At 44.7% G+C, this 70,246-nt stretch overlaps 1 protein-coding gene across 3 annotated transcripts; it reads right to left on the bottom strand.

Moving 5' to 3' along the window:
* Positions 1–10,709: 10,709 nt before the first annotated feature.
* LOC141735692 (activated RNA polymerase II transcriptional coactivator p15-like) lies at positions 10,710–37,482 on the bottom strand. Of its 3 annotated transcripts, XR_012584817.1 has the most exons (7): positions 37,145–37,480; positions 35,204–35,276; positions 33,361–33,480; positions 17,243–17,351; positions 16,418–16,793; positions 14,959–15,062; positions 10,710–14,228 (listed from the first exon to the last, which is right to left on the bottom strand). XR_012584817.1 is itself a non-coding variant. In XM_074568780.1 (5 exons), exons 2-5 carry the CDS (start codon positions 35,273–35,275, stop codon positions 14,149–14,151), a joined length of 381 nt encoding a protein of 126 aa, XP_074424881.1. In that variant the 5' UTR covers position 35,276; positions 37,145–37,482; the 3' UTR covers positions 10,710–14,148. The 3 variants fall into 3 exon arrangements, 1 of the variants encoding a protein (XP_074424881.1); XR_012584818.1 differs by lacking the exon at positions 16,418–16,793 and having other exon boundaries at positions 37,145–37,463; XM_074568780.1 differs by lacking the exons at positions 14,959–15,062; positions 16,418–16,793 and having other exon boundaries at positions 37,145–37,482.
* Between the last annotated feature and the right edge of the window lie 32,764 nt (positions 37,483–70,246).

Genomic DNA, 70,246 nt, shown 5'->3' with positions numbered 1-70,246 from the left:
AATGAAATGGAAGTCTCGAATGATAGTGCTTGAGAAAGGGCTGGCCCTCAACCATGTAATATACAAATACAGTCTTTAGTTTAACTAACTGCCATGTTATCTGTCTGCAGGATTATCAAGAGTATATGTGTGTAGGCCAGAGAGCAGAAAGGAAGGCAGTAGAGGCAATTACACTCCAAAATTAATTTGTGTCTAATAATGTGCAATCTGGGTGAACAAATGACATGATTTATGCATGTAAAATCTTCAAATCCTTATGGAAAGCGTTTGGTATAAAGACTACAGCACTTAGCTATCAAAAATTAGAAGTTTCTGTGCTGCAATTCACATGCAGGCTACACGTTCATTACAAAATCTGATATTAGCCTGTCTGTTACTGATTTACATCTATCTGCAGAAAATACATATGCAGTACTACTGAATAAACTTAAAATGTTCAGTGGATTTAAAAGAATGTACTTTCCTGCCTACTGGATTTTCCAGCATGAGAAAGAAGTGTCCAGAGGTTTGTCTTTTGTTTACATGTGAGATGGATGAAACTAAACAAACACAGAGACCCCAACCTCATTTCATCTCCCCTCATTCCCTGGCAAAGAATGTATAAAAATTAGGAGATCTTCGGTTATGCTAAAAAAATAGACTTAATCCATTTCCACAGTGCTGTTACAGTTTTTATTTATGGTGTTTTGTGTGGAAGTTGCCAAACAACATCTGTGTTGCTCATGAAAAACAAATGAAAATGTTCTCAATTTGTTTAGACTGCACAAAAATATATTTTCACGTGAAACAGTTCTTGTTCTAGCAGCTATCTGATGAAGAATTGACACAAACATGAGTCAGAATTGCTCCTGGCATTTTGCTACCTTAGGTAAAAACCAGCCCAAATATCCATTCAGTTCTTTATCATGTTTGACAAGTTAACCTAAGAGTGCTTTCTGCTCAGTCAGAATTTTGTGAAATAATTTGTCTCTTTTTGTTTTGCTGTGCTTTCTGCTTTATCCTATTGTCTTCAATCAGCTTCATGCTTCAGCATGGATGAGCAAGGAGCTTCTGGAAAAACTGAGATGGAAGAAGGAAGTTTACAGAAGGTGGAAAAAGGGACTGGCCACGTGAGAGGAATATAGGAACGTTGTCAGAGTATGCAGGGATGCAACGAGAAAGGCTAAGGCCCGCTTGTAATTAAACCTGGCAAGGGATGTCAAGGACAACAAGAAGGGCTTCTTCAAGTACATCAGCAGTAAAAGGAAGACTAGGGAAAATGTGGGCCTGCTGCTGAATGAGGTGGGTGCCCTGGTGATGGAGGATGCGGAGAAGGCGGAGTTACTGAATGCCACCTTTGCTTGCTTCAGTCTTTACTGCTAAGGCCATCCCTCAGGAACCCCAGACCCTGGAGGTAAGAGAAAAAGTCTGGAGAAAGGAAGACTCTCAATTGGTTGAGGAGGATCGAGTTAGAGATCGTTTAAGGCAATCTTGACACCCACAAATCCATGGGCCCTGATGGGATGCACCCATGAGTGCTGAGGGAGCTGGCAGATGGTATCGCGAAGCCACTCTCCATCAGCTTTGAAAGGTCATGGAGAACAGGCGAGGTGCCTGAGGACTGGGAGAAGGCCAATGTCACACCGGTCTTCAAAAAGGGCAAGAAGGAGGACCCGGGAAACTACAGACCGGTTAGTCTCACCTCCATCCCTAGAAAGGTGAAGGAACAAGAACTTACCCCTTTTGTTTAAAGGTCAGGATCCTGTATCAAGTAATGAAAAGATAGCTAAATTAACAGCCGGTAACTTAATTGATACAGTCTTCAACTCAAGAAGTCCTTTACCACTAGCTTCTGAAAGCTCAGAGTAGGCTGGAGGGAAGATCAGTCTAATACAGGCCATTAATACACTCTCATCATAAGCATTCGCTGCTGCTTTCGGTCCCAAACATGTTAGCATGACAGTTTTAAAATAAATTCTTCCCAGTTTACAAGCTTGTAGACCAAAAACAAGCAATCTCTCAACTGTAACAGAAAACTGGTCATTTAGCTAAAGCTGTGAGTTACTGTTTCTTGAAAAATAACATGGAAAAATGATAAATAGATAAAGATAAGAGGATAAAAATATAATAAGAAAATTATAGCTAAAACTAAATTGAAAACACATCAGAGAGAGAACAGAGGTATTTGTATACTGAGTTTGCAAAACAAAAAGAGTTAAAACATTTTCTTTCAAATTTTGGTAACAGAATTCAGCTTTGAAAGTTAACATAACTGTTCCAAAAAACAGGAGAGGGGAAGAGTTTTCTGTAGTGTTCATATGCCACAATAATAACTATCCTTTTAAAAATGTTTCCTCAGAGACCTTAAATTCCTCTGAATACAGCAGGTAAAATACAAATATCAGTCTCTGGAATTGGCTGATGTAGTTGCCAAGCCAGTCTCCATGATATTTGAAAAGTCATGGCAGTCAGGTGAAGCCCCTGGTGACTGGAAAAAGGGAAACATTGCAGCCATTTTTAAAAAGGGTAGAAAGGAGGACCCTGGGAACTACCGCCCTGTCAGCCTCACTCACCTCTCTGCCTGGGAAGATCATGGAACAGATCCTCCTAGAAGCTATGCTAAGGCACATGGAGGACAGGGATGGGATTTGAGACAGCCAGCATGGCTTCACCAGGGGCAAGTCCTGCCTGGCCAACCTAGCGGCCTTCTATGATGGAGTGACTGCATCAGTGGACGAGGAGAGAGCTATGGATGTCATCTATCTGGACCTCTCTAAGGCCTTGGACACAGGCCCCCACAACATCCTTCTCTCTTAAGTTGGAGAGATATGGATTTGATGGGTGGACTGTTCGGTGGATGAGGAATTGGTTAGATGGTCGCATCCAGAGGGTAGTGGTCAACAGCTCGATATCCAGATGGTGATCAGTGACAAGTGGTGTCCCTCAGGGATCTGTATTGGGACCGGTGCTGTTCAACATCTTCGTCAATGACATAGACAGTGGGATCAAGTGCCCCCTCAGCAAGTTTGCCAACAACACTAAGATGAGTGGTGCAGTTGACATGCCTGAGGGAAGGGATGCCATCCAGAGGGACCTGGATGAGCTAGAGAGGTGGGCCCGAGCAAATCTCATGAAATTCAACAAGGCCAAGTGCAAGGTCCTGCACTTGGGTTGGGACAATCCTCATTATCAATACAGGCTGGGGGATGACGTGATAGAGAGCAGCCCTGCGGAAAAGGACTTGGGGGTACTGGTGGATGAAAAGCTGGACATGAGCCAACAGTGTGCACTCGCAGCCCAGAAGGCCAATCACATCCTGGGCTGCATCAAAAGAACCGTGGCCAGCAGGTCGAGGGAGGTGATTCTGCCCCTCTACTCTGCTCTGGTGAGACCCCACCTGGAGTACTGTGTCCAGCTCTGGAGCCCTCAGCACAAGAAGGACATGGACCTGTTGGAGCGGGTCCAGAGGAGGGCCACAAAGATGATCCAAGGGCTGGAGCCCCTCTCCTATGAGGACAGGCTGAGAGAGCTGGGGTTGTTCAGCCTGGGGAAGAGAAGGCTCCGGGGAGACCTTATAGCGGCCTTCCAGTCCCTGAAGGGGGCCTACAGGAGAGATGGGGAGGGGCTGGTTGCAAGGGCATGTCGGGATAGGACGAGGGGCAATGGGTTTAAACTAGAGCAGGGCAGGTTTAGATCAGACATTAGGAAGAAGTTCTTTACACTGAGGGTGGTGAGACACTGGCCCAGGTTGCCCGGAGAGGGGGTAGAGGCCCCATCCCTGGAGACATTCAAGGCCAGGCTGGATGAGGCTCTGAGCAATCTGCTCTAGTTGAAGATATCCCTGCTGACTGCAGGGGGGTTGGACTAGGTGACCTTTAAAGGTCCCTTCCAACCCAACACAGTCTATGATTCTATGAGATGTGTTTCAATAGCGTTTCAGGCTCTAGGTACTTCTGTGATTTTATAGTAAGAGTTCTCCCTTGTATAGGAAGTGGAAATGTCAACTGTAGGTGGTTGTGTGTTGACATAAAACTAAATTTGCTGTGGGGCTGAGGTGTTTGTGTGGGTGTTTGGGTATTCAGTACCTAAAGAGGGCCTATAGGAGAGAAGGGGAGGGACTCTATCAGGGAGCGTAACAATAGGACAAGGGGTAACGGTTTTAAACTGAAAGAGGGGAGATTTAGATGAGATATTAGGAAGAAACTCTTTACTGTGAGGGTGGTGAGACACTGGAACAGGTTGCCCAGGGAAGTTGTGGATGCCCTGTCCCTGGAAGTGTTCAAGACCAGGTCGGAAGGGAATTTTAAAGGTCATCTAGTCTAACCTCCCCTGCAATGAGCAGGGACATCTTCAACTAGATCAGGTTGCTCAGAGCCCCGTCCAACCTGACCTTGAATGTTTCTGGGGATGGGGCATCTACCATCTCTCTGGGCAACCTGGGCTAGTGCCTCACCACCATCATCATAAAAAATTTCTTTCTTATATCTAGTCTAAATCTACCCTCTTTCAGTTTAAAGCCATTACCCCTCATCCTATCACAACACGCCCTGCTAAAAAGTTTCTCCCCATCTTTCCTGTAGGCCCCCTTCAGGTACCGGAAGGCCGCTATAAGGTCTCCCCAGAGCCTTCTCTTCTCCAGGCTGAACAACCCCAACTCTCTCAGCCTGTCCTTATGGGAGAGGTGCTCCAGCCCTCTGATCATCTTCATGGCCCTCCTCTGGACCCACTCCAACAGGTCCATGTCCTTACATTGGGGGCGCCCGAGCTGGACACAGTACTGCAGGTGGGGTCTCACGAGAGCATAGGGGAGAATCACCTCCCTCGCCCTGCTGGCCATGCTGCTTTTGATGCGGCCCAGGATGCAATTGGCTTTCTGGGCTGTGAGCACACATTGTCAGCTCATGTCCAGGTTTTTGTCCACCAGTACCCCCAAGTCCTTCTTGGCAGGGCTACTCTCGATCCCTTCATCCCTCAGAATGCATTGATACAGGGGGTTGCCTTGACCCAGGTGCAGGGCCTTGCAATTGGCCTTGTTAAAACTCATGAGGTTAACATGGGCCCATTTCTCAAGCCTGTCCAGGTCCCTCTGGATGGCATCCCTTCCCTCAGGCATGTCAACCACACCACTCAGCTTGGTGTCATCTGCAAATTTGTTGAGGGTGCACTCGATCCCACTATGTCATCGATGAAGATAGTGAACAGTACTGGTCCCAATTAGGTGCCCCTGAGGGACACCACTTGTCACTGATCACCATCTGGATATCGAGCTGTTGACCACTACCCTCTGGATGCGACCATCTAACCAATTCCTCATCCACCGAACAACTACATCAGCCAATGCCCTCAGGACTCTGGGGTGCATCTCATCAGGTCCCATAGACTTCTGCGTGTTCAGGTTCCTCAAGTGGTCATGAACCTGATCTTCTCTTATGATGGGAAGGACTTTGCTCCCCCAGACCCTTTCCTGCAGTCCATCCACTCGAGAGGTGTGGAGAGAGAGGTTGCCAGTGAAGACCGAGGCAAAAAAGTTGTTGAGTACCTCAGCCTTCTCCTCGTCCCTTGTTACCAGTTTGCCAGTCTTGCTCATCAGGGGGGATATGCTTTCTTTGACCTTCCTTTTCTGGCTGACATCCCTGTAGAAGCCCTTCTCATTATTCTTTGCATCCCTTGCCAAGTTCAGCTCCAGCTGTGCCTTGGCCTTCCTGACCCCATCCCTACACAACCGGGCAGCATCCCTATACTCTTCCCAGGATACCTGTCCTTGCTTCCACTGCCTGTGCATTTCCTTCTTGCCCTTTAGTTTGACCAGCAGGTCTCGACTCAGCCATGCTGGTCTCTTGCCTTCCTTTCCTGATTTTCTTACTCTTGGGGACTGAGAGCTCTTGCACTCTGTGGAAAGCTTCCTTAAAGATCTGCCAGCTCTGTGCTGCTCCCTTGTCCCTGAGGGCAGTTTCCCAGGGGGTCCCATTGACTAACTCCTTGAAGAGCTGGAAGTTTGCTTTCCTAAAATTCAGGGTCCTGGCTACTCTTCCCCTGACCCATATCCCTCAGGACTGCGAACTCCACCAGTGCATGATCACTGCAGGCCAGGCTGCCTCCAGTCTTGATGTCACCAATGAGCTCACTTGCGTTGGTGACCATCAGGTCCAGTATCACATCCCCTCTGGTGGGGCTGTCTATTACCTGGTTTAAGAAGTTCTCCTCGATGCACTCCGGGAGTCTCCTGGATTGCCTGCAGCTCACTGTGCTACTTTTCCAGCAGATGTCAGGGTGGTTGAAGTCCCCCAGCAGGACAAGAGCCTGCAAGCACGATGCCTCCTGTAGCTGGAGTAAGAAGTCTTCATCAATAGGCTCCCCTTGATCAGGCAGCCTGTAGTAGACACCAACCACAAGGTTCCCTTTGTTCCCTCGGTCTCTCATTCTTACCCATAGGCTTTCAACTTGCTCATGGCTATTCTTCAGAGACAGCTCTTCACACTCTACCCATTTCTTGACAAAGGAGGCAATGCTTCCTCCTCTCCTTCCTCACCTGTGACAGATGCACCTGCCCTAACAAAGATCAGCTAAGATCTGACAAAAGCCCACAAAAACCTATCAAAGACCCAACAAAAGACTTCCACCACAGCTCATTACGCCCACATGGTAGTGGTCATTTCAGTTGAAAGGTGAGGAAGTTGGGGTCTTCAGCCAATGGGAGGGTTACATGGCCATATATGACCACAGGTCAGATTCAAATTGGGTATAAATGGGGCCCTGTGAGAGCACCATTTTGAGTTGGTCTCCCTCAGAGCAGCAGTCTGCAGTCAGGAACTCTTCCCATAGGTTGGGACAGCTTTCCTATGGTTCACCTTCTGTATAGATTAAGAGACCTCATCTTTTATAGGTGAAGGATTATGCACGTTTTGGGTCATTAACAATAAACCTTAAGAATTTTTAAGTCAGCTGTGTAAGTATTAATTCCTGAGCAACATTCTGAACCTGTGGATTGTTAATGTTTGTTGGAGTCTCAAAGCGATTTCAGGTTAGAGTAAAATTTAGTTTGATTTTGTTACCATCTTGTAAAAATAAATCCCATTTTAGTTTGCTTGTTGGTTTGGCCTGGTTTTGTGAAGTTCCACAACAGCCTATCCCTTCTGAACAGCTTGTAGCCATCAAATAGCCCCACTCCAGTCATGGGATTTGTCCCACCAAGTTTCAGTAATGGCATCTAGGTCGTAGCTTTCTAGCAGCAAGGTGGCTTCCAGCTCCTCCTGTTTGTTGCCCATGCTGTGTGCATTGGTGTAGAGGCACTTCAGCTGGGCTGTCGGCCATGTCACCTTTTTTAGAGGAACACCCCTTAATTCCTTTGAGGTATTTCACCCATGTTTCCCTGTTGGCTCCTATTACCTCAGGGGCCCTGTCTCATCTCTGTAAGATGTGTTACCTAAAAACAAGTTTTTTACTGGACACACACTTCATACAGCTGTTCTTGCATATTTTTTCCCCCACCTAATAAGAAGAGCCCAAAGACAATGTTGCTGTACTTTGCAACAGTACCTTGACTCATTTCAGAACAGACTTTGGTGGAGGAAGGCTATTCTCCTTTTTCCAATTGCCAAGGAGTGCTGGAGGCAACAGGTACCAAAGCAGACAGCAAGATCTCATAGGTGCCATTGCTGCTGCTGCTACCAGTATCCCAGGAGATATGCCCATTGGCATTGAGAAGCTGACGGGGTGAGATACTTTAGGGAGAATTACAAAAGGTAGTACCATAGTAAGATTGCTGATAATTCAGAAAAATTTGTATGTAGTAGAGATGAAGTCACACTTCATGTCACAAAAAATACCTTATTTCAGTACCAGAACAACAGATATGAGCAGAGCCCACCTCAGAGGACAAGCCAAGCAGCCCACATGCAGTAATCCATCTTCACAAATTTTGCAAAGGATTCTTCAAATTTTCATGTTTTACAGAAGTAAATACTCAGTGCTATCTGAAATAGCAAAGTCACAAGGCAAAAGCAGCACTATGTGGCCAGTGTGATCTGCGCTGTTTTTCATCTTATTGCTCTGACAACTTTCCTACAGGCTGAAACAAAATTCTTAGCAACAAGTAAACACATATGTTATTCTAAATATCTTGAACAATTAACATTGTCTTGTTTGAACATATTGCTCAATGTAGTCACACAAGACAAAAAAAAAAAAAAAGTATCTGTGTGAAAACAAGAGAGATATGCACTTTCCCTACAGCAATCTCAGAGTAAATCAGGATGACTAGTTCTCCTACTACTGAAACAGGACTACACAACATATGCTGACAAATCTCTAAAAATAAAAATAAAATTAAAAATCATGGATTAAAAAGTAGGGTATATGTAGGGACAAGCATGCAGCAAATTAACATTGATCAAAGGTTTCTTTAAACAAACAGAAGGGCAGTCTTTACATCGTAAATGGCACTTTAGGAACTTCTTTCAGGCTACCCAAGCAACTGAGTTTTCTTTCCATTAACCAAACCACTGCAATTACAAATACCCTTGCTTATGGCAAGCAGATATCCAGGTGATAACTCTTAATTTTTACTCCAGGAACTGCCTCATTGTAACAAGTTCTGAGCTGTTAGTAATCGCTTCAGGAGAAAAAGCATTTGTCCAGTACTTTCACTGCAGACAATAATCCAAGATAGTATAAAAAAAAATAAATGTTTCCTTTGGGAAGTATGCATGTTGGCAAAAGTAATCCAACTGTTTTAAGTATACTTTATCACAATGTTAAAAAAAAAAAAAAAGACATATGACCATTAATTAGCAATAGCAGCTATATCTGCCAACTATCATTAGGATACAATTGTTAAGATATTCCTTGTCTTGTGATAATGTGAATGGAACCAGAGACACTTGTGTTCCAAGAGATTGAAAGATGCTTCCAGTCAGAATACAAGTAATAGAGGAAATGCAAAAGGACCTGTAGGTCTCAGGTAAGGGATGGCAAATGGATAGCAGAGGAAACAGCAGAGCTCTGTGAGGCCATTTCACATTGAGACAGCTAGCAAAACGCTTCAAAGATTACATAAAATCAACACCACAAGCAGACTGCAAAGTTTTATTGCTATATACAACCTAAGTTCCAATTTCAAGTAGTTAATTGTTAGGGTTGCCTCAATCTCAAGTTTTTTCTTAATATATGCAGCGCCATTCGTCTCTCCCTCAGATATATTGTGTCATGGTATTTTAGTGACTAGAACAACTTAGATATTTTCATTCCTAAGATGAAGTGGACTTTATTTTCAACAGCCTGAAAATTATTCTGACACATTAGCCTATTAGTGAAAGCAGAAAACATTTAAATTCTTAAGGTGTGAAGCAGTTCTTTAGATAGCTAATCTCTATGCAACACAAGTAACAGGGTTATGTAAAAGTCTCACCGTTTCTTTACTTCAGCAGGTTTTACCTCCTTAACTTCTGCCCAAGTGAACTGATACCTAACAGTCCACTAGACATGCTGGCCAAGGAGGCATAAAATATTTTTATTTAGCCTTATCAAACACACCTAGACATTTCCAAGAACATAGTCTGTGCACTGCACTAACTTTTGCAGATTTACAGCAAACTATTCACCTTTAGAATTATGGAGAGCCCACTTCCCTCCAAAGGACAATAATGTTTTTAAAAGCTTGACTCCTCAACACAACCTCAGTTCCTACCTCATTTGCCATCCCATCAATGACGAGCATATAGATGAATTCAAAACAAAAAGTACGTTGAAAAGTGAATTAAGCAGATCTTACAAAAAATTATAACGTTTTTGTTCAATGAAGCACCATACCAAATGAACAGCTGTGTCACCAAGTTCTCAGCCTTTAAGTTAACCCCATGAATAATGGCATGTCCCTCTGCTCACAAGACAGCACAATTTAAGCTTCCCTGATAAACCATCGCTGAGCCAAGGAACATTTATTTCAGTTCTTCAGCAGGTGTCTTCACATTTTTACAATAACAATATTGAGGGCAGGGGGACAATAAGCTTGATTCACAACAGAAAAAGCATTGCCTATCAGATTGCTCTTCCATATGTAATCACCAGAGCTACAGTCAAAGATGAATTCTACCAATAAGTAGATAGCAGTAAATAGGAAATAGGTAGGACACGATGACCCTCCATCAACCCCAAACTGCATTTCTTCCCTTTGAGCCAAGGTCATTTCTGATTCTGTGGCTATAAATTGCTAAACTAATCAAAATTACTCAAAGAAAAATCTGTTTGGTTCAAGGTTACAATCAGTTAATCCACTCCCTACAGATCAGTCACAACAAGCATGTGAAAAACAAATATCCTTCCTAAAGAAGGCTACACTAATCTAACTACGACCAATGATAAATAAATGGGTGATAAACTTTTTTCTATCTAATCTATGGATACATTTATTGGCAGATCAAAAAGAAACTCCACTCAAAAGATAATCAGCTGTTTTCTTAACAGTAGCAACTTATCAGGCGCTTTCCTTCTGTTTGGTGTTTGAAAGTGTGTTTATATCTGCTGCTTCCATATTCACATGACACTTGTCCTTCTATCATAATGAAAAACAACTATCCCTCTGGGCTAACACAAGCAACCACCCACCTGGAAACGTGGACCAAGTATAAGATGTTAGTTTTCAAATTTCCAAATTACAACAGTTGCAAGAAACAACCTGTTTAAGAAAAAATAAGTTTTAGTGCAGCTAAATTTCTATTAAAAATAACACTATGTCAACAGAAGTCTTCATTTATTCCCAAGTGTTCGAATTGTTATTACACATATGCCATTTAACTACTTTTTATTTGAACATTAAGATAATTACAGTTGTAGGGTGCATATTTTCAGTGGCACCTCTGCAGTAGATACCATCAGAATGAAACATGAAACATTCCACATGGTTAACAATATGACATTTGAGTTACTAGAATTATAATCATCATTTTTTTGCTAACATATCACATAAGTAGTGGATAACTGGGGCATTTCCTTTAACAGAAATATCAAACTTAGTACTGCATTTGTTTAACTTCAATATGAACATCTTTACATAAGAGCAACATTGTACATGATAATTTGATTTAGCACACATACGGTACTTTGGCAACTCTAACTGTGATGTATTTTTCCTCCTAAGCTCAACAGTAGGTCTAATTTATAAAACATATTGCTAACATGCCCAGCATAAATATCAAGAATCAAACGCATCTTTCTTTTGACACTTCAATGGGAAAGGAAGCAGTGTTTTTATCTCCTATTACAGAGTCTTTTCATACATGCACAATTTTCATCCATGGACACTTCTACATGTACCCTAACTACCATTTTGTCTGCAAGAAAATAATCTTTATTCAAGAAAATCTGAATTTCCTTCTCAAATTAGAAAGACTACAGCCATAGACAATTACATGACAAATCACTACCAACTATTTCAAAATAACATTGAATGTGTCAAATTTTTATCAAGTAACAAGCACATCAGTCATCTGAGGTACAATGGATTCCCTCACAATTAAACAGGTCCCATTTTGAATTCATTTGTGAAACTGACTAGTTTATTAGTTACCTTTTTTGTAGTACAGTTATGCAGACATTAAGATTGGCTCAGGTAAAATATATATTTTATCATTATTACAGGCAGAAATATAACTGGCAGATGAAAAAAATATTTTTAAACACACAAGCTAAGTAAAAATCAAACTGCCACAAGTTTTCTCAAAATGGGACAAACAGCTCCAGTAATTATCACTGCAAATTCAGCAAGGGTGTTATCTATAAGAGTAACTAACAGTTCTTGGTTAACAGGTACTAATTTCTTTGAACATCTCTACCATCAATTTCCACAAGAAAACTTATCACTATATTGAAACATTTTCACTTACTCCCCTAAAATGAATGAATTGAATTCTCCACCTTCCTGAACATAATTATATTTGTGCTCCAATACACAACTGCCATCCAATGACCTACTACCACAGTAGTCTAAGTGAGGACAATGTTCCCTCTATTACGATAATCATGGACTTCAGAGTAGCCACATTAAAGTTTTGAGGCAAAATGTGTGAAATCTGGTTGCAAAATTTCAGATTTAAAGAAAAAAAGATATACATACCACAAATAAAAAAAACCACCTAGAATCTGTTGATAGTGATCTGAAGCAATTTCATTCATTCATTCATCTGTGAAAATTTTAGCAGATATTTCATGTTTATTCTATTTGGTCCAAATACCCCTAACATGCCATTAAGAGTTACTCAAAAAAAGAATGATGTGCCCAAAAATTCAGCTGCTACCACAAAACATCTCTTCACCCTTTTATTCACCCTCAAGCAGTTCTTAAAAACTCAGATTTCCTGAGCTATACAAAAACAGATCTTAACTTTATTTGAAATATGTCAACAATGGATAAGTTAAAAAGCAGGTGGAGGTATCTGACATATTTAAATTAAATAACATATATTTAAGTTGATGAAGTCACCCTTCAATACCCATTTGTATTGAATTATAAACTGCAGCACAGGAAAAGACTGTGTATTGCACTTAACAGAACAGGACTTCCATGCATGTCTGCAATATAAACAGTTATATTAAGATATTCCAAAATTAAGCATATAGTAAGTCCTGTTTATGTATACAAAATTTAAAAAATATATTAGATTTAACATCAAAATGGAAAAGTTACAGCCAAACCAGTAAATTTTACATTCACTACATAGTCTTGAAACGTCAATTTTCATGAAATTGTTTTATCATCTTCCTTCGATTAACTGAATTAAGTCAGAAAATAAACTTTTCTCCAACATACATTTCTTCACTGTAGTTATTATGTGTCAGCTAACTTTGATCTTTCACTGTTAACTTCTGTACTGACACGCCCCTTATCTCTCCAAGTTCCACTCAAACATCATATTCTCCCTTCTTCATTCCATAGTTTGTGACACCTACCAAGAAGCCCTTCAACTGGGGCGGCATCTAGTCTAATAGAGCTTCCAGTGGATAGAAGCTTCTCTTACCAGAATAGTACACTGGTAGACAAGTGAAGTTCACTAGAGTCATGATCCACTATGTACCAGTGCTTCATTGTAAGCACTAAGTATCTTCTGTACAAAAGATAAAACAGTTGTGTGCATGTAAGCCACACAAGACAAGCCAAGTTAAATGGTTTGGGCAGGCAGCATGGACAGAGCAGAAGCATGATAGCCAGAGGTTTTTGCTGAAGCAATTTTAACCCTGTTTGACTGTTTAACCTGTGTTACAGCCCAGTTTATGCATTGTTGTTTACACAATACTCTCAAATGAACAAAAGCCCTACAAAGACAGGTTAACTGTTATTTTCTATAGACTTAACTAGTCAGTATATGTTCAAGAATGAATTTAATGCAAAGCTAACTAATAACCACATTTGGAGCTTTGAAATACTATCTTACTCTGAGGTATATGTCTATTACTGTAAAAGTTCATGCATTACATTCTAAAATCTAGGGTCCAAGAATAAAGGTTAAATGTATTTTCTAAGTCAAGCAAGCTATAGAAAAATGGGAAGAAATAGTGCATGGCTTGCGTTCAAGTGTTATTGTTTAGCATAACACTTCATGCAAGTAATGCAAAAAAGTCTACATACTCCAGACTGTTTACATCTGAACAAATTCAGTAAATTAGCAAATACAGTATTTAAAATTATCTACAAAAAGATAATTTCACCAGGCATTCGCTGTTTGTATCAAGTCTTAAAGCAGAAAGCTATCAGGGTAATACCAAAGAGCATGAAATAAAAGAAAAAAATTAAATGGAGACATTTTAAGAAATTTCCTCAGAAAAGAAATTCATATTAATGGTTAACTAAACTGAAATTAAAACAGAGACTAAAGCTATTAGGTGGCCTTATCAGCAAACACCTTCAATCAAAAGGCCATAAACACCTATGCTTTACATATTATTTGATTTATTTTATACTATGAGGTGAAAGCAACATATTTCCTTTTAGTAAAGTATACACAAATAGCCTCACTCAGAATACACTTTTAATGCACATTAAAAAAGTATTAATCTTACAAATGGTTTTGTAATCCAAGTATACAATAGCTTGGAAAATAATATTTTAGAAAATAAAGCCAATGTAAAAAGACCACTTAAAACAACTAAAATGATAAAGGTTTCTGTATGGCTCTGTATTTACAGTTTTCTTACTGCATCATCAATATCAGAAATTTGTTCCTTCAGCTGGTTCCACTGTTCTGGATTTAAAGAAATACCTGAAATGCATTAAAAATAAATACTTAGGACAAAAAGAAAATTGTAGTGCAGGATCTTGCATAATTACTGTCAAAACTGGTTTCGTACACAAAGTTTATGTCATGACTATTAATGCTTAAGCTACCTCAAGTGTAACAACCATCTCGGTTACAAAGTTAAACTACTCATTTGGAACATTCCAGTTTAAACTTTAGACCTTAGCTTATCTCTGGACAAGTTAAACTTACAAAGAGTGCAGTATAACAAATTAATTCACAAGTGTTAGGCTAAACACAGGAAGTGAAATACAGCTCTGGCCTCGATAGAAGGCAGCACAAAAGAAATGTAGGAAGTCAATCGTATTCCTGTTGGCTCCTAAAAGCCATATCTCTGTGGACTGAACTTCTATGCACTTTTAAAGTACCACAATTCTGGGTTGTTTTTTTTTTCCTCCTGTTTCTTAAAGCACTGTGAATAACATATAGTATAAGTAACATTTAAGAGAGACTATTCTACTCCCTAGCACTCACAAACCAACATGAAAGTTACTTTTTTAATTCAAGTTCACTATAGCTTTTAGTGAAATTCAATCAATAATTATTCAGTGCCCCACAACCCATCTCCTCAGTTCTAAATTTGTATTTCCTCAAGTTCAAGTCCAGGCACATGTTTCCTTTGTGCATTAGTCTCCTCATTCTTCCCCTAAAATCTCTATGCCGACTCTATGCAAGTACAGACTCACAGGCCTACCTCTCATACTCTCTCCAGCAAGGCTCTTCTACTATTTACCCCCACTCTCCCCCCTCAGTGATCAGGCTTCCTTCATTGCTTTCTCCCTGTAGGTAGAGCGGGACCTGAAAACAGGTGAAATTTTGAATTCCATTTTTGGGGCTCATTACCTTTTTGTTTTCTTCTACCATCAGTCTTATCAGAGCACCACTTATCAGAGCAGCAAGCAGTCTGCACAGAGCTATTCTAAGTAGTTTTCCATCAGTCTTTAGAGGGCAGGTTTCTTTTGAAAACAGTTAGGCCAGGTGTGCTAACAATTATTGGGGACCAAATGTCATTAAGATGCCCCTGAACAACATATCAGATAAACTGCATGCAGTTCAGACCTGCTGTTGGAAACAATCTGACACAACAATTCTAAATGGTTAGATTTTTTTTCCCCCTCTATTTTTTATTATACAATTTCAACTGTTCATTCTGTTTTTAGGATAGCTAGATAAGGGGCTCATAAGTGCATCAATGGAACATTAGATGCACATACTGTATCAGATTATTAATTTTATCCTAATAAATTTCAGATCCTTTTGCTACACTGATAAACATTTCTATCTACATCATGTAATTTTTGTCACTTGGTATACCCATTGAGTTTCATTGTAGTTTACTGCTCAAGCTGTATATACTTTTGATTTCCACCTCAAAACACAGCAGTTTAAAGTCCTTAGAAGTTGCAGTAATCTTTTTTTGTTAAGTAGCAGCAACACATCCAATCCAAGAAATTTTCCTTTACAATACCAGTACATCTGTTCATACAAACCTATTCTCAATGGTTATTTAAGAGTTGTTGAAAACGTTTCTCAAGCTTTACAAACATCTATTTGCTCCTGGACACACTAGGAGAATGTAACAAACCTTATGCTGATTCTACATTAAATGCCTTCAATCTCTAGGACAGGATGTTCTGTTACTTACCTCTTTTCCTTGGCACAATTATGAAAAATGATTAAAAGTAAGCTTTTCTAACAGAAGCAATGTTACGTTAAGGAAAGCACTACTACTGCAACTAACCTCACATCCTCATCTCACAGGTGGCAAAGTTCTGAAAATGGTTCAGTGAAGGCATACCATAAAAAGTAGGTATGGGAGTAGCAATTAGAGGTACAATGGCTTATGCAGTGTTGCAGATTAGAAGCACAGTACCAAAACTTGAACACTTGAGGTATTTTCACCTGAACTAAAATCTTCAAATATTTTTTACAAAATTAGTTACATTAAATATTTTAATTATTTTAAGCTAAAATTTGATAGAAAATAAAGATCATCATGGTTTTAAGAAATTAACATCTTATTACAAATGAATAACTTAAATCTTTTCAGTGACTTTTGAAATAAAAAAAATCCAATTGTAATAAAAGCAAGAAATTGAGTTGATTAAATTAATCAATGGGAAAACGAATGGTTATGTATATAACTCCCATACCAAATTTGCTTGTAGTTGTGTCCTGGTTTGTGGTGGAGCAGAGCCCACTTTCTGTTCAGGGAGAGAGGCTCTTGCTCACACTTGTTGCTGTGGCAACCAGGGTCAGCTGACCTGGCTGTTTACCCCATGGAGGGGTCCCACCTGTGGGGAGGAGTGGACAGGTCAGGTGACCCAAGCTGACCAATCGGGTATTCCAGCCCATCTGCCCTGCTCAGGATAAAAGCTGAGGGAGCAAAGGCATCAGGCTGGCTCTTCTTCAGTGGCTGATATCTGTCAGCTCATCTGCCTTCAATCCCCCATCAGTGTGTTCTGGAATCCAGTTCCCATTCATCGAGTCCAGTCTGGAACTTTCCTAGTGCCTGCCGGTGACATCTCCCTGTGAGTTTGATATGGTTTTGTATATATTGTATCTATTTCATTATTTCTTTTCTGTTTTATTGTTAATATTTCATTAAAGTAGTTTAGTTTTTCTAAACTCTTAAATCTCTTTATCTCTCTTCTTCCTCTCCTTGGAGTGAGGAGTGGGGGAGAGCATCTGTTATCTTGTCATTGGCCAACCCAGCTCAAACCATGACAGTTTGATGCCTTGTTTTCCATAAATCATGGGGGATCCATTTAGGAAAACAGACTCAGGCCAACAAAACCACTTTGCCTTTGTTTATAATCTACAGATAAAACTTATCATGTGTTATATATAAATTATTTTTAAAAGGCATTACTCTAAAAATACCATGTAGTAATTAAGCATAAAAATCTGATACATGAAGTTCTCCAGCAAACTGCAAACAATGTTTTAATACAAAATAACATGAAGCAGAACAATACCTTTTCTGCCAGGCTTCATTTCACCTTCTTGATCCATCCAATATTCTCTAATATCAATTAAGACTTTGCCTTTAAAGTCACGAACACTGACATACCTCATTTTGCCAATCTGTCAAAACACATATAAGGATATCTTTCAGATATTTTGCACATCGCAGCATTCACTTCCCCTAGCATTATCAGACTCGGAACATCTGACATTACACACTGCAGCTTATTTTAGACACCAGAGAAACAACTAGATCAAGAGCTTAATCCAGAGTAGTCACTAGGCAAATAAGTAATGACACTAAAAATAGGTGAACAACTTAAAACCAGTTGAGAATTCAACATTCAATGCAAAAGTGATTCTTCTATGATAAAAGATGTCCCTGCTCATTGCAGGAGGGGTGGACTAGATGACCTTTAAAGGCCCCTTCCAACCCAAACTATTCTATAATAAAAATATCTATATTCTTAACAAACTTGCCTCTTACAAAACACAATAATTTACTGTTTTCTGAAATAAAATTTTGCCTCTACTATAACCATTTTTGTTAGAAGCAGTTGTAAATAAACAGGGAAGAGGGAGGTCTATTCCCAAATCTAAATTTTAGTCCATTCCATATGTACAGAAATCAAATTAGATATTCACATAAGCACAATTTCCCCCCTCCCTTTTTTCTGTTTTTAAACACAGTAAATACAGATGGAAAGGAGAATAAGCCACCAACTGTCCCATGCCTGCTCCCAAGTCCTCATGGCACTTCATTGGAACTGTGGTTAAAAGACTACCACACTGTACCAGATGTTCAAAAGAAAACAAAAACAAAGACATCCAAATTCTTAAAATTTACCAGCATGCAGCACAGTATGAAATGACTTCAGAATTTCATAATTTCACACCACAGTGGCTAAATTTTTTTTTCTTAGGACAAGAACAAAAAATAAAGAGGGGAGAGGGAAGGGAAGAGACAACTGGCACACTGGCATCTACGCCTTACAGAATCACAGAATCTTCATGGTTGGAAAGGACCTTTGAGATCATCGAGTCCAACCAACCAACCTACAATCTCTGCCACTAGAGCATGCCCTGGAGTGCCACATCTAGACGTTTCTTAAATACCTCTAGGGCTGGTGACTCAACCCCCTCCCTAGGCAGGCTGTTCCAGTGCCTGACCACTCTTGCAGTAAAGTAATTCTTCCTGATATCTAACCTAAACCTCCCCTGCTGCAGCTTCAGACCATTTCCTCTGGTCCTGTCATTATTCACCTGGGAGAAGAGGCCACCACCCACCTCTCTCCACCCTCCTTTCAGGTAGTTGTGGAGGGCAATGAGGTCTCCCCTCAGCCTCCTCCAAGCTAAACATGCCCAGCTCCCTCAGCCTCTCCTCATATGCCCTGGTCTCCAGACCCCTCACCAGCCTGGTAGCTCTCCTCTGGACACGGTCCAGCACTTCAATGTCCCTCCTGTACAGAGGGGCCCAGAACTGAACACAGCACTCGAGGTGAGGCCTCACCAGTGCCGAGTACAGAGGCACCATCACTCCCCTGCTCCTGCTGGCCACGCTGTTCCTGATACAAGCCAGAATGCTGTTGGCCTTCTTGGCCCCCTGGGCACACTGCTGGCTCATGTTAAGCTGGCCATCCACCAGCACCCCCAGGTCCTTTTCTGCTGGGCAGCTTTCCAGCCACTCTGCCCCAAGCCTGTAGCATTGCTTGGGGTTGTTGTGACCGAAATGCAGGACCTGGCACTTGGCCTTATTAAACCTCACACAGCTGGCCTCGGCCCATCGATCCAGCCTGTCCAGGTCCCTCTGTAGAGCCTTCCTACCCTCAAGCAGATCAAGGGGTGAACATGCTGGGAAGCAGCTCTGAGGAGAAGGACCTGGGGGTCCTGGTAGACAGCAAATTATCCATGAGCCAGCAGTGTGCCCTTGTCGCCAAGAAGGCCAATGGCATCCTGGGCTGCATAGGGAAGACTGTGGCCAGTAGGTCGAGGGAGGTCATTCTCCCCCTCTACTCTGCACTGGTGAGGCCACAACTGGAGTACTGTGTCCAGTTTTGGGCTCCCCAGTTCAAGAGGGACAGGGAACTACTGGAGCGAGTCCAGTGTAGGGCAACCAAGATGATTATGGGACTGGAGCACCTCCCTTATGAGGAAAGGCTGAAAGAGCTGGGACTCTTTAGCCTGGAGAAGAGAAGGCTGAGGGGAGACCTGATTAATGTTTACAAGTATCTAAAGGGTGGGTTTAAGGAGGACGGAGCCAGGCTCTTTTCAATGGTTCCCAGTGACAGGACAAGGGGCAATGGGCACAAGCTAGAACATAGGAAGTTCCGTTCAAATACACGGAAAAACTTCTTTACGGTGAGGGTGACAGAGCACTGGAACAGGCTGCCCAGGGAGGGTGTGGAGTCCCCTTCTCTGGAGATTTTCAAGACCTGCCTGGATGCAGCCCTGAGGGATGTGCTTTAGGCAATCCTGCTCTAGCAGGGGAGTTGGACTAGATGATCTCTAGAGGTCCCTTCCAACTCTGAAGATTCCATGATTCCATGACACTCCCACCTAGCTTGGTGTCGTCTGCAAACTTACTGAGGGTGCACTCAATCCCCTCATCCAGATCATTGATAAAGATATTAGACAAAACCGGCCCCAAGGGACACCACTGGTGACCGGCCGCCAAGAGGATTTCACCCCATTAATCCCAACTCTCTGGACATGGCCATCCAGCCAGTTTTTAGCCCAGCAAAGAGTATGCTTGTCTGTGCCATGATTCGCCAGCTTCTCCAGGAGAATGCTGTGGGGGACGGTGTCAAAGGCCTTACCAAAGTCCAGATAGACAACGTCCACAGCCTTCCCCGCATCCAGAAGGCGGGTCACATGGTCATAGAAGGAGATCAGGTTGGTTAAGCAGGACCTCCCTTTCCTAAACCCATGCTGGCTGGCCCTGATCCCTTGGCTGCCCTGCACTTGCCGTGAGAGCTCACTCGAGATGATCCTCTCCATGATCTTCCCTGGTACCGAGATCAGGCTGACAGGCCTGTAGTTCCCCGGATCCTCCTTCCGACCCTTCTTGTAGATGGGCATCACATTAGCCACCCTCCAGTCATCTGGTACCTCCCCTGTTGACCAAGACTGTTGATAAATGATGGAGAGGGGCTTGGTGAGCTCTCCTGCCAGCTCCCTGAGTACTCTTGGGTGAATCCCATCCGGCCCCATCGACTTATGTGCGTCTAGGTGCAGAAGCAGATCATTGACTACTTCCTCCTGGATTATGGGTGGGTTGTTCTGCTCTCCATCCTTATGTTCCAGCTCCGGAGGCTGAACCCCCTGGGGACAGCTGGTCTGACTATTGAAGACGGAGGCAAAGAAGGCATTCAGTATCTCAGCCTTCTCCTCGTCCTTGGTTGCAACTTTCCCCCCCGGCATCCAGTAAGGGATGGAGATTCCCCCTGGCTCTCTTTCTGTTGATGTATTTATAAAAGCTTTTTTTGTTGTCCTTAATGTTAGTGGCCAAGTTGAGCTCCAGCTGGGCTTTTGCCTTCCTAATTTTCTCTCTGTATAACCTAACGAGATCTCTGTACTCCTCCTGAGTTGCCTGTCCCTTCTTCCAAAGGTGGTAAACCCTCCTTTTATTCCTAAGTCCCATCAGAAGTTCCTTATTCATCCAGGCTGGCCATTTTCCCCGCCCTTTAGACTTGCAACACTTGGGGACAGCCTGCTCCTGGGCCTTTAAGGTTTCCTTCTTGAAGAGCGTCCAGCCTTCCTGGACCCCTTTGCCCTTCAGGACTGTCTCCCAAGGGACTCTCTCAACCGGTGTCCTGAACAAGTCAAAGTCCGCCCTCCGGAAGTCCAAGGTGGAGGTTTTGCTAACCCCCCTCCTTACATCGCTGCCAATTGAAAACTTGACCATTTCATGATCACTACATATATTGGAAAAATTTGATAAAAAACCCCTATTCATTCACATAAATTCAAAGTATAATGTGAATTTTGAGAATGAAAAATTAGATAATAAAAACACAATCAAATACAATTCATGTAAGAAGTTTTTAGTATTCTGTATGCACCTCCTGGATACACTTTACGAAGTATGAAGAAAGAACACATTATGAAGTAAGCGATTTTAAAAATAGAACATTCCTTCCTGATAAAACATTAGTTTTAGGTTTCAACTTCCTTAGTTTATGCATCTTGCACTTTGACATAATTTAATGGAGGGACAAACACATCTTACTAGCATTAAGTCTGACCAGAAAGCATGAACAACTCCAATCAATTAAAATCATCCACAGGTGTTTAAGTCATAAAAGCTGTTATTTCAATATATATAGAATCATAGAATTGCCTAGGTTGGAAGGGACCTTTCAGATCATCGAGTCCAACCATCAACCTAACACTGACAAAAACCATCACTAAACCATATCTCTGAGCACTATGTCTACCCGTCTTTTAAATACCTCCAGGGATGGTGCCTCAACCACTTCCCTGGGCAGCCTGTTCCAATGCTTGATAACCCTTTCAGTGTAAAAAGTTTCCCTAATATCCAGTCTAAACCTCCCCTGGCACGACTTGAGGCCATTTCCTCTTGTCCTATGGCCTGTTACTTGGGAGAAGAGACCAACCCCCACCTCTCTACACCCTCCTCTCAGGTAGTTGTAGAGAGCAATGAGGTCTCCCCTCAGCCTCCTCTTCTCCAGGCTAAACAACCCCAGCTCCCTCAGCCGCTCCTCATAAGGCTTGTGCTCCAGACCCCTCACCACCTTTGTTGCCCTTCTCTGGACACGCTCCAGCACCTCAAGGTCTTTTTTGTGGTGAGGGGCCCAAAACTGGACACAGTACTCGAGGTAGGGCCTCACCAGTGCCGAGTACAGAGGCACCATCACTCCCCTGCTCCTGCTGGCCACGCTATTCCTGATACAAGCCAGGATGCTGTTGGCCTTCTTGGCCACCTGGGCACACTGCTGGCTCATAGTCAGCTGGCAGTCGACCAGCACCCCCAGGTCCTTTTCTGCCAGGCAGCTCTCCAGCCACTGTGCCCCAAGCTCGTGGCATTGCATGGGGTTGGTATGACCCAAATGCAGGACCTGGCACTTGGCCTTGTTGAACCTCATACCATTGGCCTCGGCCCATCGATCCAGCCTGTCCAGATCCCTCTGTAGAGCCTTCCTACCCTCAAGCAGATCAACACTCCCACCCAACTTGGTGTCATCTGCAAACTTACTGAGGGTGCACTCAATCCCCTCCTCCAGATCATTGATCAAGATATTAAAGAGAACCAGCCCCAATACCGAGCCCTGGGGAACACCGCTCGAGACCAGCCGCCAACTGGATTGGACTCCATTCACCACCACTCTCTGGGCCCAGCCCTCCAGCCAGTTTTTCACCCAGCAAAGAGTACTCCCATCCAAGCCATGGGCAGCCAGTTTCTCCAGGAGGATGCTGTGGGAAACCGTGTCAAAGGCCTTACTAAAGTCCAGGTAAACAACATCCACGGCCTTTCCCTCATCCACCAAGCGGGTCACCCTGTCATAGGAGGAGATCAGGTTTGTCAAGCAGGACCTGCCTTTCATGAACCCATGCTGACTGGGCCTGATCACCTGGTTGTCCTGCATGTGCCACATAATGGCACTCAGGATGATCTGTTCCATGACCTTCCCAGGCACCGAGGTCAGGCTGACAGGCCTGTAGTTCCCTGGATCCTCCTTGCGGCCCTTCTTGTGGATGGGCGTCACACTTGCTAGATGCCAGTCAACTGGGACCTCCCTGATTAGCCAGGACTGCTGGTAAATGATGAAAAGTGGCTCAGTGAGCACTTCCACCAGCTCCCTCAGTACCCTCAGGTGGATCCCATCCGGCCCCATAGACTTGTGCATGTCCAGGTGTTGGAGCAGGTCCCTCACCATCTCCCTCTGGATTGCGGGGGCTTCCGCTCCCCGCCCCTATCTACTAGCTCAGGGGGCTGGGTACTCAGGGAACAACCGACTCTACTACTAAAGACCGAGGCAAAGAAGGCATTAAGTACCTCAGCCTTGTCCTCATCCTTTGTCACCATGTTACCACCTTCATCTGATAAAGGATGGAGATTCTCCTCAGTCCTCCTTTTATTACTAATGTATTTATAGAAACTTTTCTTATTGTTCTTAACATCGAAAGCCAGGTTAATTCTAGTTGGGCTTTGGCCTTTCTAATTTTCTCCCTACATAGCCTCACAACATCTTTGTAGGCCTCATGAGTGGCCTGCCCCTTCTTCCAAAGGCCATAAACTCTCCTTTTTTCCCCCTGAGTTGTATCCATCTCTCTGTTCAGCCAGGCTGGTCTTTTTCCCCTAACAGCTCATTTTTCAGCACATGGGGACAGCCTGCTCCTGCACCTTTAAGACTTCCTTCTTGAAAAACTCAGGAAGTTTTCCCCAACACACTCCAGGATCCTCCTGGACTGTTCCCTCTCAGCTCTATTGTGTTCCCAGCTGATATCTGGTAGGTTGAAGTCTCCCACCAGGACAAGGGACAGCCACATAAACAAGTATGCTTTATGTTTGCTTAAAATAATTTTTCTTCTTATGCAGATCATGCTAAATTAACTCTAAAATTTATTTTAAAACAATTGGGAGATCTTAGATACCATAAGCCTGGAGCAGTTGTTTTCCTATTTCAAAGCATCCTTTAATGTGAACAAGTTTATAAGATAGTATTTTGTGACTGATTTATTAAATACTTTCACAGTACTACAAATTTAACATTCAAAAATAAGGTATCATGTCACAGTAGCCAAGTTCTTTCAGACCAAACTTGGTACCATGCCCAAGTCTGTCAGCACTGCTGGCAAAGGATATCCTAAATAGCCTACATGAACAACATTTCTTGGTTTTACCCTATAACTCTTCAGTGACTTTTAAGGTCACCTCCAAAACCAGCTTCAAGTAATAGTACTCCATAATATCTTTTTCCCCCGGGTCTATCAAAGAATATTAGTGCATTGCCAAGTAATTCCAGATTTTCTCTAAGAAATAAAATCTGATACAATATAGCAGATTATAGCTGCAAATACAGTAAAAGGGTTTAGGATTTGACTATTAAAGATAAGACTACATGTCTTAATTCAACTACAGTAAGGTGAGGGGAAATGAAATAAAACAAAGTACACATCATTTACTCAGTAAGTCTACTTTAAATATAAACAATTCCATATGAAAATGATGAAATTAAGTTACGTTTTACACCACTGTCTAGATTTCAGTTGAATGCTCACATTAAGTTTTGAATGTTTAGTTGAACTCTATGCAAAACAGTTGCCACTGCTAAAAGCTTTAAATATGCTTCTAAAGTACAGTTTAAAAACCTCAGTCAAAATCTAGATTTATTTAAGTAAATTGATGTTTCTTGAAATTCAGTTAGCTGCAGTTCTGGCATTGAGTCATTTCTGAACAATTCTTTGTTCATGCAGCAGTTGATAGTCTTAGAATAATTTCATTGATCTAAGACACCTTTGTAACCACATTAGCGTTCCAAGGGCTGTTCTGATTTATAGCAGGGTAGTTACTGCAGGTTCAACCTTCATAGATAAGTTCATATGCTTTTTATTGAACATCACAGCTCCTTAGCGGTACTATTCTACTGAATTAAATAAATCAGAAGACATTACAAACATTATTTCCAGGTTTCCATTTGTGGGAAAGCAATGGAAGATTGGCGAGGAGGACTGTAAATACGCTCAAGGGACTCACACCTGGGGTGCTGGGAAACACATATATCACACTAATCGTTGTTCAGTCTTATGTGCTTGCAAGTAGAACATCTGCCCTTAGATAACGTAAGTCTGTGATGGACTCAGGGACACCTTATCTAGCTGCTTGAGAATCCTGGCCTGTTGTGGAAGAAGATCAAAGCACAGTGGGAAAACGAGGCCTGCTTGAACCCTTGAAATACCAGCAAGAACAGGGAATCTGTGCACGCTCTTGCTAACAAGGACTCTCTCACTCCGCAGTGCCTGCATCCCCTGCTTGTGTGCCTCTACCCGGGTGTTGCTTCAGAGATTCCCCAGTCTGTGAGGTATCGAAACTAAACTTGTTCTTTGCCTTTCATCCGTGGTTTTGTGGTTGTTCCTGCATCCTGCCTGCATTGGCTCACACACCATTTAACTGTGTCTAGGTTTCTTTCACAGCTATGCAACTGACTTCCTATATGAGTTTCAGTAACCACCTTCTTCACCATTTTTCCTCCTATTTCCAGTTTGCCTTGATTAAACTGTATACATGCTGTGGAAGTAGAAACAGCAAGAAAGAAGGATGCTTTTTTTTAGGTAATAACTATATGTATAGCATTAGAAGAAACACAATAAGCTAATATAAACTCCTAGAATAGAGTCCTGTAAACAGCTGAGATCTGCCACACAGCAAATTGGTTTAGCACATTAATTCTGAAACTTAGGTGGTCGCCGACACATTTCACTATCAATCACGGAATCTTCAGAGTTGGAAGGGACCTCTAGAGATCATCTAGTCCAACTCCCCTGCCAGAGCAGGACTGCCTAAAGCACATCCCTCAGGGCTGCGTCCAGGCGGGTCTTGAAAATCTCCAGAGAAGGGGACTCCACACCCTCCCTGGGCAGCCTGTTCCAGTGCTCTGTCACCCTAACTGTAAAGAGGTTTTCCCGTGTATTTGAACGGAACTTCCTATGTTCTAGCTTGTGCCCATTGCCCCTTGTCCTGTCACTGGGAACCATTGAAAAGAGCCTGGCTCCGTCCTCCTTAAACCCACCCTTTAGATACTTGTAAACATTAATCAGGTCTCCCCTCAGCCTTCTCTTCTCCAGGCTAAAGAGTCCCAGCTCTTTCAGCCTTTCCTCATAAGGGAGGTGCTCCAGTCCCATAATCATCTTGGTTGCCCTACACTGGACTCGCTCCAGTAGTTCCCTGTCCCTCTTGAACTGGGGAGCCCAAAACTGGACACAGTACTCCAGTTGTGGCCTCACCAGTGCAGAGTAGAGGGGGAGAATGACCTCCCTCGACCTACTGGCCACAGTCTTCCCTATGCAGCCCAGGATGCCATTGGCCTTCTTGGCAACAAGGGCACATTGCTGGCTCATGGATAATTTGCTGTCTACCAGGACCCCCAGGTCCTTCTCCTTAGAGCTGCTTCCCAGCATGTCCGCCCCTAACCTATACTGGTGCTTGGCATTCTTCCTTCCCAGGTGCAGGACCCTACACTTGCTTTTGTTGAACCTCATTAGGTTCTTCTCTGCCCAGCTCTCCAGCCTGTCCAGGTCACGCTGGATGGCAGCACGGCCCTCTGGAGTGTCGGCCACCCCTCCCAGCTTGGTATCATCAGCAAACTTGCTGAGGATACACTCTGTCCCCTCGTCTAGGTCATTAATGAATATATTGAACAAAATTGGTCCAAGTATTGACCCCTGAGGGACACCACTCGTTACAGGCCTCCAACTGGACTCTGTGCCGCTGATCACAACCCTCTGAGTTCTGTCACTCAGCCAGCTCTCGATCCACCTCACTGTCACCTCATCTAGCCCATACTTCCTCAGCTTCCTAATGAGGATGTTATGGGGGACAGTGTCAAAAGCCTTGCTAAGGTCAAGGTAGATGACATCTATGGCTCTCCCCTCATCCAGCCAACCCGTTATAACATCATAGAAAGCTATCAGATTGGTCAGGCATGATTTGCCCTTGGTAAATCCATGCTGACCACTTCCAATAACTTCCTGTTCCTCAACGTGTTTGGAGACGACATCCAGAATGAGTCGCTCCATTACCTTCCCAGGGACAGAGGTGAGACTAACCGGCCTGTAGTTCCCTGGGTCCTCCTTCTTGCCTTTTTTGAAGATTGGAGTGATGTCAGCCTTCCTCCAGTCCTCAGGCACCTCTCCTGTTCCCCATGACCTTGCAAAGACAATGGAGAGTGGTCTAGCGATAACATCTGCCAGCTCTCTCAGCACTCGCGGGTGCATCCCGTCAGGGCCCATGGATTTATGAATGTCCAGCTTGGCCAAGTGGTCTCTGACCCGGTCCTCCTCAACTGAGGGAAAAATCTTCCTCTCTCCAGACCTTCCCCCTTGCCTCCAGGGTATGGGATGCGTGAGGGACGGCTTTATCAGTGAAGACCGAAGAAAAGAAGGCATTCAGTAGCTCTGCCTTCTCTGTGTCTTCCACCACTAGGGCACCTGTCTCATTCATCAGTGGACCTATATTTTCCCTAGTCTTCCTTTTTCTGTTGATATACTGGAAAAATCTCTTCTTGTTGTCTTTAACTGCAGTGGCCAAGCTGAGTTCTGATTGAGCTTTGGCCCTTCTAATCTTCCCCCTGCATAGCTTTGTTATATCTTGATAATCCTCATAAGTTGCTAAGCCCCTTTTCCAGAGAATGTAAGCCTTCCTTTTTTTCCTGAGGTCCAGCCAAAGCTCTCTATTTAGCCAGGCTGGCCTTCTTCCCCGTCGGCTCGTCTTTCGGGACATGGGGATGGCCTTCTCCTGTGCTTCTAAGAGCACCTGCTTGAAGTATGACCAGCCTTCCTGGGCACCTTTGCTCTTCAAAACTGCCTCCCAAGGGACACTCTCAACCATGCTCCTAAACAGGCTAAAGTCTGCCCTTCGGAAATCCAAGGTGGCAGTTCTGCTGGCTCCCCGCCTCCCTTCACCAAGAATTGAAAACTCTATCATTTCATGGTCACTCTGCCCAAGACGACCTCCAACCTTTACATCCCCCACAAGACCTTCTCTGTTAACAAACAGTAGGTCCAGTAGGGCACCTCCCCTAGTAGGTTCCTTCACCAGCTGTGTTAGGAAGTTGTCTTCCACACACTCCAGGAACCTCCGGGACTGTTCCCTCTCTGCTGTGTAGTATTCCCAGCGGACATCCGGGAAGTTGAAATCCCCCACAAGAACAAGGGCAGATGATCGCGAGACCTCTGCCAGCCGCTTATAGAATACTTCATCGGTTTCTACATCCTGATTAGGGGGTCTATAACAAACTCCCATCACGATATCTGCCTTGTTGGCCTTCCCCTCGATTTTTATCCATACACACTCAACACTGTCATTCACACTGTTGAGTTCTAGACATTCAAAACCGCCCCTAACATAGAGGGCCACCCCACCACCTCTCTTCCCTTGCCTATCTCTTCTGAAAAGCTGGTAGCCATCAATTACAGCACACCACTTGTGTGTGTCTTCCCACCACGTTTCCGTGATGGCAACCACATCATAGTTTCCCTGCTGCACGATGGCCTCCAGCTCCTCCTGTTTATTCCCCATGCTGCGTGCATTAGTGTAGATGCACTTCAGTTGGGTTAATTGTCCTGCCACTTTCTTGGGGGGACAGGCCCTGATTTGCACCTGATCATTCTCGGACACTACTGTAGTTACCAAATTATCACTACTCCTTGTGTCTATGCTGCCACACAATTCACTATCCCCCACCATCGCTGAGACAGGCTGCAAGACCTTGCTATCACTTTTACCCATGAGCACTGGTATGCTGCTCCCAGGCACCACTTTTGTGATCCTGGTTTCGTCCCCATCCCCCATCAAACCTAGTTTAAAGCCTTATGGATAAGCCCTGCTAATTCTTGTCCCAGTCTCTTTCTTCCCCTTCGGGTTAGGCTTCCCCCGCCTGATGCCAGCATGCCTGGTTTCCTGTAGATCAGCCCATGTTCAAAAAAGCCAAAGTCCTGCCGGACGCACCAGTCACGGAGCCAGGAGTTAATTTGCTGGCTCCTCCTATTTATCCCCTCGTCTACCCCTGCAAATGGTGGGATAGAGGAGAACACTATTTGTGCTCCCGATCCCTTAACCAGCCGTCCCAGGGCCCTAAAGTCATTCTTCATTGCCCTCAGACTTCTGGTACCTACTTCGTCACTGCCTACCTGAAATATCAGTAGCGGATAGTAATCTGATGACTGGACCAGGGAAGGGAGTTTCCTCCGTATGTCCTTAATTCTGGCCCCAGGGAGGCAGCTGACTTCCCTGTGGGATGGGTCCGGTCTACAGATAGGACCCTCTGTTCCCCTCAGAAGGGAGTCACCTACTACAATAACCCTTCTTTCTTTCTTTGTTGAGGATGTCCTGAGGTGTGGGGGTGAGTGACTAGCACTGGGCATTTCACTGGATGGATCAGCTTCTCCATCCTCAATCGCCTGGTCCTCAATTTCCAGAGCCTCATACCTATTACGTAAGGGCAGTTGGGATGGTGAGGGGGGCCGTGAGAGGTTTCGCTTACCTCTCCGAGGAGGGATCTGACTCCACTCCCCCTTATCCCTTGAGTCCTCTCCTTCTGCCTGGTGACAGGAGGGAAGTGGGTCACCCACTTCTGATAGAGCCTCTTCCTGCTGCCTTTGCCTCAGGGTATGGCTCCACCAATCTATTTCGTTTTCACAGTTCCTAATACTTCTTAACCTTTCTACCTCTTCCTTCAGTTCAGCCACCTGCCTGAGCAGATCATTTACTTGATCACACCGTATGCACACAGTGTCTCTGGATCCCTGTGGGAGCAGTGCCAGACTCAGGCATTCATTACAGCCCGAGACCTGCACAGCCACATGCTTGCAGAGGAGCTCAGTCTGAGTTCCCACGTTCTTCCTCGCAGCAGCTTTTGACTGTTTTGCAGCCATGTTCTTCTCTTGTGCTGGGAGGTGATGAATCTCTGCTGTCCGCTTCCCTTGCGCCCTGAGCCGGTGCCCTTGCACACCGATGTTCCTCTGCTTGTGGTTGCCCAGCTTCTGCTTACCTTAGACTCAAGGCTTCCAGTGACCCACCGTACAAAATGCTGCTCCTTGTTCGTTCGCTCGCACTGCGGTGCCGCCCTGGGTGACCCACGCAGGCTACCCGCGTGCTGGGTGCGCAGCGGCCGGCCGCTGCGCTCCGGGACCACCCGTTTAGAGCTGCCGCGTGTGACGCTGACTCCGCCCCTGCCGTGCCAGCAGCCCGCCCCCGAGCTGCCGGTTTCGGCACGAGCTAGCCGCCTTTCCTGGCTACAAGAGCCCTCGAAAGAGCCCTTTGCCGGCCTCATCCACCGCGATCCCCTTCCCCAGTGAGGCCTTACCTGCACTGAAGCTGGTCTCCACGGGCGACTGATCACCTTCCAGAGCATCACAAACTAATATATTTATCTACTTTTAGAAGCCTATGATAGGTAAAGACATTACACTGGGAAACTGAAGAACTTATTTCTCACAAGTCAAAAAGCAAATTCAACTCAAACTTTTAAAAAAAAAAGGGAGGGAGCCAACAACAACAGGCAAACTACTTTTGAAGTAACAATTTCTGTGAAATGCCTGATCACGTCATGTGGTTTCACTCTGGATAGTCATTAATACTGTATCTTGACAGCACTAACAAACCTTATCCAAAGCAGGCATAGGTAGATGACAGGATTTGTCAAACTAACCAAAGCACACGATGTAGAACTCGCATTGTCTCAAAGCCACAGACAGAAATCTAATGTATCAACACTAAACCCTTCCACATTAACATGAATAATGCTTGTCCTTAAGGCCTCTAGTAATACATCATAAATGGGAGTAAGATAAATTTCCACACCCCAATTGCACCCAAAGCCTTTAACAAATAGTATACTAGGCTACCTATAAAACCTAAAAAGGCCAAGACATGTAAATAAAATACACTTGGTCTCTTATACTATTAAGAGAGATGGGGAGGGACTCTTTATGAGGGAGCGTAGCAATGGAACAGGGGTAACGGTTTTAACCTGAAAGAGGAGAGATTCAGATGAGATATTAGGAAGAAACTCTTTCCTGTGAGGGTGGTGAGGCACTGAAACAGGTTGCCCAGGGAAGCTGTGGCTGCCCCATCCCTGGAAGTGTTCAAGGCCAGGCTGGATGGGGCTTGGAGCAACCTGGTCTAGTGGGAGGTGTCCCTGCCCAGGGCAGGGGAGTTGGAACTAGATGATCTTTAAGGCCCCTTCCAACTCTAACCATTCTATGATTCTACTGAATTAATTCCCTTCTAGTTACAATTATTCTATTCTTCATAATTAGTTTCAAGAATACCGTTACACCAACATTAGTTTCAAACAAAAATAATAAAATGTAGTTCTTTATGAAAATGCTGAATCTTCTGAATACAGCAGTCACAATGAGCTCAATATTAAGGGAAGCTGTATACTTTAAGAACGCAGCCCAAAGGTGTAGAACAGCAAACCACTAAGTTTCACATCATTTGCTACCACTCCCACGCACAATATGGACGCCACAGAACTTCTGACTATCCTATGAATGCTTTACAGCCTGATTTCCATCAATTGAAGCCACACTTGTAAGTTATACTGCAAAGTCACTTGCACAGAGATCATTTTACTGTCATGGGGAAGCAGAAAGGAGAGTTTTAGTATTACTAATAGTCCTAGACCAAACAAAACAATACCTAAAGAAATTAACCCACAACTAAATCTTCTAGCATGCTCTCCTGGGTGGGAGAGAGGGGAAGTATCCTCAGACCTACGGTGCTATTTCTACACTGAAACAGTTGCATCTTAGTTAACACACATAAGCTGATATAGCCTGAAAAAAAAAAAAAAAAAAACACAAACACACAACGTTTCACATAACACAATAAGCAATCTAAGAAAGTTTTGTTGTTCAGTAACTAGAAGGCAGACAGAGACTAAGGAACAACACTGATGGTTTAGATCAAGGTGATACTGAAATATTTTTTCTGTATTATACTCAACACTGGAAGAATCCTGCTCTTAGACTAATATGAGTCCTCTACTGTCTATTTTTAGTAACTTTTTATTATCTTGGGTCAAAAAAGTTGAAATAAATCAGAGCACAAAAATACTTTGCTTTTATTTGAATGGGGGGTTAGGTTTTTTTGTTGGGTTGTTTGTTTTGGGGGTTTTTTTGCACATCAGGAGAGCATTACAAATTTTAACTGTTTTCCCCAAGGCTGGAATTTCTATTACAAACATAGCATAAAGCCTATATGTAGTTGTTTTGTTTTTGTTTTGTTTTTTAATTCTAACTGCAGTTCACCTCATTAGGTATAGAAGATACTATTTCATTTTTCTTACATAGATCAAAGCATTCCACAACAGAACTAAAAATATTATATTCTTCCTTCAACGGCGAAGTCCAGGCATTGATGTCCAGTGTCTTAAACTGAAGCTCCCCCTTCAACTACACATGAAGAGAAAAGTGAGAACTGATACGTTAAAAATAACTGTCCTGTATTACAGTATCAGTTAAGCAGGTCTTCTCTCTAGAAGTTGGGGGGTTTTTTTGACGTATTACTTTGCACAGCTACGGCACAAAACCATTTCTTTTGCCTTACTCAGTGTTGGGACCATCTTATTAGGCACCCCTACCATACCCTTTCACAATCTTAAGAATCAAAGTCTTTAAGAATTTAAGTTCCTTTCCTGTCCCCTGCCCCTTTCAAGCCAGCCAACCACATTCACAGACATTTATTAAGTCTTAATCCACACCCCTAAAACAGGTAATTCTGAGCTACATATATTCTTGCACAGCTTTCAGCACACATTGCTACTGCCTCGGCTAACCCTGGGAACTGCAATACCCTGAATTCACAAATGCTTCTTGCTACTGAAAAACGTACATTCATCCCATCCTAAAAATAAGGACAATGTCAAAAATTGCTAACTTTTTGTATGTTCAGCAAAAAAAACCTGCATCATAAAAGAACAAGCAAAACTTATTCTAACACACTGTCTTATAAAATGGAAGCCAAGATGCCTTTGACCTAGTTAAATAGGAACAAAGATTCCATACTTCGGTTTCCAAGAACCTTTCTTTCAAGAGCCCTGATTAAAAAACATTTCCATGTAGAGACTGTCCTGATCTAATATTTACAGTATACTTATGGCAAGTGCTATATTTACGGACAAAATGACTACCCAGAGAGTTACCATGGGCAAAGACAGAAGGGTTAGAATCAATTGCCACAACTCCAATTCTTTTACTCTGCTGAAACCTGACAACACTTTTTCTAAGCATGTCATCCGCATGCTAGCATCATAACCCCTTTGGCCAAGGCTTCAGGAGATTAAGCACTATTCTATCAAGATATTCAGATCGCCTCATAACATTTATACTGAATATAATGTAAATTGTTACCTTAACCAGGCTCTAAGAGAGTCAACAATTTTACCTGAAACATATTCTCATCTCTGTTACTGCTTTGCTTAGAAGAAGCTGAACCTTTTGAACTTTCACCAGTCTTTTGTTTCTTTACAGGCTTTTCCAGAGCTGCTTGCTTTTTTCGCTTTGCCTTGGAGCAAGAATAAAAAAAAAAAAAAAAAAAAAAAGAAATGTATGAACCACAACTCATTTTCCAAGTTACAAAAAAGTTTACGTTAGAGGTCACAAACTACTACTATGCAATACACATTATCACCTTCCTTCTGTGAAGGCAGGAATCCAATACTGTACACATTTAGAATGGAATTTTTAAAATAAATCAGTCAATCTTCAAATGAGCCTATTTCTGTTCCCAGTGAAGTTTACCATAATACTTTGGCTTTAAAAAGAACCAAATTAGATCAAAGTACATTTCAAAAAGCCTACTCTTTTTTGCACAGTAATACTGTCAGTCCAGTAGCTTCAATTAAAATTTTAAAGTCTGATGGAAGTTTCACCTTCCTTTCCACCGAGTGCAATGAAAAATGCAGAACAGCTAACAACTCTTCTAAAAAAGAAAAAATAATAGATGAGATAACGAAGAAGTGATCTGGAAATCAAATCCAGAGGAAGTTGGTTTGTTTGGGTTTGAGATTTTTTTTTTTGTTTTAAATCAGAGTCCAATCTCTGTCCATAGCATGATAAATTAAACATGTTTTTAAAACACTCAGACGATATCACCTGTAAATCAGATTACTTTGCTAGCAGATACTACAAAGTTACTATTTCTGCTAATGGTCATATAGTATGCCTGCCCTAAGGGAAGAGTAATACAAGGATACCAAAAATTAGTCTCACCTGCTAGAATCATATTGTAGATATCCGCTTTTAAAGACAAACAATTCCAACAAATATGGAAGGTTGCCATAGAAAAAAAACCTTACTGCCCACTGAAGCAGACTGTTACACTATGTCTTTTCAGGAATACATTTCCCTAACAACAACAAAAAAAAAAAATCACCTGACCATTTTCTCTTATATTAAGATTTGACAAAACACCTAATCTGCTAGAGTGCAACCAAGTCACATTTGAACCAATTCAGTAAAGATGACAGAGTCTCTTCACATACCACACTGGAAGACCTGATGTCCACATTACCACCTAGCATTTCTTAAAAAGGTAAATTCACTGTTGCATTCAGGTTTTGTTCATAACAACTGGTACATCTATACAAACTTATAAATTAACTAACTATTAAAAATAAAGGAGAACATTAAATTTATGCATTTTAAACAGTTAATGTTAAAATTATCAACTTAAAGACATTACGGTTGGCTCAGCTTTTAAGCGAGAAACTAGCAGATGGTATTACAGTAAATGTAAGAATATGAAACATAGAAAAAGAACATGCAGAACAAGATAAGCAAGTGGCACATGGATGACATGGCAAGTGGAAGTTTTTGTTTTGGACTTGCAAATAATTCAGATACCAAAATGAGGAGGAGGGTGTCCTCAAAATTAGTCCAAATTCTTGCCACCAGGAGCAGCTTATACAGAAACCTTCTATCACTCGCCACAAAGCAGCAAAGAATTCCAGGAAGCTTGCGGCTAGATATACCATACGAAAAATCACGAAGAAAAAAGTTTACTGCAAAGCAAAAAGCATCCACCCAAACCCTAATCTTGGGGGGTGGGTTTTGTTTTGTTATTTTGGGGTTGGGAGGGGTGTTTTGAGTTTGTTTGGCTTTTTTAAGCGTCTGATAAATCATATGGAATGACATGCATTTTGTGACATAACGCTCACCTAATTCCTTAACCTCAACCTGAAACATAAGAGTTAATACAGTAGCTATAAACTGCATATAACGTTCACCTTTTTGTCAACTTCACTGTCTGAATCACTGGCAGACGAGCTTGAAGACACAAGTTCCTTTGACTTAGGCATTCTAGGATGAGAAAGATAACATGAGAACACTATATAATGAACATGCACAATTATGGCTAGAAAGCCATCTTCAAACCTGTTTGTAAAGGCTCATCTCATTCAAAACCCTCCTAAAGACTCTCCTGCCTCTTCATATAAGCTTCAATACATGTTGTAGATGTGATCTCAAACATCCTTCCCTCTTATATCTCTTCCCCTTTTTGCTGCAATTGCCTTAAATGCAGCGTCTTAGATTTTGAACTGTTTACAAAGAGACAGTTTTTCACCAGCTTCATATACCCCCAAGTATGATAGAAATCATAATGTAAAAAATACAATACCGGCCTCCAGTTGAATTCTCAATAATACATCCATAAACGATTAAGGCCCTAGCATTATCTATATTCTTACATGGGCATTTCGCCTAGTTGAATTTGCAAGCAACAGCTACGTAATTGTCATACATGAAGCCAAAGTTCCCATCAACAATACAAAAGTCTGAAAAAACATCTTAGTTACAGTGAACTACAGTATTGCAATTAATATTTCCACTCCAGCTTTACCACGCGAGTCACTAGAGTCTATTCATTTGCCAGGCAAGTGAACATTCAACTTTCCTTGAATGCATGCTGCCAGGTGTGCTTCTACATCTCTCTAGTATGCAAGCATGTGGTTCAACTACTATATCTAACAGCTTGCCTGCTACTAGAAACTCTTTGAAACAAATAAATCGCTCATTTGTTCTTTCAGAATAAAAATAAGCATCATGGGGAGAAACTGTATGAAATAAACTACAGCTAGAAAAGGCCAATAAAAGATTAAAGAACATATTTAAGGAAAGGAAAAGGAATAGCAGCGTTTTCAAACTAGCAATGAAATAAACCATGTACAAAGGAAACAGACTGAATAATGATAATGGATCAACGTGGTTCTAAAGCAGGGCAAATTCGGACATAATAGTTTGGAGCACAACAATGGAAGCTGTAGCACAGAAAACGGTACAGGGTATGGGAAGCACACGTAAGCCATGCTGCAGGATGGTGTCAGAGGAAAGCTAAAACGGGACAGTGCAAAAATAAGCACAGCAATGACATGAAATCGAGAAGCCGAACAAGAAAAGTCCGGGGGGGGGGGGGGGGGGGGGCGCACCAGCAGAGGATAATCACAGAGTCCGCATCAGGATAAGGGAGCAACAATATGGAGGAAGGTGGGGGCGGAAACCGGAGGAAAAAGAAATAGGGAGTGGTGAGTGCCCCTCGAGAGAAGCTGGCAGAGTGTGAGGGTACACCGAAGAACCGGGGAGAGCGAGGGTGGAATGAGATGGGCCAAGCGAGGACGAGCTAAAAACACCAGGTAGGCGGATCCCAACCGCCATTTTCCTTCTCTCTTCCTCTTTTCTACGGCTTGTGTTGCTCCCCAGGGGAAAAGGAGCGAGGGCCTGATAGGGGGGCGCGGGCAAGGATGCCCAGGTCCTTCTGGGGCAGGGTGGCAGCAAGAGAAGTGCAGGCTACCAGCGGCGAAGGAAAGACAACACCAAAAAAAAAAAAAAAAAAGCCAGGAGTCGTCAGCGGGCAGGGTCAGATCGCGGCGTGGGGGGAACGGAGCCGGGCGGTTCCCCACCACCATTATTTCCCCTCACTCAAGTCCTCTTTGACCCCCTCCCACCAACATGGCAACGGCTCCTCCTCCCGACACAGGCCCGTTCCACGGCAGAGCGTTCCTCCCGCAGGGTACAGCGGGAACTCGAGGAAAAGGGGAAGCCTCACCACACGGTTACCCAGCACACTTCTGCGACAGGCCAGAAGGTGCCAAGCCCCCAACAGCTAGGGATGGGGGCGGAAAAAACAGCAACAGCCTCAACTGAACACGAAATGAAACCCCAATACTCACGTCCTACTTCGCACACGACTCCTCTACACCACGAGAGAAACAGAAGTGACGCATCGCAGAATCCGCGCCCACGTGGGAGGGGGTGAGGGGAGGTGTTTAAAGGGGACGCGTCCCTTTATTACTTGTTGTTACCTCCCTCACTCCGGCTAGGGCAGCAGCAAAAAAGTCTCATGTGGGGCTAGTCCCCGTATCCGCCGCTTCGCGCCAATCAAGGGAGGCTTGTGGGGCTGACGGCAAGGCCCTGTTCACAGCCCAACCTGGAGCCGGGCCTCATCGGGACTACAGCTCTGCTTAGGTGGGGCGCTGCTGAGTCCGGGCCTTCACCAGCTGCCTGCCCTCCGCTGAGAGGGGGCGGGGAGTAGAGCCCTTAATATCTAAAAGGAACCCTTAAAAAAAAAATATGTGTAAATCGTTGTTTTCTTTTGCACGCTGCAGCGGTTCCTCGACCTCGTTTAGAGCCGCCCCACCAGCAGCCGTGCCCGAGGGAAGAAGAGGAAACGCTGTGAGGTGGTGTAGCTACGTTGACTTTGCATACTGAAGCCGCAGCACCTAGGGCGCTGTTCAGGAAAGTACGGGTTCCCCTTTCTTTCACCGGGTGACTTGCGTTTTGTTTTCCTCCTGACGGGCTTTGCGTTTGGGCGGCGTGTGAGCTTTATGGCTCCCGTCTTGGCAGTCACCTTGGGTCAAGTGCAGGTCTGAAGCGCTGGGGATAGAAGGTTAAAAAAAAAACAATCTCAGCTTCTATTCTAAGCACTTTTTTAAATCCCTCAAAGAAAAAAAAAAAAAAACCTTGAAAATATAATCTGACAATCATCTTGCCTATTTCTGTAGCATGTTTACACCAGAACACTGCATCATAAGTGCCCTGATGATGCTGTTTCCTGCATCAGGATTTGAAGAAGGGCAGTAGGTTTAGTTCATCTAAACAAGTATGCAACAGTTTCTGAAATAAACCAAAATGACACCTCTTTGGAGGGTCCCCTGCCCCATCTTTGTGAAAGGAAAAGACTTTTAGCAGCCTTTACAGACTGCAATAGGCCAAGCATGCTGTTGGAGCATAAGTGGTTTCACATTCTGTCTTCCTGTATTAGATATTTGTGCCTGTACTTTCTTTCAGTTTATGATGAGATTTATTAACAATAAAATATTATCGTAGTCAATACAACTTCACACAAAACTAGTGCAGCCTGTCATTGTTTGCTTATCACTGGGTCACTAGGTCATGTAGTTGTGCTGTAAGCCTGGCAGGATGCAAATGCTTCAGATAGATACCCATTATCAGTTTAGTTTAGTCCTTTTCTCATTGTTATTACTTCTAGACCTGTGCTTTTGCTACCATGACAATGAAAGCTTTTTGTAAAAAGTGTAAACAAACTATCAGGAAGTGGACTCTAGTCCCAATCCTAGCTTCCGGATAAAGCTATTGTTGGTACAGATGGTAGTGGGGTGGTGGGTGATCAGCCTCTGCAGTTCCAAGATCAAACACCTCTTAATAAAGTGTTTAAAAATCAAAAGTCTTGGGTGTAGGAATGTATCTGAGAGAAAATGGCCATGTGAGCCAGCCTCCCTACTATGAGAGATTAGATTAAGAGCAAAACAGGTGGTAGAAGATGGAATTAGTACATGGGAAAAACGGGAACTGAGAAGGTAGAAAACATGTTGTGCTAATGACTAAGCAATTGACTATGCGAATTCTTGTAACCAATCTGATGTGTGAATGAACTGCATGGACAGCGCGTGGACAGTGTAACGAGCTAATCAGAAATAAGCGAGTCGCGTGTACGGCTACAACGCAGGGTATAAAAGATGATGATCTGTGCTTAATAAACGGCTTCTGTTGATTCACGTTGGATCGTCTGGAGTCCAGTTATTTCTCCTCACTTGGGCTTTCTAAATTCCATGGGCCAGGAAGATAAACATCATATTTGAGGTGGGGGATGATCGACAAAAGTCAGCATGAGAGGCTGCAAGTCCTAAACAGTTTCTGAAAAAATACTTATGGGAGGTGGGAGAAAAGGATTTTAGAAGGGTTCCATGAGGTCTGCACAGTCCTCACTATGAATTGAGGTAAACTGGATCTGAGTTTTCACTTTAGTAGCAGGAAAACAGGAATTTAATACCAGAAATTAAAACTGCCCTCTTTTAACTAATTCTTGGAAATTGGCTGTTTCATAATGTTCTTATCTTGCAAAACAAAAAGAAAAATAGAAAAATATACAGTTCTTACTACATGCATGGCTTTTGGAAAATAAAACTATGATTGTTTACACGGAATCAAAGCACAATAAATCTTATGTATGTAAATATAGTAATTTGTAATTATTATTATCACCAAAATTGGGAATTAACTTCTTAACACCAATGTAGTCTTAAGAAGCAGGCATTCTTTTATTCAGCACGGTTGGGGGGATTCAGCATGGGGGATCTCTCCACCTATCATGTCCACTGAATGCAAGATTCACAGATGAGGAGAAATAACTGGACTCCAGACGATCCAATGTGAATCAACAGAAGCCGTTTATTAAGCACAGATCATCATCTTTTATACCCTGCGTTGTAGCCGTACACGCCACTCGCTTATTTCTGATTAGCTCGTTACACTGTCCACGCGCTGTCCATGCAGTTCATTCACACATCAGATTGGTTACAAGAATTCGCATAGTCAATTGCTTAGTCATTAGCACAACATGTTTTCTACCTTCTCAGTTCCCGTTTTTCCCATGTACTAATTCCATCTTCTACCACCTGTTTTGCCCTTAATCTAATCTCTCATAGTAGGGAGGCTGGCTCACATGGCCATTTTCTCTCAGACACATTCCTACAATACCCCCTTTTTCTTCTTGAGCCAGCCAGACCTTATGCATGGCATTTTCTATCATGCCAGTCACTTTGCGGAGAACACACGAGGCTGCCATAACCAATAATAATATAACCAACAGTAGCATGAGCCCTTGTTTTAATAAGTCTGATAACCATCCCGTTATACCCCATGAGCTTAACCAATCATCAAAACCATTTTTGACCACTTTTAATTTGGACATGTTATCCTTCAGCTCCCGTAACTGCTTATGAATGGATGATGAGCGGTCGGAAAGGTTCATACAACACACACCTTCAAAATCTTCACATCCGTGACCCTGAGCTAACAGCAAAAATCAATAGCCGCTCGATTTTGCAACGTAGCATGCCGAATGCTATCAGCATCAGTAAGCAAACTAGATAGGATTTCAGTTGTAAGGTTTATCTGTTTACTTGCCCAACACCCTATCTTATTCAACATATTTAATGCCGTCGCTGTTCCTAGCGAAGGAAGAATACTTAGCCCTATTCTTTGTCCGAGATTCGGGAATGTTCTATGGTGGTCACAGGATGGAGTGAAGGTATGAACTGTTCTCTTGGCTCTGTGGTTACTGTGTGCTCTGCTCACTGTGTCCTTGGCCGTACGCAGGCCTCTGCTCGTAGATCTGCCCCATCTCCCCCTTTTTTGTTTAACACCGGACCATTTATTAACAAGGTCGCCATGACTTGTGCTTCTACTCGTCGTGACGCTCTTAGCAGGTTATATACTAAACACAATTAAAAACAGAATCAAAAAGAACCCTGCTAAGGCAATAAATACCCAGATTCCTAAATTTAGCCCAGAAAGCCAATTTCTTTGGATTTACCCACGAGAAATCCTTTTGTAATATTTCAAATACATTGCGGTTCATTAAGTCTTGAATCTTTAGTATTTGAGCTTTTAGCTGATCATGTAAAGGACGAATATTTTGTTGCAACAACATGTCAAAAGCACCTTGGAGATGGTGTTTAACCATTTCCCAGCCATGTAGTGACGTATTCCAGGGGAGAGATGTAACACAAAGTCTTCGAGAGTTGTACTCCCAATCCCAACACAGAAAGACGTGTTTTTAATGCATTTTGCCGATTCCCTGTCCATATTACTGCTCTTTTATACCTTACTCGCGTTAAATTTACACAATAAGATTGATTACATTCTTGTATACTTGCATTTTGAGCCGAAGCAAACATACGGATGAGAAGTACAAATCATTACAGAATTGTCTTGCTCACAACTTCTGCTTGTTGCAGTATTATCTGTGGTTAGCATGCACCCCGATTCAAGGTGCTTATAATACACCTTCGGTTGTTCAGGCCATTCAACAGTCCTTCTGAAATGTCGCTCTACTGCTGTGGATGACAAAGACGACATGTTTAGAAAATTTAAAACATGAGTTGCTTTATACAATCGCTCTTGAGGTGTCATACCTACGGGATTCCCCCTTTTTTGTTTAGCAAGCGTGGTTTTTAAAGTATGATGCATACGCTCCACAATTGCTTGCCCAGTCGGGGAATGGGGAATATCGGTGACATGTTTAATACCCCATGTCTGTAAAAAGGCCTGTACTTTAGCGGACACGTAAGCTGGTCCGTTATCAGTTTTTATAGTTTTCGGTACTCCCATGACTGCAATGCATTGCAACCAATGTCAAATAACATCACGAGCCTTCTCTTCTGTACGAGCAGTAGCTACAACAAAGTGAGAAAACAAATCAACTGAAACATGTCCAAATTCCATAATGTGCGTAACATCGGATTGCCAAAGTTCATCAGGTGTAAGCCCTCGCGGGTTAACCCCCGCAAATGATGGCAGAGGAGCCAGCTGCTGACAATCGGCACGAGTTCGCACAATATCATGTGCTTCTTGTTGTGTTAAAGAAAATTGCTTCCTCAATGCCTTCGCATTTTGATGAAAAAAATCATGCGACGTTTTAGCTTGCTGCATAATGTTCGGAGTTGTTACCGACAGAGTGTGATAATCTGCAACTGTGTTTCCCTCAGTTAAAGGACCAGGTAAACAGCTATGAGAGTGAATGGGAGCACCTGGCTAAACCGGTTTCAGAACACAAAAGGTGAGATGCAGGGAGTTGTCATTCGACTCAGCTCCATCTCACCTTGGCAGACGCTTATTGATTCCTTATTGATTCGGAGGTTACAGGAAAAATTAGATCTGTTGTCGTCAAATGCTCTGACCCCCTCTCCTGCCCAAGTCAAGAATTTAGTTATGTGTGCCAATCCTGATACTTGGGACGGGGATATCTGGGGTGACCCAGATGATGAGCCCGAGGGGGCAAGTAATATTGAAATTTGACCCCTCATTAAAACAGAGGTGCAGTCAAATGATAGAAATAATCAGAGAGATACTACAACACGTATCCCCCCGTGGTCTGGCCCTGAGCTTGCTCGAATGCAAGAGCAATTTTCACGCAAGCCAGGGGAAAGCGCAACTGAATATTTATGGAATGTTTCACTAAAAGGAGGAGATCGTATCTTGCTGAGTGAGGAGGAAGCTAGAGGTTATTGGGGTCCTGGTGTATTCCTGGATGGGGGGCCTGCGGGGGATCAACCCTTAACACTTAGAGTCGCCCACTGGGCAGGGGGGATGGATTCTAGAGAACGAGGTGAGCCACTGGCTATTAAAACTGATGGGTTGTCCGGGCTAGCTGAATCAGTACAAAAGGCTGCCTGTATACAAGCCATGTATGAGCGTGGTGAGCAGGGCATTCCCCTTGCTGCTCTGGTGGATCCAGTCCACCTTAAACCATTGATTAGAGGTCTCCCTGATGCTGTGAAAATGTATGCGCAAAATCTAAAGGAAAAGATTTCACAAACAATTGACCATAATACTCACAACCCCCACCAGCGATGGCAGCCCGTTTTAACTTGGGGGGAACTATTACAAGAAATAGTGATTTATGGTAGAGACATGGGTTGGTTAGAGGAAGGTTCAAATACACAGCGCCGGGTCCGTCAGGCACGGTTTGTCGGGCATAATAATCCCCGTCCTCCTCGACAAACCAGTTCTCGTTTTGACCCTCAGCGTTATGAATTGTGGAAAAGGCGTTAGCATTAGGAATACCCCGATCAATGTTACATGGACAGTCCACAGAGAATATTCGTATAATGGTAAACTTGGTGGAGCAGCCTATTAACAAAGCTACAGAATGTACTGATGCTGTTAAAACACAGAAAGATAACGTCTCTGCCCCTTGGAACCCTTTCTCAGACTTAAGGAAGGATTTGATTGATCTAAAAAACTAGAAAGCGTGGGGGGAGGGGGGGGGGGTGTTTTAGGCCGACCCACCCGCGTGATATCTAACCTAGAATGGCCTAACCATTTAAGTGATACACACATTATTTTAGCTACTGGCCCCAGACGAATACCTGTGAATTTTCTAATTGATACTGGAGCTCAAATAAGTGTTAGCACCGAAAAAACAGCAAAAAGGATAGGATTAGTTCCCACCCAGAAGAAGATAAATGTAATAGGAGTGACCGGAGTCCCTGAAATCAGACCAATTGGTGCATTGCGTGTCTGGCTTCCAGGAGAAAGCCGAATGACTAAGATAAAAGTAGTCATTGGTCCCTATCGTAATAACATTTTGGGATTTGATGTATTAGCAAACAAAGTCTGGAGATTGCCAGACGGCGCGGTATGGAGCTTTGGAGTCCCGCCGTGTGAGGTCCGGTGGCTGGAGATTGCCATTAGGCTGCCTCCTTCTCGGGTAACAAATGTTAATCAATATCCTTTAGCAGCCACAGCCAAAACGGGAATCAGGGAAGTAATTAAAGACCTGGAAGCCTGTGGTATTATAATCAGGACACACTCTATAATTCTCCGGTATGGCCAGTACGTAAACCGGACGGTAGATGGCGACTCACAATTGACTACAGGAGGCTTAATAGCAATGTAATGCCCCTTACGGCTGCTGTTCCTAATATTGCTGACCTGGTCACTCAGATTCAAGTTACCATCACACATGGATGTGCACTTTAGATCTTAAGGATATGTTTTTTATGATTCCTCTTCAGGAGGAAGATAAGCCTCAATTTGCATTCGCGTGGGAGGGAGTGCAATATACTTTTAATCGTCTCCCACAAGGATACAAACATTCTCCCACTATTGCCCATAATGCACTAGCGAAAATATTGAAGGAGGTAAAGGTACCAGATGGGATAAACATGTACCAACACATTGATGACATCCTAATAGGTGGAGATAATGACGAGGCAGTCAGAGAAGTGTCTAGTCAGGTTTGGGACTGTCCTGGTTCTGGCGGGGATAGGGTTAATTTTTCCTGGTATTCCATGCCATGTGAGCCATGCCCACCCTGAGCTGCCGGGGGAGGGGGCAGGAAGTCGCCGCTTGGAGCAGGCTGGGGCGTCCCGGGTCCGGTCGGTGAGCGGCGGGGAGCGGCGGTTCCGTAATCGTGTTTGTATATTCCCCTATCCGTGTTATTGTTGTTGTTTGCCTGTTCCCTCTGCTGTTCTGTTAAACTGCCTTTGTCTCAACCCACGAGTCTTGCCTTTTCTTCTGATTCTTCCTGTATCGGGAAGGCCCGAGCGAGCGGCACGTGGTTCTTTGTTGCCGTCTGAGGCTAAACCACGACAGTCCTTTTTGGCGCCCAACGTGGGGCTCGAAGGGTTGAGATAACGACAGAATCCAACTAGAGCTTGGAAAAACGAATTTGTTGTGTGCATTTATTGTATTAGGTAAATAGTCGCTGGTCACCATGTTGCTTGGTTTGTTCTCATGGCTGGGTTATGTGAATTCCTATATGGCTTATGTACTCCCTGCAATGATGTTTGTTACTTCTGGGAGAGGGATGAGGATTATCATTTTGTTCTCTTGTGCAATATCGGCTTATGAGATGATAACATCACTTGTTAGACAGTTACTTTGGGGCTTTTATGTGGTGTTGCTGTCCTGTCCGTACCTTGGGCACCGTCTCTCAGAATTTATTAATAATTACACCCAGTCTGTGGGGGAAACAGGGGGGGACACTTTCCCCAGCTCTTTTGCCTCCCTTTTCTCCTTTGGGTCAGGTATGGCAGCTTTTGAGAATTTTGAATATCCTTGGGATACTCAAACCAGCCTGGTCCTATTGTTATGTCTGCTGAATGTGTTCCAGGTCCTGTTTAAGGTTAAACAGCTATTTAAGACTGCCACCCGGAGATCTGCCCCGAGGCTGGATAGTCAGGGGTGGCAGGGCATGTGGGAGGACACGGGCAGGTACCTAGAGAACTTCTCACCTCCAGTGGTCTGGGACTTCACCCCTGAACAACTACAGGACCCTGATAAAGCGGTAGAATATCTGAAGGGGAAATGCTGTGGCTGCTCCAGAGAGGCACAACTCACCGCGCTGTGCTGGGCCCTGGCCAGTATCTACCAGGCACTGCTCAGTGTTACGCAGCACCCTCAGGGGAAAGAGATGGAAACCAGACCAGCAGCCACTGCGGCTACTGCAACCCCTGCAACAGACACCGCGGCTACTCCAACCCCTGTGGCAGCCACTGCCGCTGAACCAGGGAACCAACCCATGCCAGTATCAGTTGCCCCCATACAGAAGAAGAAGTACACGAAGAAATCAGTTCGCTTAGTAAGAGATGATGATGAACCAGGGTCATCACGAGAGCAGGAGGAAGAGGCAGAACCAGAGATAATTACTCGATCCCTATCCCTGAGTGAGCTGCGGGATATGCAAAAAGATTTTAGCCGACTTTCAGGCGAGCACATTGTCACCTGGCTGCTCCGGTGCTGGGATAATGGGGCCAGTAGCCTGGAATTAGAGGATAGGGAGGCCAGGCAGCTGGGATCCCTGTCTAGGGAAGGCGGCATTGACAAGGCAATTGGGAAGAAGACCCAAGCCCTCAGCCTCTGGAAACGACTCCTGTCAGGCGTGAGGGAGAGGTACCCCTTCAGTGAGGATGTTGTATGTCACCCAAGCAAGTGGACCACCATGGAGAGAGGTATCCAGTACCTGAGAGAATTAGCCGTGCGGGAGATGATTTACTATGACTTTGACAATGCACAGTTACCCACAGACCCTGATGAGGTGCGATGCACAAGGCCCATGTGGCAGAAGTTTGTACGGAGCGCACCATCGTCATATGCCAACTCACTGGCAGTAATGGAATGGAAAGGCGAAGAGGGACCAACGGTGGATGAGGTGGCTGGCCGGCTCCGGCGATATGAAGAAAGTCTCTCTTCCCACCTTGTCTCAGCTGTGGAGAAACTGTCCTGGAAGGTCCAGCAACTTGAAGAGAATATGTCCTACTCCCCACCTGCACGGGCCAGCGTCTCAGCTATTAGGAGCAGGCATTTCCCCACTCGAGAGAGAGAGTACAGAGGGTACACACCAGGAGGCACCCTGTGGTTCTACCTGCGTGACCACCGGGAGGACATGAGGAAGTGGGATGGACAACCTACTTCGACCCTGCGGACACGGGTACAGGAGTTGCAAGGAAGGACAACCACAAAAGGGGATCCCTCCAGGAAAAGTGCCGCCCTGGTTTCCAGCGGGCAGTTCCCCAGACAGAGCAGAAGGCCTGATCTTGCTTCTGATCCTCTTGAGGGAACTTCCAAGTCATTTATGCAAGAAGTGAGTAACGGATACTATGACCAGTATTAGAGGGGCCCTGCCTCCGGCCAGGTGGAGGAAAGGGACAACCGGGTTTATTGGACGGTGTGGATTCGATGGCCTGGCACATCAGACCCACAGGAGTATGAGGCTCTAGTGGACACGGGTGCACAGTGCACCCTAATACCATCAAACTATAGAGGGGCAGAACCCATCTGTATTGCTGGGGTCACAGGGGGATCCCAAGAGTTGACTGTACTGGAGGCGGAAGTGAGCCTAACTGGGAATGAGTGGCAAAAGCATCCCATTGTGACTGGCCCAGAGGCTCCATGCATCCTTGGCATAGATTACCTCAGGAGAGGGCATTTTAAGGACCCAAAAGGGTACCGGTGGGCCTTTGGCATAGCTGCCTTGGAGACGGAGGAAGTTAAACAGTTGTCTACCTTGCCTGGTCTCTCAGAGGACCCTTCTGTTGTGGGGTTGTTGAGGGTCGAAGAACAACAGGTGCCGATCGCTACCACAACGGTGCATCAGCAGCAATATCGCACTAACCGAGACTCTCTGATTCCCATCCATAAGCTGATTCGTCAACTAGAGGTTCGAGGAGTGATCAGCAAGACTCGCTCACCCTTTAACAGTCCCATATGGCCGGTGCAAAAATCTAATGGAGAGTGGAGGCTAACTGTAGACTATCGTGGCCTGAATGAAGTCACGCCACCGCTGAGCGCTGCTGTGCCGGACATGCTAGAACTGCAGTACGAACTGGAGTCCAAGGCAGCCCAGTGGTATGCCACAGCTGATATAGCCAATGCATTCTTCTCAGTCCCTTTGGCAGCAGAGTGCAGGCCACAGTTTGCTTTCACCTGGAGGGGCGTCCAGTACACCTGGCATCGACTGCCCCAGGGGTGGAAACACAGCCCCACCATTTGCCATGGACTGGTCCAGTGTCATGGGCGGAGTGAATAACTTCACTTGTAAGAGAGTAGTGAAATGTTTATTAACATAAAACAGTGATTTAACAAAGTCAGTAGTGAATGCGACAGTGTTTTACGAGATTCGATGCCAGGGCACACTTGGTTATTTACTGCACAGAGGCCAGGGTCAGACAAGCTGTCAGGGAGACCCTCCCGTTGAGTCACGAGGTTCAGAAAGGACCCCTCAGGAACTCAGGAACAGACCTAGCACTTAAACTCTCCCCAGTTGCTTTCTCAAAGTGTTAACTTCTAATACTAACACATTAGTGGAGCTGATTTCAATGACATTTAATTTGTACGAGTGTGGCTCTAAGATGATTTGTGTTCATTATTGGTTTTCTGAATGTGAATCAAGAACTTGCATGTGCTAAGAAGATGACGAATAAAGAACCCAAAATAATGGTAGTCCCAAAAATGCCATGTAGCATTTTCCCTGTCCAGTGACAAGGTATGCAATTGCAGCTTCATTATTAGCTAAGTACCAAACTATTTTTTCTGCAGCTGCCTTCTGACTGCAGTGAGAAATAGTTTCACCAGTCCACAGTTTCTCCATCCTTAGTTTTGTACTCCTGAAATTCAAGCTAGAAAGGAATTTGATGCCCTACTCTGTGGGGCAGTAGAAGATGATCTGTTCTAAGTAGTTCTCCTTATTGTTTGCATATGTGTGAAGACAGTTTCTTTTGGATAGCCTTGCTCTACATGTTTATAAATCAATGCTTTATCTGTAAAAAACCATATGACTCAAATACTGTTTTGGCTTATATCACAACAGATTACTTTGAAATGCACAGCTGCATGTGTGTGCCTAAAATATCTAAATGCTATATCAATGTTCTCCAAAATAAGAGCTGAGAAGATTTAGGGCCAAATCCTCCAAAATTTCAATGGGATGTTGTCTCCTAAATAGACCTATAAAAGCCCTGCACAGCTGTCACTGAGCTGGGAAGTGCCCAACAGTTTTGGACTTTCCTGATGCCCGAGAGCCTGTTTCTGTGCTCTTGTCCAGAGCACTTTGGTCTTGCTTGGGCCTGAGCAGCTCGTCTATGTCCTTGTCTCATGGGGACCCCCAATGCCATTTCCCACCCTGCTGTGCCTGTTTGGGCCAGCCAGGAGGAGGAACCACCTTCTCACATGTTCTGTCTGCTTCTACATAGATTTTACCAGACAGGACTTTGCATTTTACTTTGCATTTGAATATGAGGTTAGGTCATATTTTGTGGATCATAAGATAAACATTTTATGGACCTTTCTGGACTTCCAGTCTCATAGGAGGTTGTGCAGGATAACTCCTGTGATCTCTTTTCTGTTTATGACTGTATCTTAAGTACTTAGGGAGACAAAAGGAGGCATCCCAGGGTGTGATTTCTGCTCTAAAACTCTTGTATTATTATATTAATGAGGTCATGGGCACAACACAGTTTTTAGGGTAGGGACTCAGGACAACCTCTCCTCCCACATGAATGTCCTGAATGTTGGATTCCCTTTTGCACAGAGGGACACAATTAAAAGGTGACAGGGAGGGCTCAGGTTGGAGCCATCTGGAGGCTACTTATTTTCCTAGGAAAATAATGCTGATGTGCATTTCTCTCCTCTTGAGCAGAGGCTGCTGAACTTGCTGTCCACATCCTGGATGAACTCCCCAGCCCCTGTGCTTCTCAGCGGAGGGACACAGTCGTCACATCTTCCTCTCTCTCTGCTCAAAATCTGATCTCCCCTTTTTAAATAAAGGGGTTTATGAGGGTGTTTTTTCTCAGGAGATGTCAGGCCACGAATCACAGTTGGAAGGGAGGCATTTCCTGGTTAGCAGTGTTGAGCCCCAGAAAGAGGCACATCCCATTGGTGTGTTCAATTTTGGCACCCAATTAACTGCCTGTGCTCCCTGGGAGCTGAGGCACTGACACCAGGCTATGCATTTTGCTCCAAGGAACAAAGTTCAGAGTCTCTTCTGTCTCCCTCTAAACTCCTGGAAGGATGAAAATCACACTTAAAATCCTGAAAAACAGGAAGGATGGTTCTTTCTGTGTAGGGTAGTACTATATGTGAGAGCCAGGACTCCTGTGAGCAAAGCTAAGCCTAAAAGACTGCCTGAATACAGCGTGGGACTCAGTGGAAGAATTTCATCCTTGTCTGTCTTGATTACAGCCTGATCTGCTCATTACTTGGGCAAATATAATAATTTTTTTTTTTTTTTACAGTTTTAGTGGTGGGTTTGTGCCCAGTATATGCCCAGAACTTCTGTCATCAAAAGACGACTGTGACCACAGTTGTATAGTTTAGACTCTAGAAGTAAAACCCACAGTATTTGGTATAATCTGCCAGGAACCGACTGCCACACACCTGAAAAATGGCCGTGAGATGTTAAATAACACCCTGTGATAAAGACACTTGGCTTTGGAACATCGGGACATGCTCCAGGGAAGAAAACAACCTCTGGGAGTTGTGTGGAGGCAGCAGCGGGGTGCCCTGGATGCCCGACTGGAAACATTTTCAAAGGGGGGAAAGTATACAGGATGGCTTGCAACAGGAGCGTGGTTCGGACGGAGCAAGTGCGTAGAAGGGAAAAATACCGTGTCCGGAGCAGGTCCCGCTGTGACACGACCTGTTAAGGTCCCCCTAAGGCAGAGCAGGGCTGCCCTGGTCATTCCCCCGGCAGGGAAGGCTTGTGCATGGGAGCTCCGGGGAGGGGGCTGGCACCGGGACGGGGGACAGAGCCGAGGGGCTGGGGCTGTGTCCAAGCCGGGGCTGGCACTCGGCACCGGAAGGGCGTTCCGGCGATGTCCCCGACTGTGCGGGTCTGCGGTCTCTGCGCTCCTGTGCGCGCCTTCCGGGACCCTGTGAGACCCTGCGCGCCCCTGAGGGATCCGCCGTGCGCCCCGCTGCGTGGCCCGAGGTCAGTGTTCCCGCCTGCGGGGCGGCACGGCTGCCTGCAACCGCGCCCCGCACCTGGGAAGGTGCCTCCCCCCTAGCAACAGCCGCCACCGCCGGCGCGCAAACAACTCTGTGGCTAGATACCGGCAGGTGATTAAATGGATGAGCAGGCTGCAGGTGAGCGGCTGGTGGGGATTAGCTGCGGCCGCCAGCTGCTGCGAGGAGGCTGAGCCCGTCAGAGGGATTGGAAACGTGGAGAGGTGCGCGAGGCGCGGTGGCCGGAGCGGGGCGGGTGTGCAGTGGCCCCGGTGGGGACCGTGCTGCGGCTGCCGGGCGGCGGGGGGTCCGGTCGGGCTGTGAGTGCCGGGGTTGGCCCGCGGGACCCGTCGCGGCCCCACTGCCGCACCGCCGGTGTTGGGCAGTCGCTGGGTCCGGGGCTGTGCGGGGGCGAGGGGTGTGGGGCGTCCCTCACCCTGGGCTGGGGGCTCCTGGCTCGGGGCTGGGCAGAAACTTTAGTTGCGGTCTAGCATGAGGGTAGGCTTTCACGTGGGGCTAGGACTCTGTCCAAAACAGTTAGTTTTGAGAAAAAAACCTTTACAGCTAAAATCACAAAATGCTTTCCTGTAGGACACATGAATGCCAGATTTTTAAAATGAAAGCACTGCTGAAAGCCTTGCAGAGGAGCTTTGCTTGGCAAACTTGTGTGCTGAAAGCTTTTAATAAAAGTCTGTTAGGGCATAGGTGTACTTAATTCTTACTTCATATTTACTTTACGTTGATAAAGTGCTTCTGCTCAGCCCTGCATTTTGGCATAATTTAGTATTTCATTCCTCACATTGATCTGCATTGATCTCACCTGATATATCTCTGTGCACGATCTTCCAGTGGAAATGTGTTAATGATATATCCTTTATGTCATGATTTTTCTGCATGGTCAGGAAAGTGTGTTTCCTGAAAATTATTAATCCACTTGAAATAGAAAACCTGTGGCAGTATGGAAGGATCTTGCTGTGATTTAGAAGATGTATGACTATGCATGGACTTTGAGTGTGAGCAGAGGGAATCCTGTTCTGCAAGCACAGTGAGATGGTAGGATCCTTCCTTTGTGGAGGATCTCCTGTATGCCCTGTCATTAGTGGAGAACAATTTTCTCCAAGTGTGAAAAACAGGAGGAGAAGAGACGTGACCAGGCTGTAGAACCAGGGTACCTGTCCTCCCCGTGACAGCCGGACTTCTGCATCTACCCGCTGTACCCCAAAGTGAAAGGAGAAGGTGGAAGACTAGCTAAATTCTCTGGTTAATAATAAAGGGGGGGGGGCAGGGAAGAGGGGAGGGCACAATAAACCCCCAAACCAAGAAGATTAAATGGATCAGGCTACCTGATAACAACTGACTTGATGGTAACGAGAGTACAAGCAGGAGATATCTGCTAGGAAAGGAAAGAAGCAGGACAGAGAGTCCTGGTGCATTAGGAGCAATATTCTCAGATAACTGATAGGTCAAGTAATCAGTGGGGAAGTACCTCCAGAGAGGGATGTGTTGGGGGTAAGAAGGTGGAAGGAAACTTGTGTAAGAGTGCCTGTGAAATGATGAAATCTGCCATATGCAAGGGATTAGGAACAGCAAAATAGAAATTCCTGGCTTCAGTACAATAAGAAAACCCAAACTGATAGGCAAAAATTCATGGAGTAAAGCTTAAAGGAAAAAGAAATCAAGGTGAGCTTTAAAGCACAATCTTTTGTGCCTAAAAGGCACAAGCACAATAACATCTCAATGCATAAGAAGGATCAGAAGACTTGGTAGCATCATGAGCTTTTAATTTACCTCAAAGACAAGAAGAAAGAACACTAAAAGGTTATTGAGCAGGGGTTTAAAAATTGTATGAACACACAGGCAGAAATATTAGAAACATCAGGGCACAAAAAATAAAATGAAACTTGCAGATTTGTTACCCTTTGTAATAAACAGCCAGATCCCTTAAACAGAAATGGCACTTATTTTATTATAGGGACAAAGTCAATAAAGCAGAAGCACAGCGCTGGGTGCGTGACTGAAGTCAGAGGCACACCAGCTAACACTTCACCCACGTCTTATATACATTCAATATTGCATACGTATTCACTATTTTAGGCAGAGTAATTGTTTTTGATGATTGATTATCATTAGTCCCTTTTCTCTTCTACTTGTGCGTTTCCTTCTGACAATTGTTTCTGAGGATCGATGATCTTCAGTTCCCTTTTCCCATTTTTCCCATGCATCTGTTTCCTTCTGGTAGGATCAGCTCCCTTTTCCCATGCATGTGTTTCCTTCTGGTAGGATCGATTATCATCAGCTCCCTTCTCCTGTGCATCTGTTTCCTTCTGTTAATCATTTGTGGGGTCTTTTGGAGAAGTTCTCTTTTGTTTCTCTCGGATGTTTTTCTTCATGATGTTTTTCTTCATAGCTGCTGTTAGTTATCTTTGAGGTTTCTCATGTTTCCTAATTTACTAAAGGTTAGTTATCCTTATAAGTCAAAGATTTATAGCCTTGTTATTATGGCGAAAGCCAACAATACCTTCACTATTTTTCACACCCTTTATAAATACCAAGACGACAGTCTGGAAAAGCATTGCTCAAATAGAGGGGAAGTTATTGAAAAGTGACACCAAAAGAGGCAACGTTGGTTTGATTTTTTTTCTTTAGTCCTTGTGAAAATTGCCTACTATGCACAGGGGATTAGTACAGTTAATACTATGACATGTTATCACTGCAAAGGTATGCTATCCTCTTCTCTCCCCATTCCAGGGTGAGATCAGTACTCTGTCCAAGTTAGATATTTACAGACCAGCAGGGTGGGATAAACCACCTTTTAAATTCCCTACAGAACTGGCTGAAGCCATCTCAGATACCTCTGTTCTGGTCACCTGTGAGAGCTCAGACAAGTGGTGCCAGAATTCAGGAAAATGGCAAACACAGTGCCTATCTTCAAGGGTAGAAAGAGAAGCAGCAAAAGGATGCTACATCAGTCAGTCTAGCTTCAATCCTCTGAAAAACTCTAAAACAAAGAAAGAAACAGTTTGCATGTATGTGAAAGATAACAAAAATATAAGCAATCAGCAGACACAGAAGAGAGAAGAAAAAAATCATATCAAATTAATTTCTTTTCATAATAGAGAAGTTAGATGTCATTTATCTGGGCTTTATTATAGTTTTTGACACCATCTCAAACAACTTTCTCATAAATAAACTAGGGAAACATGATTAAATGAGACTACTATAAAGCCATACCCAAGGAGCAGTTATTAATGATATTCTGTGAAAACAGGACACTGTGAGCAGAGCTCTGCTGGACCTATATAGTTTAGTTCTGCTCACCAATTCATTAATGACCCAGATGATGAAGGAGAGTCCACTTATTAAATCTGCAGTTTACATGAAGCTGGGAGTGCCTGCAGACACATTGGAGAACAGGATTAGTATCTAAAATGATCTTGGCAAAAATCAAAAAAACATTGTCTAAAAATTAGGATAAAGTTGAGCAAGGACAAGTGCAAAGTACTACAAAAGGAAAATCACACGTAGATAGGGCTGGCTAGGTGGCAAATCTTTGGGAAGAGATGCAGGGTTTATAGTGAATCATTCCTGTCAATAAAGTCTGGCTGTTGGGGGAAAAAAATGGTCTTTGTCCCAGGATGTGTCAAGAGGGATGAAGTCTGCTAGGCATGTGAAGTATCTCTGTAGCTTCACGCAGGGCTGGGAAGGTCTCAGCAGCAAAACCGCCCAGTTGGAGCAGAGCACTGACGTGACTACCAGTCTAAAAAAAGTGACTTATTAGGAAATACTCAAGAAATTAGGGCCTGCTAGTCTAAAAAGGAGAAGTCATTGTAGGTGGGGTGTGAGAACACAAGCTAAAGGTCCTCAAGTACCTAAAAATGCCCCACAATTACCAGGAGGAAAAGAGCAGTCTATTCCCCTTGCCCACGGCAGAGTAATGTATATGAATTCCATCCAGGACAATCCAGGACACTGTCTTGGGTGACTGTAGTCTCACAGTCTCTTTAGTGGGTTAGACAAATACCTGCCAGGAGCAGTGATTAGAGGCAATCCTGTCTTAGGCTGTGGGACAAAGTGGATCTCTCCATTTCAGTCCCTCTTACTTTTTTCCTTTCAACATAATTTTCTGTCTTAGTGAGAGTTCATATAATGGGTAACATCCAGTGAGTTGTAACAATGACACCCTTATCATTGCTTCAATTACAAACATCAGTATGGCTCCTAGTTCAAAACCATTCAAGCTCTAGAGGTGATCAGACAGATCACCTTCTAAGGCCCTTTTTGGCCTAATAATTAAAGGAGTTTTACTCTTAGCTGGTTAATTTTGACATTGGGTGGACATGTTATGGGCTGCCCTTTGCAAACTATCACCAGAGCAAACACGCTGCCCCAGTCTCCAGCCTGAAGAACTTGGAGTTCCTTGAAAGCAGCTCATGATTTTAGCTCCAGAGTCTCCAAATCCTCTCTGTGTTGGCCAAAGTCACAACTCTATGTTGACTGCAGTTTCAGTCTGGCAATTAGCTGGGCAGGATGGGGCATTCAGAGTCATCTGCATCCCATGCAAAACTCATCCATCATTGCCAGGGGGTGGGGAGAGGGCTCTCCCCCATCGTGCACACACATTCCTCCAGAGATAGATGATGATGTCCTGCTCCACCCTGCTGGAGGCAGGCAGCCTTCAAAACCCCATTCCTCCTCCTCACAGGAAAAACTGCAGGCATCCATATGCTGCAGGTTGCCTGTCTACGCCCCTGAGCTCACTGCAGAGCGATGGCAGACGCTTAAGATAATCATGTAGATAACTATACAGTACTTTCAAGGGATTTTATTTTCTCAAACAAAACCTTCTGGCTTCAGAAAAAAAGACTCTGACAAGCATTGCCCTGGTTTGAGGTAAAACAGAACCAATGTTCTGTTCAGTAATTTTACTTTGCAGCTAAGCCTCTTCTACTGGGGTGGGAAATCCTAGTTAATTTGCTAGGTGCAATATGGAAACAATTTTAGCCCTGTTCAAATAGCAGGGTCATGACGGTGCAGACAGCATGACTGCTTGGTTTGAGGAGGACCCTCAAAGGGGACTACCCCTTTGTGGGCTCTCAGTTTAGAAAGACCCTCACCACACTGAGTATTGGTTTTAGGGCTCAGATTTACCCTCCTCTGCTGCAAGAGCCCACAGGCTGCTTCCACAGACAACTCACAACACAGGACAGGCCCCCTCCTTTGCAGGAAAATTAAGGTTTTGGGTCAGATACTCTCAGAGGATCAAAAAGATGAGGAAACAAACGCCCTGACAAAATGCAGTCCCTTCTCACCCAGCAACGCCAACAAGCCCAAGTTCCACTCCCCTTCATCCAACCACAGAAACAACTGGCCACTTTGTGCGGCTGGAGCCTGCTCAGGCCAGGTATGTGCCTCTTCCCAAAGATGTGCTACCACCACCACCCATCAAGCAGAGAAGCCTGGTCCCTCCCTGAACAGCCACCAGCCACAAGGAACATGCTGGACATCATCAAATCCAGTCCCCAGCTATCATAGCAACACTCTCTCTCTATTCAATAAAACTCATCAAATTTTAACTTAAAAGAGGTTTTATGCCTCTTATTTTGCTGGAAAGCTGTCACACCACACTGCATAGTTGGAACTGGTCTACATTCTAGTTTAAACATATTTGTAATCAGTTTATACCTACAGACCTGTAGCTTACACAGCTCTCTGCTCTTTTCACCTTCATCCCTAGAGTATTTACAGCCAGAAAAAATCAGCCTTTACCTCCCCTTCTTCCACCCGGCACTCTCACATAAGATGTGCTCTCAAAGGCTGAAATACCACCTGCATAAAAGAACTGGATATCTTCTTGTCCCTTTCCAAGTGAAAGTTTTTAGTTATAGCTCAGGAAGTAACACACTTTTTTTCTTCATCGCCAGCCTTTTAGTTCAAGATCGCTCGCCAAGGAGACCAGCTCCAGTGCAGGTAAGTCCACACTGGGGAAGAGAATCTCGGCAAAAAGGGCCGTCAAGGGGCTCCTTTGGGGACTTTTTGAAGCCGGGAAAAGCGGCCAGCCCAGGCCGGTATGTGGCAGCTCCGGGGGGCGGAGCCAGCACCCCTGGCGGCAGGTCTGAATGAGGCAGCATGTTCTGACAGAACTTTGCAGACTTTGTTCTGACACTGATCGTCAGTCCTTGAGATGCTGTTGGGGGAAGCAGAGCAGTAAGGTATAACTTTTTGAAGCTTGCAGGTATATGAAATCACAAAGATCCCTTTTATTTCTATATAGATGTCCTGTATATACCAGCAAACGCCAAATAGGCCTGCATATGTCACTGACACTTAATGCTTCATTATTGTGGCAGATCTATGAGCAGAGGCCTGCATACAGCCAAGGACACAGTGAGCAGAGCACACAGAAACAGGAACGCAGATGTCGATACGGATGGAACGAAGAGGAACTGGCTCAATATAAACATGGAACAGAAAACAGCTTTGCGTGCTTATCTTGGTGGGAACTGAATAAGGCGACTGGGTTAGTGATCTGAAATATGTGTTTACTTGCCTAGCAGGTGCATGGAAAGTTTTAGAGCTCGGGTATAAAAGCTGAGGCCTGAGAAGCAATAAACAATTTCGTGCTCATCACAGCCGGAGTCTGTGCCTTCATACACCACAAATGGCGCCCAAATCGGGTCTAAAAGAACAAGGATTAAAAGGAACAGAGATATGAAGTACTAATTATCCGGTGGTGTAACCCACGGCTGGATGGAGGAATTCATACCGAGAGCTCTCTAACAATTACTTTCATCACTGTTCGCTGGACGAAAATGGTGAGCAGCCGCGGTAGATATTAAAAATGGGACAAACAGCTACTCGAAAACAGAAATTGCAACTTGAAATTCTGCAGCACACTTTCACAGAACAGGGCTTTAAAGTGGCCCCTGTCAAACTAGTGACTGCTTGTATGGATACGTGATTATTGCTTATGGTTCCCTGAAGGGGGGTCCTATGATTTAGGACACTCTCGCGCTCACTGGCAAAAAGTGGGGGAGGAATTGCAAACACGGGAGATGCTGCAGTTGTCCTTGCCAGAAGGAATAATACTTACTTGGTGAACTGTATACACTGCCATATGAACACTGTATCCCGCAGAGCAAGCCCTGCAAGGGGTTGCTGGAGGGGCACCACAAGCTCCCCCCGAGGAACCTCAGTCTTTTGAAATGATGCCCCCAGTTGCAGACCCTGAGCCTGAATCTGCTAAAATTCCCAATCCTGAAGAACATTACCAAAAGCAGAATTCAGGAGGCGAAGAGCCAGAAGATCCCTTTGATCCTGATCCAATAAATCCAGAGACTGAACCTGATTTATATCCACCTTTAACCCCAATTAAAGCTATGCCTGCATCTGCTCCAACTGCGGAGATTTTACAGCAACAGTGACGAAAGTTGTTATCGCGCTTCTCCATTCTTAACCCTTCTCCATTTGCCCCAGGTACTGCATCTGTTCCTCCTTATCAACCACTTATACGCGTGCAGCCAGAATCGGGGTATTGCGGTGTATTGTCAGAATGTCGGCGGAGGAGAATGGAGCCGGAGCTGCTTCGCTCCCGCCGCCACCCACCTCGCACCCTCCCCTCCCCAGTCGTCTCCCTGAGATAGAAGTGCTGGTTTTGTATGTCTGCTGTGTAAGTGTGTGTGGGCGCCAGCTTATACCTGCTGATCAGCATGTGTGCTACCGTTTGCTTTTTGTTGTGTGCAGTGTCGTTAGGTGACTCCCCTTGAGCAGGTGTTCTGCCCGGTGTGGTACTGTTCTCGTATGCATCTAGGGCTGACACTCCGTCAAGTGAAGGAGTTTGTATATACACCATGTTTAGACATAAGGCGAGCGCGCCCCAGGTAGATACACCAGGATGGGCTGTAGAACCGATGGAAGTCCTGAAATATTGGGGGAGTTTTCACCAGCCGACACGTTTACACTCTCGGGAATGGCTCGCCCGTGCAGGGCGTATGGCTGGTTGTTTGTTGTTTGTCTATAAGATCATGGTTGATTGGGAAAAGGAGTTGAGCCAAAATCTATAGGATGCTCTGTAGGAAAATGAGAAACTTAAGGAAAAATGAGAAACTGAGCTCTTGTTGCAAAGGCAGACTTTTATGTATGTCAGTCATAAGTGATGGAAAAAAAAAAAAGAAAAAAAGAAGAAAAAAAGAAGAAAAAAACCCAAACAGGAACAATTAGATGGGAAATGTGCCACGTTAGCACAAAAGTGTGCCATACACGCTACGAGAAAGCATCAGAAAAAGAGAAATAGGACACCTGATTCAAAGCAGTACCAGAGAGATATGGTTTTGGTTTTTTCCTCTATGTGTCTATGTTATTGCATGCCTTAGTAGATTGCTCTGTGTTATACCCTGCGAGACTAAAATGAACCCCAGCAGAAGCGGTCTCTTGAGCAAGGGGGTGGAATATGGGAAAGCAACGGAAGATCGGCGAGGAGGACTGTAAATACACTCAAGGGACTCGCACCTGGGTGCTGGAAAACACACATATCACACCAATTGTTATTCAGCCTCGGGTGCTGGCAAGAAAAACATTTGGATGACATAAGCCTGTAATGGACTCACAGACACCTTGTCCAGCTGCTTGAGAACCTTGGCCTGTTGTTGAGGAAGATCAAAGCACAGTACCAGCAAGAACAGGGAGTCCGCATGTGCTCTAGCTAACAAGGACTCTTTTGCTGCCAAGGATTCGTGATAACAAGGACTCTCTTGCTGCCAAGGCTAAGTTTAACAATGCTACTAGTACAGCTATGTCTGAGTTATTGCTAGATGTAGATAGTATTCGATATGCGACGCTGCAAAACAGAACTGCTACTGATTTTTTGCTTTCAGCTCACAGACATGGTTGTCAAGATTTTAAAGGACTGTATTGTATGAATCTAAGTGACCACTCCAAATCCATCCATGCCCAGTTGCAGGAACTGCACCGACCGAACCAGCAACTTGTGGAGGCCACTGGGTGAAATCTCTTTGCTGGATGGACTTGGGGGTGGGGTTGGTTGAAGCAAATTATACTCATTGCCTGTGGGGAAGGAATTTGTCTGTTATGTTTAGTATGCTGTTTGCCGTGTTTAATAAGCATTATACGATCAGCTGTAGATGCCGCTTTGCATCGTACCCTTGTACGAGTTGTAGAATATTGTTGTGTCCCAACTACGGACCACGGGGTGGCACGTGTAAGGGATAATAGAGGATGGTCCAAGTGAGACACGATGGAAAATTACTAGTTGAAGCAAACCCAGTATACGTGCCGAGAAAAAGGACCTCAGTACTGTTGCTGCAAAAACTCTGTGCGTATCCATGAGAACCTGACCTTCACAGAAGAAGATGACAAGAAGGGAGTGCAACAATGTAGTCACGTATCAGACAGCCGCTATTAGCAAAGCCCGATCATGAGTCTGGTGATGCTCACTGCATGCGCTGGCCACGCGTGCAGCGACTCTGGCCTGTACTTTTCCACTCAATCCAGTGCAGGATATGAGGGGGCTGTCTCGGGGGGAGAGAGAGGGAGAGACACGAGCACAGTTTGAAGATACAGGGGATGCCTTGAAGCGCTGTGTCTGCCCCCCCCCCCCCCCCGTAGGTTTCAGAAGGCATTACAGCATGTTGCAGATAAGGTATAGTCTACTACTGCTGCAAGACGCATTGAACACCTTCCTATCAGACTGTTTGTGATATATCAAGAATTTCAACCTTATGCCCTGATAGGACAGTGGGATGATCAAAGCTAATATCCTTCTATGATAAGGTGACCCACTTAGTGGATGAGGGAAAAGCTGTGGATGTTATCTACTTGGATTTTTGCAAAGCTTTTGACACTGTTTCCCACAGCATTCTCCTGGAGAAACTGGCTGCTCATGGCCTGGACAGGTGTACTCTTCACTGGGTAAAAAACTGGCTGGATGGCCGTGCCCAGAGAGTGGTGGTGAATGGAGTTCAATCCAGTTGGTGTCCAGTCACAAGTGGTGTCCCCCAGGGCTCGGTACTGGGGCCGGTTCTCTTTAATATCTTTATCAATGATCTGGATGAAGGGATCGAATGCACCCTCAGTAAGTTCGCAGATGACACTAAACTGGGCGGGCGTGTTGATCTGCTTGAGGGTAGGTTGGCTCTGCAGAGGGATCTGGACGGGCTGGACCGATGGGCTGAGACCAATGGTATGAGGTTCGACAAGGCCAAGTGCCAGGTCCTGCACTTGGGTCACAACAACCCCATGCAGTGCTACAGGATTGGGGCAGAATGGCTTGAAAGCAGCTCGACAGAAAAGGACCTGGGGGTGTTGGTTGACAGCCGGCTGACTATGAGCCAGCAGTGTGCCCAGGTGGCCAAGAAGGCCAACAGCATCCTAGCCTGTATCAGGAATAGTGTGGTGAGCGGGACTAGGGAAGTGATCATCCCCCTGTACTCAGCACTGGTGAGGCCCCACCTCGAGTACTGCGTTCAGTTTTGGGCCCCTTGCTACAAGAGGGACGTTGAGGTGTTGGAGCGTGTCCAGAGAAGGGCTACAAAGCTGGTGAGGGGTCTGGAGGACAAACCTTATGAGGAATGACTGAGGGAGCTGGGGGTGTTTAGCCTGGAGAAGAGGAGGCTGAGGGGAGACCTTATCACCCTCTACAACTACCTGAAAGGAGGTTGCAGAGAGATGGGGGCTGACCTCTTCTCCCTGGTGACAAGTGATAGGACGAGAGGAAACGGGTTCAAGTTACGTCAGGGGAGGTTTAGATTGGATATTAGGAAACATTTTTTCACTGAAAGGGTTATTAAACATTGGAATAGGCTGCCCAGGGAGGTGGTGGATTCACCATCCCTGAAGGTGTTTAAAAAAAGGGTAGATGGGGCACTTAGGGACATGGTTTAGAAGTGGCTTTTGTCAGGGTAGGTTAAAGGTTGGACTTGATGATCTTAAAGGTCCCTTCCAACCTCAGCAATTCTATGATTCTATGATGCACTCGCAAAGAGCCTGACTGCATTAGAGTGGGTATTTTTGCCACATACCTTTTCAAAACCAGTAACTGTGATGATTGAAATGTTACCACGATTGATTTTGCAGGGTCGTTTGTGCTGTCAGCAGCTTTCTGGAATGGATCCAAGCCACATGCACATCCCTGTCAAAAAGAACGACCTTGACCTTTGGTTATGATCTCCTTTTATGACAAGATGACCCAATTATTGGATGAGGGAAAGGCTGTGGACATTGTCTACCTAGACTTTCGAAAAGCATTTGACAATGTCCCCCATAGAATTCTCATGGGAAAACTGGCGGCTCATGGCCTGGATGAGCATACGATCTGCTGGATCAAGCACTGGCTGGATGGGCGTTCCCAAAGAGTGGTGGCCAATGGAGTTAAATCCAGCTGGCGGCCGGTCACAAGGGGTGTCCCTCAGGGCTCGGTGTTGGGACCATTTCTGTTTAACATCTTTATTGATGACCTTGAGAAGGACATAGAGTGTATCATCAGCAAGTTTGCAGATGACACGAAGCTAAGCGGGAGTGTTGATCTGCATGAGGGTAGGGAGGCTCTACAGAGAGACTTGGATAGATTGGACCGATGGGCCAATGCTAACGGGATGAGCTTCCGCAAGGCCAAGTGCCGGCTCCTGCACTTGGGCCACAACAACCCCACGCATCGCTACAGGCTTGGGGAAGTGTGGCTGGAGAGCTGCCCGGCAGAAAAGGACCTGGGGGTTCTAATTGACAAGCGGCTGAACACGAGCCAGCAGTGTGCCCAGGTGGCCAAGAGGGCCAATGGCATCCTGGCTTGTATTAGAAATAGTGTGACCAGCAGAAGGAGGGAGGTGATTGTCCCCCTGTACTCAGCACTGGTGAGGCCACACCTTGAGTATTGTGTCCAGTTCTGGGCACCTCAATACGAGAGAGATCTCGAGGTGCTGGAGCGAGTGCAGAGGAGGGCAACGAAGCTGGTGAAGGGCCTGCAGAATAAATCTTATGAGGAGCGATGGAAGGAGCTGGGACTGTTTAGTTTGAGGAAGAGGAGGCTGAGGGGAGACCTCATCACTCTCTACAACTACTTGAAAGGACACTGTAGAGAGGCTGGTGCTGGTCTCTTCTCACAGGTAATTAGCAATAGAACAAGAGGGAATGGGTTCAAGCTGCAGCAGGGTAGGTTTAGGCTGGACATTAGGAAAAAATTCTTCCCAGAAAGAGTGGTCAGACACTGGAATAGGCTGCCCAGGGAGGTGGTGGAGTCACCATCCCTGGATGTGTTTGAGAGTCGTTTAGATGTGGTGTTGGGGGATATGGTGTAAGGGAGAACTTTGTAGAGTGGGGTTGATGGTTGGACTCGATGATCCCAAGGGTCTTTTTCAACCTAAATGATTCTATGATTCTATGAGTCTTATCACAAAGTCTTAACCTACAAATTGCCTTAGCAGATTATATTGGGCAAATAAATTATTCTTTGCCCTGGCACAGACTATTACAGTCACTTTCACAAATTCCTTTACAGCCACGCATCCTGCTAGCGCCAAAGCCTCTTGCTGGCACCCGTACGGTGTTTGTAGATGGCTCAGGGACACAGTAAAGGCTTTTGACTTATTTCAACAGGAACCGTTAAATGTAGTGGCAGACTCTCAATATGTTACTGGCATTGTTGAAAGACTTGAAGGAGCATTTATAAAACAACTAGAGAACCAATTGTTATTTAATCTTTTACTGCAATTAATGTTGCTTTTATGAAAAAGACAGTTTCCTTATTTTATTGTCCACATACCCTCTCTGTGACCAAGAGAAGATGACTTCACTGAGAGGTTCAAATTAACAATTTATTTGGACTTCACTCACGGGTCCGATACACCACTATTGCAAGTTCTCATGGATACAATGGAAGAATGCACCATTGCAATTTAAGGGGAAAAGAACAAAAACAATTCACAGAATACGCTATTACCGCCTAACAGCTGATCCCGAAAAGTAACAACACAAACCACCAGCGCGCTAGATATGAATACCTTAAACGAGTGCATGCTAGACATCATACGTATGTTATTAAATCACTTACCCTCTCTCTCGGGTAAGGCCACTCAATCCCGGGAAGTTACCTTGCACAGCATCCTGGACAAGGGAGAGGGGGGCAGAATCTCCTACAGGCCAGCTGTATCTTTGGAAGATTCCCCGTTTTTCTCCCCAAAACTTTGGACTTAAATATCCTTTTTTCCGGGACTGTGCTTGAATGGATTACACTATCTGGGATGGTTATCTCCGTGGTTTGATGGCCCCCCAGATAGCAATGTTTATTTTGTGATGTCTGGTCTCACACTCACTGAATAGTGGTGGGACTTGACTCAGGGCATTTTCTTTGTTAAAGGCACCATTCGGGTTTCAGTTCTGATTGTAATGCAGTGTTGAGACCACCCTGGGCTGAGCCATTTCCACAGCTCCCCCCCCCAGTTATCTCTGCATAGACAGGGATCAATAAGCGTCTGCCGAGGCGAGATGGAGCTGAGTCGAATGACAACTCCCTGCATCTCACCTCTTGTGTTCTGAAACCAGTTGGGCCAGGTGCTCCCATTCAAACCCTATTCCACTTTCCCTCTGAGCAGCAGATGCTTCTCAAAGGTCTGGACAAAGCAAAACTTCAGTCCTTAAATACTTTTAACTCATTTGTGTACTTTGTCCTCACCATGATGTGCAATTTTTTAATTGTCTAAACTAATCAAGACTCATAAAACACTTGTTACTGGATTAAATCAAAAGCGATCATTTTAGAAGTATTTGTTTTCCATAAGCCATATCTATTAAAAAACATCCCTGCTTGGGATCTCCCACAGTCCTCACAAAAGCATGGCTTTCCCTTATGTCACAGTTTGGGCCAGGTTGGCCAATGACAGGATAACAGATGCTCTTCCCCACCTATTGCTCCAAGGAGAGGAAGAAGAGAGATAAAGAGAGTTGTGAGTTTAGAAGAAACTAAACTACTTTAATGAAATATTAATAATAAAAATTTAAAAAAGGAAATAATGAAATAGATACAATATATACAAATATACACAAAACCAGATCAAGCTCCCAGGAAGATGTCACTGTCAGGCACTGGGAAAGTTCCAGACTGCACTCATCAACGAATGGGAACTGGAACACACTGACTAGGATTAAAAGGCAGATGAGCTGACAGGGTCCCCCTCAGCTGTCAGTCATTGAAGACAGACAGACACTGTGGAAGAAGTCCATTAAAGAAGAGCCCTTGAAGAAAAGCCAGCCTGATGCCTTTCCTCCCTCAGCTTTTATCCTGAGCAGGGCAGATGGGCTGGAATACCCGATTGGTCAGCTTGGGTCACCTGACCTGTCCACTCCTCCCCACAGGTGGGACCCCTCCATGGGGTAAACAGCCAGGTCAGCTGACCCTGGTTGCCACAGCAACAAGTGTGAGCAAGAGCCTCTCTCCCTGAACAGAAAGTGGGCTCTGCTCCACCCCGAACCAGGACATTCCACCCCTTAGTCCATACCATTGGCATCATGCTCAGATCACTAATACTTCTTATCCATCAAATATATACATATACAGATATATAGAGATCAGTCATGTATGATTTGTCTCTATACACAAGAGTTCATTAAGTCCATTTAGTTCATAAGTGCAGAGTCTCATCTATCCTAGCAGACTCAGAACTGAGTATTCTCACCCAGGGTTAGATTTCCTTGAGGCACACATTGAATTTCTCCATTCTCCAGCATCACCCACCAAGTACATCCAGGCCCTTGAGCAAACACAGTCCCACAAATGGGTTTGCCTTTGCCTGAGGCAGGAAAAGCCCAAACGGTTTTCCCTAACATATCCCTTTCATGCACCACAGGGACTTTATCCCCTTCTACTGCATGTAAAAGGTCTGACTGAGCAGGACCAGCTCGATTGATGGATCCCCTGGTGTTAACTAACCAGGTAGCTTGTGCTAAAGGCTTGTCCCAATTTTTGAAGGATCCACCCCCCATTGCTTTCAGGGTGGTTTTTAATAGTCCATTGTACCGTTCAATTTTCCCAGAAGCTGGTGCATGACAGGGGATCTGCTATACCCACTCAATGCCATGTTCTTTTGCCCAATTACTTATAAGACTGTTTTTGAAATGAGTCCCACTGTCTGACTCAGTTCCTTCTGGAGTACCGTGTCGCCACGAGACTTGCCTTTCAAGGCCCAGGATGGTATTCTGGGCAGCAGCATGGGGCACGGCGTAGGTTTCCAACCATCCGGTGCTTCCTTCTACCATAGCAAGCAGATAGCACTTACCCTGGTGGGTTTGAGGGAGCGTGATGTAGTCAGTTTGCCAGGCCTCCCCATACTTATATTTCAGCCGTCATCCCCCATACCACAAAGGTTTTAACCTTTTAGCTTGCTCGATTTCGGCGCATGTTTCACAGTTGTGGATAACCTGTGCAATAGCGTCCATGGTTAAATCCACCCCTCGGTCACGGGCCCATTTGTATGTTGCATCCCTTCCTTGATGGCCTGAAGTGTCATGGGCCCACCGAGCTAAAAACAGTTCACCTTTATGTTCCCAGTCCAAATCTGTCTGGAAAATCTTAGCAGCCTGGTCCACTTGATGATTGTTTTGAAGTTCCTCAGTGGCCCGACTCATGGGTATGTGGGCATCTACATGGCATACTTTCACGACTAGTTTTCCTAGCCGGTCAGAAATATCTCACCATAATTCAGCAGCCCAGATGGGTTTACCTCTGCGCTGCCAGTTGCTCTGCTTCCACTGCTGTAACCACCCCCACAGAGCATTTGCCACCACCCATGAGTCAGTACAGAGACAGAGTATTGGCCACTTCTCTCCTTCGGCAATGCCTAGGGCCAGCTGGATGGCTTTTACCTCTGCAAATTGACTCTGTTCACCTTCTCCTTCAGTAGCTTCTGCAACTTCTCATGTAGGACTCCGTACAGCAGCTTTCCACCTTTGATGTTTTCCTACAATACGACAAGACCCATCAGCCACTTAATTCCCAAGAACTGGATCTCTCATGCAGGTCCCTTGACCTTACCTCTTTTTACAGCAAAACCTGCTTTCAGAAGAATCTTGATTATTTTCTTACCTTTCTTGAAAACTACTTCTGCTGTACTACCCCACACCATGAGGTCATCAATGTATTGCAGGTGTTCTGGAGCTCCACCCTTCTCCAGTGCAGTCTGGACCAGTCCATGGCAAATGGTGGGGCTGTGTTTCCACCCCTGGGGCAGTCGATTCCAGGTGTACTGGACGCCCCTCCAGGTGAAAGCAAACTGTGGCCTGCACTCTGCTGCTAAAGGAACAGAGAAGAAGGCATTAGCAATGTCAGCTGTGGCATACCACTGGGCTGCCTTGGACTCCAGTTCATACTGCAGTTCTAGCATGTCTGGCACAGCCAGAAGCCATCAGGCTTTCGCACTGGCCATATCAGGCTGTTAAAGGGTGAGTGAATCTTGCTGATCACTCCTTGGGTCTCCAGCTGACGAATCAGCTTATGGATGGGAACCAGGGGGTCTCACTTAGTGCGATACTGTCATTGATGCACTGTGGCAGTAGCAATTGGCACCTGCTGTTCTTTAACCCTCAGCAGTCCCACCACAGAAGGGTCATCTGAAAGGCCAGGTAAGGCAGACAGCTGTGTAATGTCCTCAGTCTCTACAGCTGCTATACCAAAAGCCCACCCATACCCTTTTGGGTCTTTGAAATACCCTCTCTTGAGGTAGTCCATGCCAAGGATGCATGGAGTATCATCTGGGCCAGTCACAATGGGGTGCTTCTCCCATTTATTCCCATTCAGGCTCACTTCGTCCTCCAGTACAGTCAGTTCTTGAGACCCACCTGTCACTCCAGAAATAGTGACAGATTCTGTCCCTTTATGATTCGATGGCAATAGGGTACACCATGCACCAGTGTCCACCAGGGCTGTATGTTTTTGTGGCTCTAATGTGCCAGGCCATGGAATCCACACAGTCCAATAAACTCTGTTGTCCCTCTCCTCCTCCTGGCTGGAGGCAGGGCCCCCCTAATGTTGAGTACAACATCTACAATTAGCAGATGAGCTCCTACAAGGACCAGAGACCTGCTTACCACAGACTGAAGCAGCCATCCTGCTGGAAGAATTCTTTCTTCCATCTGCTTTACCTTACAACTCACTCACTCGTGCTTATAGGACAGGGATAGGTTTTTTATCCCACTTCTTCATATCTTCTCCATAGTTGCAGAGGCAAAGCCACAGGAAACCTCAGAGCGGGTCCTGTTTCTCTTTAATCACTTTCATAGGAGAGTGTTTTTTTCTTAATGACTGAGACACAGGTCTGTTGGGGAAAGAATCCCCCTCTTCCTCTCTTCTCAGACAGTTTTTCAAGTAGTTCATGAAAAAGTTTATCATTTTTCTCATTTTGATGGGCTATTGCCTTAGTCATTTTCTCCACTATCTCAGCCATTGTCTTGGTTTGCTCAGACACTTTTTCCATGGCTGCTACAGTGAGGGGACAAGAGAGACTGTCTTCATACTGTCGTACCCTGTTAGCCACTTCATTTACAGTTGGTGCATCAACATCGGATCCTCCCCAAACCATTGTTGACAATGTATGGGAATACATTAATGGTGCATGTCCTGGTTTGAGGTAGAACAGAATCAACTTTCTGTTCAGTAATTTTACTTCTTAGCTAGGCCTCTTCTAACTCTCTGAAATTAACAGCATGTTGTGTCTGAAACTGTTCGTTCAGAGTGATAAGACAGTTTGTGCCAAGGAATGGTACGCACAGAGGCTCTTGCTTAGACTTATTGCTATAACATCCAAGGTCAGCTCACTTCGCTGTTTGCCCCGTTAGAGGGTCGGAAGCGGAGCAGCGCAGAGGGGTCCCACCTGCAGGGAGGAGCGGACAGGACAGGTGACCCAAAACTGACCAACAGGGCATTCCATCCCATCTGCCCCATGCTCAGTATAAAAGCTGAGGGAGCAAAGGGTCAGCTCTTTCTTTCTTCAATGGCTGATGTCCGAGGAGGACCCTGTCTGTTCATCTGCCTTTGATCCCAATCCGTGTGTTCCTGACTCCATCTGTGTAATCCAGTTCCCACCCGTTGCTGAGTCCAGTCTGGGACTTCCCCAGTGCCTGCTGGTGATGTCAACCTGGGAGCTTAATACGGTTTTGTACATACTGTACTATGTCATTATTTTCCTTTTTATCTTATTATTATTTCATTAAAATAGTTTAGTTTCTTCTGAACTCATAAGTCTCTCTTTCTCTCTCCTCCTCTCCACATGTGAGAGGTGGTGGAGAGCATCTGTCACCAGCCATTGGCCAGTTTGGCCAAAACCATAACAATGCACAATATTCCTCAGCAAAGATCATTTGCATGGCATTTCATCAGGGTCTACATTTACTTGCCAGTCACCATAAATCACCTCTCACACAGCCAGTTCCCTCAGGTACTTGATACCTTTTTCCATGCTGGTCCACTTACTGGGATGGCATTCACTGTCATCCTTAAACAGATACTTGCCCTTTACAGCTGCTAGCAGTCACCTCCAGAGACTGAGAGTGTTTGATTTTCTCCCAGTCACTTTATCAATCCCTCCATCTCTGGCCAGGTTTCCCAACTGCCTAGCTTCTCTACCATCTAAGTCTATGGAATGAACTCCATTATCCCAGCATCGGAGCAACCAGGAGATAAGAGTCTCCCCTTCTTGACAACTAAAGTCCTTCCTCATGTTCCTCAAATCCTTCATAGAGAAGGATTTAACAGTTTTCTCTACATCTGAGTCCTCCTGTGTTGATGCTGCCTTAGCAGGACCCTTTCCTTTATCCAGTTTAGCAGGAGCCTCTCCTGGATCTTCTTCAGAAGAGGCAGGGGAACCAGCTGATTTCCTTTTTTGCTTCCTGGTCACCAGGGCAACTTGTACCAATTCTGTTGGAGTTTGAGTAGCAGCAGTACTCATATTGTTGAAGGAGATGGAGCAACTAGTGCCAGGATGGGCTGGAGCATGGCCTGCACTGATGGGGGTTGGGGGGGTGTATGTGTGGCTGTCATGGCCGATGCCGCGGCTTCCCCCAGTACAGGCAGAGGCATGGCCAGTGCCAGTGGGGGGGTAGCTTAGGGAGTGGTTTGTGTCTGTGCCAGCTGTGAATTGGCCCATGGGAGTTGAGTAGCAGCAGCACATGCCATACTATACCCACTCCTCCACCAATTTTTAACACAAACCCACCCCTGCAACACATTCAGGAGAACCAGCAACAAAATCACAACCTTTTGAAAGTAACATTCATTTTCTAAGCAGCCCAGAAGGTTTCCATCCCCTAGCTCTTTGACATCAGCATTAAAGGGCAAGATAAACCTTTCCCAGGTGAAACCAAAAGTGGAATTAGTAATAGAATCCATCACATGATGCCCAAGATATGCAGGTATAGCCATCATCCAAGTAACCATATTATACAACTGAATGCCAAACCGTACAAAAATAGCACATTTAAACCACCACAGACAAATACAGAGAGTGAGCAAACCACGCAACATATTCAGCAAGTTCAGCATCGTTGTATCTATTAACTTCAAACAAAGCTCTCTAAAGGCACGATATAACATTTCGCTTCAGAATGACATTCCCTGAGCAAGCTGGAAGCTCGTGCCCCATGTTGGGCACCAATTAATCTGTCGTGGTTTGGGCCAGGTTGGACGATGAGAAGATAACAGATGCTCTCCCCCACCTCTCACTCTAAGAGGAGAAAGAAGAGAGATAAAGAGATATATGAGCTTAGAAAAAAACTAAGCTACTTTAACACAATATTAAAAATTAAATTAAAAA

This window comes from Larus michahellis, chromosome W, assembly GCF_964199755.1.
Source record: "Larus michahellis chromosome W, bLarMic1.1, whole genome shotgun sequence".
NCBI lineage: Eukaryota > Metazoa > Chordata > Aves > Charadriiformes > Laridae > Larus > Larus michahellis.
This window is presented reverse-complemented; position numbering and strand designations above follow the sequence as displayed.

Coding starts and splice junctions, on each gene's coding strand:
- LOC141735692 (XM_074568780.1), bottom strand. CDS start 35,275: ATGCCTAAGTCAAAGGAACTTGTGTCTTCAAGCTCGTCTGCCAGTGAT. Junction 33,481..35,203: donor ACAGTGAAGTTGACAAAAAG/GTGAACGTTATA, acceptor TCTTGCTCCAAG/GCAAAGCGAAAAAAGCAAGC. Junction 17,352..33,360: donor GAGATGAGAATATGTTTCAG/GTAAAATTGTTG, acceptor GTGTTTTGACAG/ATTGGCAAAATGAGGTATGT.